This window comes from Rutidosis leptorrhynchoides, chromosome 1 (assembly GCF_046630445.1).
Source record: "Rutidosis leptorrhynchoides isolate AG116_Rl617_1_P2 chromosome 1, CSIRO_AGI_Rlap_v1, whole genome shotgun sequence".
NCBI classification, from domain to species: Eukaryota; Viridiplantae; Streptophyta; class Magnoliopsida; order Asterales; family Asteraceae; genus Rutidosis; species Rutidosis leptorrhynchoides.
Genome location: NC_092333.1, coordinates 89771372 through 89843460, shown reverse-complemented (window position 1 = coordinate 89843460; position 72089 = coordinate 89771372). Strand labels below are relative to the sequence as shown.

At 34.4% G+C, this 72089-nt stretch overlaps 3 protein-coding genes across 5 annotated transcripts; all 3 read right to left on the bottom strand.

The window, feature by feature from the left end:
• Positions 1-28988: 28988 nt before the first annotated feature.
• Positions 28989-30086, bottom strand: LOC139862829 (general transcription and DNA repair factor IIH subunit TFB5-like). The gene is made up of 3 exons (XM_071851465.1): positions 29997-30086; positions 29587-29653; positions 28989-29457 (listed from the first exon to the last, which is right to left on the bottom strand). The coding sequence occupies exons 2-3, from the start codon at positions 29622-29624 to the stop codon at positions 29280-29282; spliced, it is 216 nt and encodes a 71-aa protein (XP_071707566.1). The 5' UTR covers positions 29625-29653; positions 29997-30086; the 3' UTR covers positions 28989-29279.
• Positions 30087-31649: 1563 nt separating this feature from the next.
• LOC139862807 (protein cornichon homolog 4-like) lies at positions 31650-40533 on the bottom strand. Of its 3 annotated transcripts, none has more exons than XM_071851442.1 (4): positions 40377-40507; positions 32714-32879; positions 32091-32213; positions 31650-31926 (listed from the first exon to the last, which is right to left on the bottom strand). In XM_071851442.1, the coding sequence occupies exons 1-4, from the start codon at positions 40501-40503 to the stop codon at positions 31890-31892; spliced, it is 453 nt and encodes a 150-aa protein (XP_071707543.1). In that variant the 5' UTR covers positions 40504-40507; the 3' UTR covers positions 31650-31889. The 3 variants fall into 3 exon arrangements, with proteins under 3 accessions (XP_071707543.1, XP_071707556.1, XP_071707549.1); XM_071851455.1 differs by lacking the exon at positions 40377-40507 and adding an exon at positions 39687-40042 and having other exon boundaries at positions 31652-31926; positions 32714-32994; XM_071851448.1 differs by having other exon boundaries at positions 31653-31926; positions 32714-32895; positions 40377-40533.
• Positions 40534-42567: 2034 nt separating this feature from the next.
• On the bottom strand, positions 42568-44056 carry LOC139862797 (uncharacterized protein At4g22758-like). Its single transcript, XM_071851430.1, has 3 exons — positions 43760-44056; positions 43186-43393; positions 42568-42785 (listed from the first exon to the last, which is right to left on the bottom strand). Exons 1-3 carry the CDS (start codon positions 44054-44056, stop codon positions 42568-42570), a joined length of 723 nt encoding a protein of 240 aa, XP_071707531.1.
• Positions 44057-72089: the final 28033 nt, after the last annotated feature.

Here is a 72089-nt window from a genome sequence, read left to right as displayed (position 1 = left end):
CGTCAACCTACAGCTGGTCTGGACGACAACTTCATGACCTAAATCAAGAAGCGCGTGTCTTTTTCGGAAGACTTTACTTCCTTTTAATGATGGAATTGATTCATCGTGTAGATCCATCTTTTCTTTTCTTTCATCGGGTAAAACAGTTTAGTTTAGTCCAAAGCAAAAGTATTTTCAGTTATTTGTTACAGATATATGTGACATATGTTAAGATAACTTGGTAAATTTTCCCACACTTGGCTTTTATTTTCCTTTTTATCGTCCTCTATTCCATTTTAAATGAATTTTAACATTTTAGTTTGTTTCTCAATTTATGTCCTTTCCGAGGTAACAATAATTTCGGTGTTAAAACCTAGTTTTATCGTTCATAAATATGTATAAACATGATTTTGAATTCATTTAATTGAAAATTTTGAAAAATTTTACTAGAATTGGGTAGTCAGTATATAAGACTAGGGCTGTTCTTTTTTATCAGAGAGCACTAGATTCTAATACAACTACTGCTTTACTAGTATTTTTAATGGTAACCAAGTGTTTAATATAAAAATTTTTAAAATCCGAAAGAATTTAACCCCTTCCCACACTTAAGATCTTGCAATGCCCTCATTTGCAAGAAATCAGTAACAATTTAAATTATTGAGGGTGATTTGTGTGAAAATGATTAAATTTTTACCAAAGTTTCCAAATATATTGGCGTTTGTTTGCTGAATGATAAATGGTGCACATCATTTGTTCATTCCGTCTTGTTGTTATTTCACATATATTTTGCATCTTGTCGTCAAAATTAGTTGCTTTTGCTGAACTTAATGCCAGTCTTTGAAAATGCGTTGTTTTACCCTGTTGTGTACATAAGATAAACTGCAAACATATATACATATTTTTGAAGTTTGGTATATTACCCCACATTCAAAAATTATTAAAATCTAAGAATAAAAGTTAGATAATTATAAAAATGATTACAATATTAACAAAAATATTAAATGTATCAATAATTACAAATTACAAAAAAAAAAAAAAAAAAAAAATAAGTAAACTAAGGATGATATTGGTACCAATAGGGGTTCCAGGCATAACCATAAGTGCTATAGAATGCTTCGGCAGGGTCATACGTAGGATATGGTGGCTGCATCTCTATCGACCAAGGAGGGAAGATGGGTTTCGGTGTAGGAATATAGTTTCTACCTATATGTTGGCAATGCGCTATGATCTGGTTCTGATGAACTTGCCAATCTTCAAATGCTCTCTGTCTAGCATTTTCGTATTCCTGAGAAGCTATAAACCTATGCATTTCTTGCATCTCATTCCCACCTCCTACATTACCTTGCTGCTGGTTTCTCTCCACCTGTGCCTCTACCGCATTAATATTGAAAACTCTTCCACGGCCTTGTCCATTCGTGTTCTCCTGGTTCAGGCAATTTCTAATAATGTGGCCTGGTTTTCCACATTTATAACAAACTACATTGGCATAACTTGCTCCGACACTACTTGCTCTGCCATTACTCGTTCCGACACCATTTGTTCCTTTCGTTCTATTAACCCCTGGTCCGTAGACCTCACACTTCGCCGCGCTATGACCATTTCTTTTACACTTGTTGCAAAATTTGGTGCAGAACCCCGAGTGATTCTTTTCACACCTTTGGCATAGCTGCTTCTGATTGTTGTTGTTGTTGCGGTTATTATTGTTGTTGGGATGATTGTTGTAGTTGCTGTTGTTGTTGTTGTTGTTGTTGTTGGGCCGTTTGTTGTAGTTGCGATTGATGTTGCGATTGTTGGGATAATTGTTGCGATTATTGTTGTAATTGCTGTTGTTGTTGTATTGGTGATTCTTATCACCGTTTTCCTCCCACTTTCTTTTGACTTACTTCACATTGGCCTCTTCAGCAGTCTGTTCTTTAATTCTTTCTTCAATCTGGTTCACGAGTTTGTGAGCCATTCTACATGCCTGTTGTATGGAGGCGGGCTCGTGTGAACTTATATCTTCTTGGATTCTTTCCGGTAATCCTTTCACAAACGCGTCGATCTTCTCTTCCTCTTCTTCGAATGCTCCCGGACAGAATAGGCACAATTCTGTGAATCGTCTTTCGTACGTGGTAATATCAAATCCTTGGGTTCGTAACCCTCTAAGTTCTGTCTTGAGCTTATTGACCTCGGTTCTGGGACGGTACTTCTCGTTCATCAAGTGCTTGAATGGTGACCACGGTAGTGCGTACGCATCGTCTTGTCCCACTTGCTCTAGATAGGTATTCCACCATGTTAACGCATGTGATGACCCGAAAAATTTCGACTAATTTAAACCAATTCTCTTTATGATTTAATATTATGTAAATATACATATATGTATGTATATATATATATATATATATTATAAGATGTACAAGCAAAAACGACTTTCCTACAGTAAAACATTAATTGCTACAGTAAAAATGACTTTGCTACAGTAAAACACTATTTGCTACAGTGAAACCGTATTTTGCTACAGTGCTACAGTGAAAACGACTTTGCTACATTGATTTGCTACAGTAAAACACTATTTACTACAGTAAACACTATTTGCTACAGTAAACACTATTTGCTACAGTAAACACTATTTGCTACAGTAAACACTATTTGATGTCGACGAACTAGCAAACAAAAACAGAAAAGGCGGCCATGCGATCGCATGGCAAAAACACTGAAAACTCATGCGATCGCATGAGCTACAGTAAATCGAAAAGTAATATAAATACGCAGTTTGTTCGACGATGTTTTTCACATTTCTCTTAATATTTATATTTATATTATAATTATAATTTTAAATTTAAGTTTAATAATAATAAGGTATATACGAGGGTGTTTTTAATTCGGGTTTCAAACCGCTTTAAGCTAAGGAAATATTGGGTATTGTTCGGGGTATTGTTCTTGAATCCAAGGCCAACCATACAGTCGTCTACCATCATTACGTCTACGCAATTTGCCAACAATATTGAGTCTCAATATTGAACTGTGAGTTATAGTCTCCCTTTTTAAATACTTTAAATATTTTTGGGCTGAGAATACATGCAATTTATTTTAAACGCAATAAGACACAAGTACATACAAAATTCTACACTGAGTTAAACCGAAAATCCCTTAGCTTTGGTAACTAGTAGCTGCCAGTACATAGGATATGGACTGGTGGGCGCGAATAATTGTATATGGATCCATAGGGCTTGACATCCCCGTCCGAGCTAGAGCGCTAGCCTTTTAACGGACGTATGTTATTTGAGTTTAAGACACGTTGGTTTGCGTGTATTAAAACGAATGGGGTAATTATCACTATAGCGTTAAGTTTAGTTACCAGGGTGCTCTGTTACGTAGAATCTATTGATAAACTTTTGATGAAATCTTGTGGTCTATCTTTATACATGTTTATGACTCGAGCAATTAAACCTATAACTTACCAACATTCGTGTTGACTTTTTAGCATGTTTTATTCTCAGGTCCTTAGAATGCTTCCGCTGTGATGTGCTTGTTGCCTGCATGGAGTCTCTCATGCTTTGTACAAAGTTTATTGCATTCAAAATAAAACTGCGTTGTGTAATAAATAATTGGACTGTGATGTCAACCTGTAAATTAAAGACTTATGTATTTCGGGGTTTTGCTTATACCTAAGCACTCGCCCACATGTTTATAACTTTCTATGTTTAGAAAGTCACTTATTTTAATGAATGCAATATTTTATCAAAACGTATCATATAGAGGTCAAAACCTCACTGTGGAATCAATGATTAACGTGCCGCGTCAATAGCGATTTTGACGGGTCGTTACAACGCAGAACCTGTGAAGGTATGCGTAGCGTACTTCACTTTGTCCTCTTCAGTACACTTACTTATGGCAAACACCGATTCAACCTTCTCGGTCCACCGTTTCAATCCGATCGGTCCTTCGGTTCCATCAAATTCCAAAGGTTTGCAGGCAGTGAATTCTTTGTAGGTGCATCCTACACGATTTCCTGTACTGCTAGATCCAAGGTTATTGTTGGTATGTAGCGCAGCCTGTACTGCGGCTATGTTTGAAGCTAGAAAAGTACGGAATTCCTCTTCATTCATATTCACGGTGTGTCGAGTAGTCGGTGCCATTTCCTTCAAAATAGTTAAATGGAACAAGTTAATCATACAGAATATTAAGAGTAGTTAATAGTATTTCGTAGCATAATATGAACTCATTTATAAAAGCTTTTTCTTCATATTAGCGTTTTATAAGTTTAAATTCGGGTAGTACCTACCCGTTAAGTTCATACTTAGTAGCTAATATACAATTCAACTACTACAATTCTATATGAAAAACTGATTATAATAATATTTCGCGTTCAAACTTTTATACAATATTTTACAAACTTACAATACCGCTTATTTTACATAAAGCATGAAATATAGCACACAATAACTTTGATACAAGATAGTTGTGAAGACAATTCTAGCTAGTACACAAGTCGTTCAGCAAAGGCAATAAAGACACGTAATTCATACGTCCAGAAACAAGTCATGCATTCTGGTTTTACTAGGACTACTTCCCATCCTTGGTCTTGTGCAACATAACCGTTATGGCCGTTGATAAGACAGCGTGTTGTAACGTCATCAAAGGGACGAGGGTTACGTAATGTCCAACAGTCCCGTAATAATCTAAAAACCTCATTTCTTACCCCAATTACCGACTCCGTCACTTGTGGAAACGTTTTGTTTAATAGTTGTAGCCCGATGTTCTTGTTCTCACTTTGGTGAGAAGCGAACATTACTAATCTGTAAGCATAACATGCTTCTTTATGTTACATGTTAGTCGCTTTTTCTAAATCACGAAGTCCAATATTCGGATATATTGAGTCAAAATAATTTCTTAACCCGTTGCGTAAAATAGCATTTGGGTTCCCCGCAATATATGCGTCAAAGTAAACACATCGTAACTTATGGGTTTCCCAATGTGATATCCCCCATCTTTCAAACGAAAGTCTCTTATAAACCAAGACATTCTTGGAACGTTCTTCGAATGTCTTACAAACTGATCTCGCCTTAAATAGTTGTGCCGAGGAATTCTGGCCGACTCTAGACAAGATTTCATCAATCATGTCTCCGGGTAGGTCTCTTAAAATATTGGGTTGTCTATCCATTTTGTGTTTTTAAACTGTAAAATAGACAAGAGTTAGATTCATAAAAAAAATACTTATTAATACAAGCAATTTTTACATATATCATAAAGCATAAGAACACTATATTACATATATTACACCACACGAATACAACTATCTTATTCCGACTCGCTCGTTTCTTCTTCTTCGGTTTTGGTTCGTTTTGCCAAGTTTCTAGGGATATATGATGTTCCCCTAATACGAGCCGTCGTTGTCCACATTGGTTTAGAAAAACCTGGTGGTTTAGAGGTTCCCGGGTCATTGTTACAACTTAAGGACTTCGGGGGTTGACGATACATATAAAGTTCATCGGGGTTGGAATTAGATTTCTCTATTTTTATGCCCTTTCCCTTATTATTTTCTTTTGCCTTTTTAAATTCAGTTGGGGTAATTTCTATAACATCATCGGAATTCTCGTCGGAATCCGATTCATCGGAGAATTGGTAATCCTCCCAATATTTTGCTTCCTTGGCGGAAACACCATTGACCATAATTAACCTTGGTCGGTTGGTTGAGGATTTTCTTTTACTTAACCGTTTTATTATTTCCCCCACCGGTTCTATTTCTTCATCCGGTTCCGATTCTTCTTCCGGTTCCGATTCTTCTTCCGGTTCCGACTCTTCTTCCGGTTCCTCTTCGGGAACTTGTGAATCAGTCCACGAATCATTCCAATTTACATTTGACTCTTCATTATTATTAGGTGAGTCAATGGGACTTGTTCTAGAGGTAGACATCTATCACATAATATCAAACGCGTTAAGAGATTAATATATCACATAATATTCACATGTTAAAAATATATAGTTTCCAACAAAATTTGTTAAGCAATCATTTTTCAAGTAAACACGGTCGAAGTCCAGACTCACTAATGCATCCTAACAAACTCGATAAGACACACTAATGAAAAATTCTGGTTCTCTAAGACCAACGCTCGGATACCAACTGAAATGTCCCGTTCTTATTGATTAAAAACGTTCCATATTAATTGATTTCGTTGCGAGGTTTTGACCTCTATATGAGATGTTTTTCAAAGACTGCATTCATTTTAAAACAAACCATAACCTTTATTTCATCAATAAAGGTTTAAAAAGCTTTACGTAGATTATCAAATAATGATAATCTAAAATATCCTGTTTACACACGACCATTACATAATGGTTTACAATACAAATATGTTACAACAAAATAAGTTTCTTGAATGCAGTTTTTTCACAATATCATACAAGCATGGACTCCAAATCTCGTCCTTATTTAAGTATGCGACAGCAGAAGCTCTTAATAATCACCTGAGAATAAACATGCTTAAAACGTCAACAAAAATGTTGGTGAGTTATAGGTTTAACCTATATATATCAAATCATAATAATAGACCACAAGATTTCATATTTCAATACACATCCCATACATAGAGATAAAAATCATTCATATGGTGAACACCTGGTAACCGACATTAACAAGATGCATATATAAGAATATCCCCATCATTCCGGGACACCCTTCGGATATGATATAAATTTCGAAGTACTAAAGCATCCGGTACTTTGGATGGGGCTTGTTGGGCCCAATAGATCTATCTTTAGGATTCGCGTCAATTAGGGTGTCTGTTCCCTAATTCTTAGATTACCAGACTTTAATAAAAAGGGGCATATTCGATTTCGATAATTCAACCATAGAATGTAGTTTCACGTACTTGTGTCTATTTTGTAAATCATTTATAAACCTGCATGTATTCTCATCCCAAAAATATTAGATTTTAAAAGTGGGACTATAACTCACTTTCACAGATTTTTACTTCGTCGGGAAGTAAGACTTGGCCACTGTTGATTCACGAACCTATAACAATATATACATATATATTAAAGTATGTTCAAAATATATTTACAACACTTTTAATATATTTTGATGTTTTAAGTTTATTAAGTCAGCTGTCCTCGTTAGTAACCTATAACTAGTTGTCCACAGTTAGATGTACAGAAATAAATCGATAAATATTATCTTGAATCAATCCACGACCCAGTGTATACGTATCTCAGTATTGATCACAACTTAAACTATATATATTTTGGAATCAACCTCAACCCTGTATAGCTAACTCCAACATTCACATATAGAGTGTCTATGGTTGTTCCGAAATATATATAGATGTGTCGACATGATAGGTCGAAACATTGTATACGTGTCTATGGTATCTCAAGATTACATAATATACAATACAAGTTGATTAAGTTATGGTTGGAATAGATTTGTTACCAATTTTCACGTAGCTAAAATGAGAAAAATTATCCAATCTTGTTTTACCCATAACTTCTTCATTTTAAATCCGTTTTGAGTGAATCAAATTGCTATGGTTTCATATTGAACTCTATTTTATGAATCTAAACAGAAAAAGTATAGGTTTATAGTCGGAAAAATAAGTTACAAGTCGTTTTTGTAAAGGTAGTCATTTCAGTCGAAAGAACGACGTCTAGATGACCATTTTAGAAAACATACTTCCACTTTGAGTTTAATCATGATTTTTGGATATAGTTTCATGTTCATAATAAAAATCATTTTCTCAGAATAACAACTTTAAAATCAAAGTTTATCATAGTTTTTAATTAACTAACCCAAAACAGCCCGCGGTGTTACTACGACTGCGTAAATCCGGTTTTACGGTGTTTTTCGTGTTTCCAGGTTTTAAATCATTAAGTTAGCATATCATATAGATATAGAACATGTGTTTAGTTGATTTTAAAAGTCAAGTTAGAAGGATTAACTTTTGTTTGCGAACAAGTTTAGAATTAACTAAACTATGTTCTAGTGATTACAAGTTTAAACCTTCGAATAAGATAGCTTTATATGTATGAATCGAATGATGTTATGAACATCATTACTACCTTAACTTCCTTGGATAAACCTACTGGAAAAGAGAAAAATGGATCTAGCTTCAATGGATCCTTGGATGGCTCGAAGTTCTTGAAGCAGAATCATGACACGAAAACAAGTTCAAGTAAGATCATCACTTGAAATAAGATTGTTATAGTTATAGAAATTGAACCAAAGTTTGAATATGATTATTACCTTGTATTAGAATGATAACCTACTGTAAGAAACAAAGATTTCTTGAGGTTGGATGATCACCTTACAAGATTGGAAGTGAGCTAGCAAACTTGAAAGTATTCTTGATTTTATGTAACTAGAACTTGTAAAATATATGAAGAACACTTAGAACTTGAAGATAGAACTTGAGAGAGATCAATTAGATGAAGAAAATTGAAGAATGAAAGTGTTTGTAGGTGTTTTTGGTCGTTGGTGTATGGATTAGATATAAAGGATATGTAATTTTGTTTTCATGTAAATAAGTCATGAATGATTACTCATATTTTTGTAATTTTATGAGATATTTCATGCTAGTTGCCAAATGATGGTTCCCACATGTGTTAGGTGACTCACATGGGCTGCTAAGAGCTGATCATTGGAGTGTATATACCAATAGTACATACATCAAAAAGCTGTGTATTGTACGAGTACGAATACGGGTGCATACGAGTAGAATTGTTGATGAAACTGAACGAGGATGTAATTGTAAGCATTTTTGTTAAGTAGAAGTATTTTGATAAGTGTATTGAAGTCTTTCAAAAGTGTATAAATACATATTAAAACACTACATGTATATACATTTTAACTGAGTCGTTAAGTCATCGTTAGTCGTTACATGTAAGTGTTGTTTTGAAACCTTTAGGTTAACGATCTTGTTAAATGTTGTTAACCCAATGTTTATAATATCAAATGATATTTTAAATTATTATATTATCATGATATTATCATGTATGAATATCTCTTAATATGATATATATACATTAAATGTCGTTACAACGATAATCGTTACATATATGTCTCGTTTCAAAATCATTAAGTTAGTAGTCTTGTTTTTACATATGTAGTTCATTGTTAATATAATTAATGATATGTTTACTTATCATAATATCATGTTAACTATATATATAACCATATATATGTCATCATATAGTTTTTACAAGTTTTAACGTTCGTGAATCACCGGTCAACTTGGGTGGTCAATTGTCTATATGAAACCTATTTCAATTAATCAAGTCTTAACAAGTTTGATTGCTTAACATGTTGGAAACATTTAATCATGTAAATATCAATCTCAATTAATATATATAAACATGGAAAAGTTCGGGTCACTACAAAGGGGGGGCAGATGCCCCCAGTCGATTTGCAATTTTTAGTGTAAAAATTTTGGGTGTTTCGACTTTACCCCCGGTGGAATTTTTTTTTGCCCCAAAACCTCCATATTTTGCCAAAAAACCTTCATATTTTGTCTAAAAACCTCCACATTTTGCTCAAAAATCACCATATTTTTCCCCAAAACCTCCATATTTTACCAAAAAAAAGTCGATACGCTTTAAAAAAAAATTCGCCCCGGGTGAAAAAAATTCCTGTTTTCGCCACTGAACGTAATACTTGAAGATTGAAAGCGAAATTAAGTATTGAAATGAAAACTGAAATTGAAACCCAAAACGTAACCAGAATTACTTAATTGGAAGAATTAAATTTCATCCAATAAATCAAATAATTAAATTCCTTCACTTCATGGAATTTGAAGGAATCAAATTCCATTCCGTTGGTCAACCAAACGTTAAAGAAATGGAATTGAATTTTATTCCTTCACTTTCTGCGAACCAAACATAAACATGAATGGAATCTGATTCCAATTCTATCAAAATTCAACAACATTCTGCGAACTAAACGGGGCCTTAGAAAGGTGTAAAAGAGAAGAAGGTAGAGAAAATATGGAATGTCTTAGTTGATTACTGAAGAAGTTGAACAACTGATCAAAAATGTCGTAATTAATATTAATAAAAAATACGGAGTACTTAAATAGGTATAAGTATTTTAATCTATTTTCAATATCATGAAATTTCTAAGAATATGATATGTTTAATTTACTTGCAATAATTGATATTACATTATGCTTTAATAATAATAAAAAATAAAAATAATATACTTGCTAATAGAAAAATATATACTAATAAATATTAAAAAGATGAGTAAGTAATTTACCTAACAATTTATTTTATGTTATAATTCAGTAGGCTTATAACTACCTTTAATGGTTATAAGAACAAAGAGAGAAAAAGAGAGAAGAAGGAGAGAAGAAATATTGATATTGATATTTCAAGAGAAATTGTGCACCTTAAATGGTTACCATACATGTCTATTTATAGTATAAAATATTACTATGCAAGAAATATAATAATAATAAAATTAACATCCAATCTAGATATTTTATAACACAATCTAGATATTTTATAACACTTCCCCTTGGATGACAATTTTATTAGAGAATAACTATTACTGCCTCGTTAAAAACCTTGCTAAAGAAAACCCATTGGGATAAAACTTTAGCTAAGGGAAAAAGAGTGCAGCATAGAGTTGACTCCCCCTCAAATAGGCAACGCCTGAGTTGTTACATCTTCTGAACATGTCTCATGCCAATATTATGAACGTGTTTTCTGAAAATAGCAGTTGGCAGTGCTTTGGTATAAAGATCAGCAGAGTTGTTGATTGAACGTATCTCATTTTAATCTGGTTGTCTTTTACGAGATCTTGAGTATATGAGAAGAATCTGAGGTTTTCATCTGAAACTGTATCATCTAAATCTTTTATGTACAAGTTTAGCCCTTGTGATTTGTCTACAGTCTCCTTCATGGTTTGCTCAAACCCTTGTTTCAATTCCTATTCCTTTGTAGTCTTTTCTGAGCCTTACCAACATACCATTCTTTTCCATCAAACTTATGACCGTTAAGACCGTCTATGGCTTTGGCGCCTCGTCAGTATTTATATTTTGTTCAGTCACTTTTGATACTCTTCTTTCATTTGTATTATGCAAGCTGCATTATCTTCATATATAGTTGTTGGTGAAGATAGTTGTTAGTCTTTTATAGCGTTCTAGTCCACAAGAATCAATAATGATTTATGTCATTGATCTCAACCAAACACATTTTCGAGTAGTTTCATATAATGCAATCACTTCGTCATGATTTGATGATGATGTTGCAACAAGTGTTTGTTTTAAGAACGCCATGATTTTGTGGTATCTTCATTTAGGAATACATATCCAGTTTGAGATTTAGCTTTATGTAGATCGGATAAATAATCTGCATCTGTATAACCAAACAAATCTTGTTTCGAGTTGTTAGAATAAAATAATTATAAATCAGTAGTTCCCCGAAGGTATCAAACTATTTATTTGATCCCATTCCAATGTCTTTTGGTAGGGGCTGAGCTGAACCTTGTCAACAAATTAACTGCAAAAGAAATGTCAGATCTTGTATAATCTATAAGATACATAAGAACCTCAATTGCACTAAAATATAGAACTTCCGATCTGTTAAAATTTTCATGATCTTCGCAGGGATGAAATAGATCAGTGTCAATATTGAGTGATCTAACAACAATGAGTTTGTCTTTAAAAAAAATGTTTTAAAATCTTTTCGGTATAAGTTGTTTGATGTACAAGTAAACCATTAGGCATATGCTCAATTTGCAATCCAAGGTAATACTTGGTTTTTTCAAGATCTTTCATTTCAAAATAATTCTTTAGAAGTTGAATGATTTCATAGATCTCTTTATTTGTTCATATGATGTTAAGAACATTGACATAAACAACTACGATCTCATATCCGAACATTGTTTTTATAAAACATACGTGCAAAATAAGTTTATATTTATACCCTTTTTTTTTATCAAGTAGTCATTTAATCGGTTATACCACATACGTCCCGTTTGTATAAACCCACTTAGAAATCTTTGTGATTTAATGGAATATATTCCCTTGGGTTTTACATTAGATGCTTATGATACCTTAACCCTTTAGGTATATTCATATATATCACTATTAAGTGATCCATACAAATAAGTAGTAACAACATTCATGAGATGCATTTAAATAACTACCAGGTTGATTAAGTATCTAATAAGTAATTGTATCCATTACAGGAGGATAATTTTTCCTCCTAATTCATTTATGGTCTTTGTGGGAAATATTGAGTTACAAGTCTAGTTTTGCCTTGTAACTTCATTTGCACATTTCTTTTCGGATAAAAATTCATTTGTATCCCATACGTTTCACATCTTTAAAAGTGATAACGATTGATCCGAAAACTTTCTTTTATCGAGCGATTCTAATTCAGCTCTTATTGCTCCTTTCCATTGAGCTCAATCATGTCCATTTTGTATATTCAATGACAGATTTTAGTTCCAGATCATCATCTTTATTCATGATGTCATTGTTTCATTATATGAAAATATCTCATAGAGATTTTAGTTTCATTTCGGTTCCATAATATTGCATAATTTATCGCAATTTTAGTATTTACATTTATCAATATCCTCTGCAGAAGGAATATTGATTTGTGGTTCTTCTTGAACACTTTCTCTTACCTCATTATCAGCTGATTTTCTTTTTCGAGGATTTTTATCTTCGGAACCAATTGATCTTCCACGTTTGATGCGTGGCAAAGACTCAACAGTGATATTATTGCCAGCTTTTGGAATTTCAGTTCGAGCTGGAGCATTTATCGCTGGTATATATGATTTAGTCACTTTTTTATATCTGTAAATGCATAAAGTAATTAATTTGCAAGTTCTTGCATATGCATTATTTTTGAACTTTCCTTTCACATTCTTTTGTGCGAGTTCAATATACCTTAATTGATGTTCACATCATGAAGCATCATTTTATTTTTTATTTTTATTTCTCCCCCTAATCTAGGGAACAATGTTTTATTAAAATGACAATCAGCAAAACGTGCTGTAAAAACATCACCCATCATGGGTTCAATATATCTTATGATTGAAGATGTTTTATATCCAAAATATATTATCATCTTTCTTTGAAGAACCATTTTATTGTGTTGTGGTGATACAATTGGAACATACACTGCACAACCAATGTTTTAAGGTAGAAAATATTTGGCTCTTGGCCAAAATCAAGTATTAAGTGAAAATATTTATGACTTCCACATGGTATAATGCGAATTAATGTCGCAGCATGTAAATTTACATGTCCACATATAAATATTGAGAAATTTGTACTCATTATCAATTGTCTAGTTATTAGCTGCAAGCGTTTATCTATTGATTCAGCTAAACCAATTTTGTGTATGCACATGAGCAACTGGATGTTCAACAACAATCCCTGTAGATATATAATGATCATTAAATGCTTGAGATGTTAACTCACCAGCATTATCAAGTCTCATCCTTTTAATGGTGTAATCAGAATAATGTGTTCTCAATTTAATAATTTGTGCAAGAAACTTTGCAAATGCCATATTACGGCTTGATAACATACAAATATGAGACCATCCGCTAGATGCGTCTATTAGAACCATGAAATATCAAAATGGTTCATATGATGGATGAATTGGTTCATATATCTTACCTTGAATTCTTTCAAGAAACATTTGTGATTCTTTTTCACAATATACTTTTCATTAATCACCATATGTGCTTTCCATTAATCACCATATGTGTTTTTTTTTTTATAAATCACCATATGTGTTTTTTTTTATCATATATCCTTTTCACCATATACGCTTTTAATCATATGCGCTGTGTTTTTCACCATATGCGCTTTTAATCATATGCGATTTTCATCATATGCGTTGTGCTTTTCATCATATTCGCTTTTTATCATATGCGCTTATCATATGCGATGCGCTTTTTATCATATGCGCTTTTTTATGTGAATAGTAAATTAATTAATTTCGTTTTACTATTCATATGAATTAATTTAGATTAACTATTTTGTTAATTGAGTAATATATATATACATCATATACTTGTGACTCCGAAGGCTCAAATGAATTTGACCATATAGTTATACGTTGTACCTTGCACATTAATTTTCAGTAGAAGCTTTAGATGCATATTATTTTCAGTAGAAGCTTTAGATGCACTTTTTTTTTAATCACCAAATACCACAAACACTTTGTTTGCGTTTGTTCATAGTCATCAATGAAAATCATTTTCTTTAATTTTATTTTATACAATAAAATTAACGCATCATTATTCTTTTCAAAAACAATAATCTATTGTTATTGTTCACTTGTGCCATGTTTAACAACAAAAGTCAACAACCTCTGTCTTGTTTGTTGTGGCAACCAAAAACAACCTTTGCTTTTGTTACCGAGAATTCAAGACCAAAAAACAATTAATTTTTAATTAATCTTTTATCAAAACCATAAATGATTTTATTGATCTACGTTGATATGGTCATAAAGAATTGACGGCTGACCTACTTTTGTAAGTGTATTTCGGCTATCATCCCGAAAACGCACAACGACCTTTTTTTTTTATGAACTATTTGTTTCATATCTAGCTTAGGCAATTATTGTGAACATTTGGTCCCTATAAGAGCATTTATTTTTTAGACTTTTAGTTGATTTGTACTTGTCACAATTAGGGATAGCACCCGCGGGTCGTGGATGCGGATCCATTGGATCCATCACCCGTACCCGCGGATTTTTTTTAAGAGACATCCAATTGAACCCTTGTTCGTTGAAACAATTTGACTATATTTTTACTCCCCATTATTAAACGGGCCATTTTGATGCACACTCTTAAAAAAATAATTTGTTTTTTAAGTTTTATTATTCAACCTCCTTTTTTCAACGGTCACGTTTTTAACAAAACATTTGACAAGTTTGGAAAAAAGTTTTTTATTGATTATCATCAAAAGTTTTCTATTGTCACTCTACTGAATGAAATTATGGCATACAACCAAAATTGCAACCCAACACTACATAAGAACAAAAAGGTTGTTTTTAATTAACATATGTATATGTGTTAAACTCGGAATAATAATAACTTATTTTAGAAAATTAACATAAGACATGTTGAAACATTTTTGTCACATTTAGCTCATCAAGTCTAATACTTATCATTGATAGATTTTATCACGTCTAGGAGATGTTTACTTTTTTCTTGTATTAAGTCCTACTTTCATTTACCTTTGTTTGGAAAAAAATTTTTTTTTTACTTTGCTTTCCCCCTTTCTGTAAAACTCATTTAAACACTTTCTTTGTTTTTTTTTTTTAAAAAAAACTTCCTTTTTTTTACGTTACCCGTAAATTATAAATATATAAAAAAAACATTTTGTTTAAAATTTTTTTTCTAGTTTTTAAAAGGCCACTTGACCAATTTTTTAATTTTTCACAACACCTGATATCGTGATCGTGACCTTTCACCAAAGCAAGAGATATTCTTGATAAACTAAACACGGACTCGCGTTTGAAATTGTCGGCCACAAAAAAAATTCATTTGATAAAAGTATATATTTTTTTTAGTTATAGAAGGAGACCACTTCATTTTCAATACTTCATTTTTGACAAAAAAAACTATTCCATTTTACCATCCCCTTTTTTTTTCTTATTTTAACTTTTAAGATATACTTTTAATAAAAATACAAACTACTTTTTCTTATTTTAACTTTTAAGATTTACTTTTAATAAAAATACAAACTACTTTTTGTATTTTAACTTTTAAGATTTACTTTTAATAAAAGTACAAACTACTTTTTCTTATTTTAACTTTTAAGATTTACTTTTAATAAAAATACAAACTATTTTTTTATTTTAACTTTTAAAATTATAAATTTAAGAATAAACATTAGTATGCATGAAATAAATAATGATTAATTGCATAAGTAATCATAAATGTTAGATAACATATAAAGACCCCATCGTATTCGTATTGATCGGAATTAATCTCGACCCATGGTACCGTGTTGTCAAATGACGTGTTGCGTACATAAAGTACCGTGTTGTCAAATGACGTGTTGCGTACAATCATGAGGTCTTATTAACATAAATATAAATGTTAGTGAAGTTAATAAGAGTTAGATTACAGAAAATATAATTCAGGTGGTATAACCGACCATATATAACTTAAATAACATAAATATAAATGTTAGTGAAGTTAGTAAAAGTTAGATTACAGAAATATAATTCAGGTGGTATAACCGACCATATATAACTTAAATAACATAAATATAAATGTTAGTAGTCCAAAATTTGATATATTCGCGTCTGAAAATTATTAATAATTTCATACCTTGATTAGTGATTCGTGATCGTTTGAGATATTGATGTTATGCGAGGTGTATATAAAATAGCTTATATTTTACTAGAAAAAACTATTAAATACGATACAATTTTACACAAGATATTTATTTATTTAGAGAATGGATATATTTAAACCTTGCTACAACACTTATAGGCAGTGTACCTAATCGTACAGTAGTGTAGTTTTTAGTAAGTCCGGTTCGTTCCACAGGGAATCTTTTTTAAACAAAGCTCAACGCTATATTAGTTTACTTTTATAAAAATACAAACATATATATAAGTAATATTATTATTATAAAGGGGGGTTTTTACCGTTTAATGACCGGTTTGTCGATTTTAAGACTTTAGTCGCAGTTAAAACCTAATGTAAAATATAAAATAAATACAAGACTTAAATTAAAGCGTAAAGTAAATAACGATAATGAAATTGCGAATAATAAAAGTGCGATAAAATAAAATTGCGATAATTAAAAAGTACGATAATTAAAAGTGCGATTAAATAACAATAAATAAAAGTGCGATAATTAGAAGTGCAATTAAATATAAAATAAAGGAAATTAAATATGAAATAAAAGAATTATGCTTATTTAAACTTCCGTAATCATGATGTTTGACGTGTTGATTTTAGTTTTATACCCATGGGTTAACTGTCCTTTGTCCTGGATTATTTAATATGTCCGTCTGGTTTTTGTCCATAACAGTCCATCAGTCATAAATATAAAGTGCGAGTGTCCTCATCAAATTATTATTATACCCGAAGTTAAATATTCCAACTAATTGGGGATTCGAATTGTAACAAGGTTTTAATACTTTGTTTAATGAATACACCAGGTTATCAACTGCGTGTAAACCAAAGTTTTACTACTTTGTTAACAATTACACCAATTACCCTTAAATGTAATTTCACCCCTGTTTTAATTATTCTAGTGGCTATTAATCCATTCCCGTGTCCGGTTAAATGAACGATTATTCGTACATATAAATACCCCGCCCATCGTGTCCGATCGAGTGTAAATGGTAATTTATAGGGACGCCCAATTGTAAATCTTTATATTAACATTAACAAACTTTCATTTAGTTAAACAAATATAAAGCCCATTAATAGCCCATAGTCTAATTTCCACAAGTGTCGTTCTTTTGTCCAAACCCCAATTATGGTACAAAGCCCAATTACCCAATTTTAGTAATTAGCCCAACATCATGATTACTTCATTTTAAATAAGCATAATAATAACTTAGCTACGAGACATTAATATAAAAAGGTTGAACATAACTTACAATGATTTAAAAATAGCGTAGCGTTACACGGACAGAATTTCGACTTATACCCTTACAACATTCGCTAACATACCCTTATTATTAGAATTATAATTAAAATTAAAATATAAATTATAAATATAAATATAAATTTTACGTATGAATGAGGAAGAAAAAGATGTGTTTGAGTTCGTGCATAAACTGCCTTTTTATAGGCATTTGGCCAGATTTTTACTGCCATGCGACTCGCATGGGTTTATGCCTATTTGCCATGCGACTCGCTTGGCCACGCTGGACAGCTCACATATCTTTTGTCTTCTTGTTCGTCGACATATTTATTAAATATATATAAAATATAAATAATTTTAATAATTATTTATATATTATATTATATTTATGTGCATAGTAGACTAGATATTTTTGGTCCATTGCGTCGGGCGTTTCTTCTTGGCTCGGGTCCCGGTTCCGGATTTTCGGACGTCCTTTCGTACTATTTTATATCGTGTACTTTGCGTTCCGCAACTTGTACTCTTGTCATTTTTAGACGTTCTTCATCAATAATTTGAACCTTTTTATTTGTATCTTGTATATTTGAGCTTTTTGGACCTTTGTGTCTTTAATTCGTCGTTTTCGCCTTTTGTCTTCGCACTTATTTAATATAAACGAATATCACTTGAAAATGGAACAATTGCAACTAAAATCTTGTCTTTCTTGGGGGATAATGGTATGAAATATATGTTCCTTTTTAGCCTTATCAATATCCCCACACTTGAGCGTTGCTTGTCCTCAAGCAATACAGTCTTGAAATATAAACACACGAATCACTTCTTTATTCTTCACACTTTGTACATGAGTGATTATGATAGAGCGGTATAAACAATGATAGTAACGATATGGTTCAAAGGTGGGTGTGTCTTTTATAGTTGCCTCGGGTTTAGGTCAACGACACTGCAATCAAATAGCCGATTTACTTTCGGTTTCCAAAGCAAAGTGCACATTTGAAAGGCGGTTTACAGTCCCACATGACTATAAAATTTTAGATCCTTAAGGAAATTGGATCTTTATGAAAACATTTGATCTTTTGAAAATTCATGCTAGATTTTTCCCTAGACAAGTTTTCTGATTTGATCCATCATCGGTGTTGCAAAATATATTTGTGGATCAATATTTTGGCTAAAAAATTTTAGGTTCGTGTAATCCACTGCTATTCCGGTATCGAATAGCACACATCCAGTTTACTTGTTCCGTATATTACCTTTCGGTAAACTACCGTCCGGTTGTAAAGGAAAGCGATGAACAAGAAACTGTTAAGGCAATGTCTAATGACATGCAGATTTTCATGGTCTTTTTTAACGTGTCGGATGCTAGAACTATCCTTGGTAGGAGCAATAGTAAAGATCATCCTATGATTTTTCGGTCTGGCACAAGGTCCTGTCTCCGACCATGCTATGCAACCACCGTTCTTACGGTTGACACCCGATTTGGTTCAGGTGACCTAATGAATTCCAGGTGAATTCCTAGGATTTTACGTTCAATGGTAATGAACGCATTGAAAATGGGTTTTCAGAAAACAAATCAGTTTGTATTTTTGATCAAAATATTTTCTCTTTCAAGCTCGAGTTTAGATATCATTGAATTCCATGAGTTTGAATTCTCAATCTTTAAGGTCAATCTCAAGGATTGAGTAATATCAGTCTTAAAAGCTGATTTTTAATCTTTAAGGAGATTATCCTTTCTGGGGATCTGATTCATTAGTCTTATCAAGCTAATTTGCACGGTGCCCTCCCCATTTTACAAGACAGACCCTCTCATGGTTAGGATAAGTCTGACCACTTGGCGACCCTGTTTGATGCTGAGGTCCGTGGATTTCCTGCTGATTTTAGTGATGACTTTTCTAGGTTTTTCGTCAACCTACAGCTGGTCTGGACGACAACTTCATGACCTAAATCAAGAAGCGCGTTTCTTTTTCGGAAGACTTTACTTCCTTTTAATGATGGAATTGATTCATCGTGTAGATCCATCTTTCTTTCAAAAGTATTATAGTAAATCGGGTAAAACTGATTAGTATTATCCAAAACAAAAGTACCTGCAATAATCTTGTACAAAAATATGTGATAGATAGTTTTTAATTGAATAACTTGGTACATTCTCCCCACACTTAGTTTCTTTCTTTGCCTTTTTATTCTCCTTTATTCCATTTTAAATGAATTCAAGCATTTTAGGTTGTTTTTCAATTTATGTCCTTTCCGAGGTAACGATAATTTCGGTATTATCACCTAGTTTTCACCGTTCATAAATATGTATAAACATGATTTTGACTTCATTTAATTGAAAATTTTTCAAATTTTCACAAAATTTGGCAAATAAACCAAGTATAAACCTGAGAGAATTTATAACCCTTCCCCACACTTAAGATCATGCAATGCCCTCATTTGCATGAAATCAGACTATAATTTAAATTCATGAGGGTGATTAGCGTAGAAAAGTGATTAAAAATACCGAGTTTGTAATTACAAAGCTCGTCGAATGATAGATGGCGCCTCATCGTTCATTCCTTCATTTGTTATATCATATTTGTTGCTTTGCATCTTGTCGTCAAAATTAGTACCTTTTGCTGAACTTTAATGACAGTCTTTGAAAGTGCGTTGTTTTACCCTGTTTTGTACATAAGATAAAATACAAACATATATATATATATATATATATATATATATATATATATATATATATATATATATATATATATATATATATATATATATTTTTTTTTTTTTTTTTGAAGTTTGGTTTATAACCCCACTTTTCAAAAATTTATAAAGTATAATATTTTTGGCATACTTTAAATCAATAAAATTAAAAATAATGATAACAAAATTTGTCGCCCCGCCCTCGGGTAAAGTAATTTCGGCTTAATGACCTAGTCTTCAACTCACGACGAATTTTAGAAATCATTTTTTTCAACTTAATGAATTAAAGTAAATTTTGTTTTTAAAATTCACACAAAACTTAAATTAAAAAAAAAACATATTAATTTTATATAAAACCTACAAAACAAAAATTCAGAATGGAGGGAGAAAACTAGTTCTTTAGTGTCTGCTAGTGGAAAAGACCACTCGGATTCCATTCTCGGAACTACACGAGAACAGAACAACTAACTCTAGATAGCATTTTCTTTTTAGAACACTTGAATCTCCCCACACTTAGGTAGCTGTGGTGTCAAAATTGTGATTAACTTCATCGTCAATTTCTCTTGGTCCATAATCAACTTGCATATCTGTGACTTTCTCTTTAAGCCATTGGTCGGATTCCTGTGTAATATCCACAATTTCAACTAGCTTCACCTTTTCTTTAGGCGATAGATTGGATACTAACCGGTTACATAACTTAAAGTTCCCCTTGGTTATAGCATCGCGAATCCGTTTAATAAGTTTCTTCATTGAACTATTAATAACGGGGTAATTTAATTTCGTATCAACAACGGGGTTCTTTGTTATCATGTCATCATTAGGTGTTACTTCATTTTCCCCACACTTAGGCGTTTTATTATTGTTAAGCACTACCGTTGGAGTTGGTAAAACAACATGGTTCTTACCAATCATTTTTGCTGGTTCAACGGTTTTGGTTGGTGGAGATTTAGACTTTCGAATCATAAAGGTGATCGATTTGTCACCACTACTAAGTGTCATTCTACCGTTTCTTACATCAAAGAACGCCCCGGTGGACGCTAAGAATGGTCGACCTAAAATTAGAGGAATGTTTGGGTCCTCTTCTATGTCAATGACAATGAATTCGACTAGAAAGGTTAAATTACCTACTTGAATGGGTAGGTTGTCAGCAATTCCAACTGGGTGCTTAATGGTTTGATCAAAGAGTCGAACACTCATATCCGTTGGACTTAACTCACCTACTCCTAATCTCTTATATAATGAAAGAGACATAACACTCACACTTACACCTAAATCTGCTAGTGCATTATACATGACACAATCACTAAGTAGACAAGGAACAATAAATTCACCCGGATCACCTATCCTAGGAGGAGGTTTTGGTGGAACTGTCTTCACCGGGTTTATATTTACGGCTTTTGTTTCTTGCACTTTCTTATTCTTTTTCTTCTTCTTCTTTCCAGAGGTATCACAATCTTTATTACCTATCACTTGCTCATACTCAACTCCTTTTCTTGGAAACGGGATTTGTGGTTTGTATGGTGCCACCACTGGCTTTACATACTCGGGTGGTGGTGGTGTAACTTCTTCATTGTTACTCTCATCTAAAACCTTCCCATCTTCTGGTGCTGATTTTTCAGAATTCGTTGAAACCATATTAACATTCTCATTCCGAGGATTTACTTCAGTATTACTCGGTAGCTTTCCTTGTTCCCTCTCACTCATCATGCTAGCAAGAGTACCTACGTGTTTTTCAAGATTCAAAATGGAAGCTTGTTGAGTTCTTAATGACTGATCAAACCTCTCGTTCGTTTGGGTTTGAGATGTAATGAATTGTGTTTGAGATTCAATCAGCTTTGCCATCATTTCTTCTAGATTTGGCTTTTTCTCTTCGGGTTGTTGTGGTGGTTTATACAAACTAGGTCTTTGTTGATTGAAAGTGTTGTTTTGAGTTGGTTGGTTATTTGGACCTTGTTGGTTATACCAGTTGTTGTTTGGTCCATTTGGATTGTAAAGAATGTTTTGATTTCGATTGAAGTTTAGCTTTGGCGGTTGATAATTATTTTGATAATTATTTCCCGGCCTTTGGTTCATGTAGGAAACATTCTCTCGTTGTTCCATGGTCGGTTCAATGTGACAATCTTTCAATAAGTGTGGTCCACCACATTGCTCACAACTGATTCGTATTGCGTGAATATCTTTATTCATCTTTTCCATTCTTCTTTCGAAAGCATCTATTTTTGCGGAAACGGAATCAAAGTCATGGCTAGAATCGGCTCTAGCCACTTTAGATGAACGAAAAATATCTTTTTCTTGGTGCCACTCATGTGAGTGGGAAGCAGTGTTATCAATAATTTTGTAAGCTTCGGTTGCGGTTTTCTTCATAATGGAACCACCAGCTGTTATGTCGATGTCTTTTCGTGTAGCAACATTGACACCTTGGTAAAATATTTGTACTATTTGATAAGTGTCTAAACCATGTTGAGGACATCCTCTCAACATCCTTCCGAATCTTGTCCACGCCTCATATAATGTTTCATTTGGCTTTTGCGCGAACGTAACAATTTCTCCTTGAAGTCTTACGGCTTTGGATGCCGGAAAGAATTGTTTAAGAAATTTTTCAACTAAAACATCCCATGTGTCAATCGCCCCTTCAGGTAACGATTCTAACCAATCTTTGGCTTCTCCCTTTAAAGTCCAGGGAAACAACATGAGATAGATCTGCTCATCTTCCACTTCTCGGATTTTGAATAGTGTACAAATTCTATTAAACGTACGAAGATGTTCGTTTGGGTCTTCATTCGGCGCACCACTGAATTGGCATTGATTAGTCACCATGTGTAGAATTTGTCCTTTGATTTCATAATCTGGAGCATTAACTTCTGGTTTAATAATGGCATGACCTTGGCCCGTGCGTGTAGCTCTCATTCGGTCTTCCATACTTAGAGGTTCTAGATTTTCCATGATTGGAAGTGTTGTATCTGAATCACTAGAGGTTTCTAATTTAATGGTTTCTTTCCTCAACAATCTCTGTTTGAATGATTGGTGGTTCCGGAGGAAAGTTTAATGGTTCGGGATCTACAAACCGTTCCTGAATATTCTCCGGATTCTCAATTGTGAGGTTTGTTTCAAAAACTGGATTATCGGAAATTTGAGTTTGAGGATTTGGTCGACTTGATGAAGATTCTAAAGAAAAATCAACGGCGGCGATATTCGTTAAACGATGTCTTGATCGAGTTACGGGTGGTGAACGTATGACCGGCGGCGAACGTCTTGCTCGGTGCATTCACTGAATATCCTATTAGTTTTTAAAAAGGAAAGAAAAATTATAATAAGTTATCCAATTAATAGACTTTTCTGATTTTGCCCACGTTTCGAATAGCCAAAAGATGCAGCAGAGGGACAGGATTCGTTTGGTCTCAATATAATTGAGTACTGTTTGGCTCCAATAACCCGGTCCACGTACAAATCCAACTATTACTACGAACCAGAAAATTTTGATGTCTATCAATTTAACCACTCAAAATAAATTTTCGTAATTTTAAGAAATTTAGATAAGAAGTAGAAAAAATTCTAAGTCCTAAAAACTAGAATGGCGAGAAATGAGAAAGAAAAAGAGTTCGTCGAAAAAGGTCTAAAAAGAAAAAAAATGGTTGAAAAATAAAAGGTGACGGAAAAATAAAAGAAACTTATAAAAACTTAAAAATACTTTACTAACCTAACCTTATTACTACAACTAACTTAAAATTATAATCGCAAATTGAAATTACTAATTGGAATGATAATTGATACATAGTAAAAGGTGTCTAAAAATATTAAAGCTTACAGGAAAAACTAAATCCCAAATGGAAATAACTTAAAAAAGAAACTAAAACTTAAAAAGGCGTCGCAAAATTCTAAAGCACCTAATACTTAATATAAGGAATAAGCACTTAAGAGAGTTTACGGCAAAGCCTAAAAATCTAAAGTTACTACGGCAAATACTATGTCTAAAAACTAAGTACGAACAATAAAAATATAAAAATTACGCTAAACGATTAAAAAGTACAAAATATTAAAAGAAATAAAAAGTGATAAAAAAATACAATTTTTATTAAAATATTATTTTTATATTAATTATATTAAAGTATTAAGTTTTAAATATAATAAAACTAATTAAAAGTAATTAAAAATAATTAAACTAAAAACTTAATTAGTAATAATAAAAACAAACTAGGTTTTATAATAATAATAATATATTACTCCGCATTAAATGCAGAATTAGGGCAAAGATTGTGGCGTGTCAGAACCATCATGCGAGTCGCATGGGTTCAGGGGAAAAGGTCATGCGAGTCGCATGACCTGCTGAGCCGGTTCAAATGGGGGTTCAAACAACAGGTTCAGTTCGTAATATTTTAAATATTTATTAATTGTATTAATATTTTCTGTTTTATATTTAAAAGATAAATATATATATAATTAAAATAAAACTTAATTTTAAAAACTAAAAATAAACTTAAAATACTTTATAATTTTGTAAAAATAAAAGAAAAACTTAAAAATATATTTAAAATACTTTTTTTTTTTTGGTTTTAATAGATTTTAAATTTTTATATATATATTTTTTTTAATTAAAAATATATATTTATTATAAAAACTAATTAAGACTTAATAAAAAATTTTTATATTGACGTTTCGCTTCGGCGTTCCCCGACAGCGGCGCCAAAAATACTTGATGTTATGCGAGGTGTATATAAAATAGCTTATATTTTACTAGGAAAAACTATTAAATACGATACAATTTTACACAAGATATTTATTTATTTAGAGAATGGATATATTTAAACCTTGCTACAACACTTATAGGCAGTGTACCTAATCGTACAGTAGTGTAGTTTTTAGTAAGTCCGGTTCGTTCCACAGGGAATCTTTTTTAAACAAAGCTCAACGCTATATTAGTTTACTTTTATAAAAATACAAACATATATATAAGTAATATTATTATTATAAAGGGGGGTTTTTACCGTTTAATGACCGGTTTGTCGATTTTAAGACTTTAGTCGCAGTTAAAACCTAATGTAAAATATAAAATAAATACAAGACTTAAATTAAAGCGTAAAGTAAATAACGATAATGAAATTGCGAATAATAAAAGTGCGATAAAATAAAATTGCGATAATTAAAAAGTACGATAATTAAAAGTGCGATTAAATAACAATAAATAAAAGTGCGATAATTAGAAGTGCAATTAAATATAAAATAAAGGAAATTAAATATGAAATAAAAGAATTATGCTTATTTAAACTTCCGTAATCATGATGTTTGACGTGTTGATTTTAGTTTTATACCCATGGGTTAATTGTCCTTTGTCCTGGATTATTTAATATGTCCGTCTGGTTTTTGTCCATAACAGTCCATCAGTCATAAATATAAAGTGCGAGTGTCCTCATCAAATTATTATTATACCCGAAGTTAAATATTCCAACTAATTGGGGATTCGAATTGTAACAAGGTTTTAATACTTTGTTTAATGAATACACCAGGTTATCAACTGCGTGTAAACCAAAGTTTTACTACTTTGTTAACAATTACACCAATTACCCTTAAATGTAATTTCACCCCTGTTTTAATTATTCTAGTGGCTATTAATCCATTCCCGTGTCCGGTTAAATGAACGATTATTCGTACATATAAATACCCCGCCCATCGTGTCCGATCGAGTGTAAATGGTAATTTATAGGGACGCCCAATTGTAAATCTTTATATTAACATTAACAAACTTTCATTTAGTTAAACAAATATAAAGCCCATTAATAGCCCATAGTCTAATTTCCACAAGTGTCGTTCTTTTGTCCAAACCCCAATTATGGTACAAAGCCCAATTACCCAATTTTAGTAATTAGCCCAACATCATGATTACTTCGTTTTAAATAAGCATAATAATAACTTAGCTACGAGACATTAATATAAAAAGGTTGAACATAACTTACAATGATTTAAAAATAGCGTAGCGTTACACGGACAGAATTTCGACTTATACCCTTACAACATTCGCTAACATACCCTTATTATTAGAATTATAATTAAAATTAAAATATAAATTATAAATATAAATATAAATTTTACGTATGAATGAGGAAGAAAAAGATGTGTTTGAGTTCGTGCATAAACTGCCTTTTTATAGGCATTTGGCCAGATTTTTACTGCCATGCGACTCGCATGGGTTTATGCCTATTTGCCATGCGACTCGCATGGCCACGCTGGACAGCTCACATATCTTTTGTCTTCTTGTTCGTCGACATATTTATTAAATATATATAAAATATAAATAATTTTAATAATTATTTATATATTATATTATATTTATGTGCATAGTAGACTAGATATTTTTGGTCCATTGCGTCGGGCGTTTCTTCTTGGCTCGGGTCCCGGTTCCGGATTTTCGGACGTCCTTTCGTACTATTTTATATCGTGTACTTTGCGTTCCGCAACTTGTACTCTTGTCATTTTTAGACGTTCTTCATCAATAATTTGAACCTTTTTATTTGTATCTTGTATATTTGAGCTTTTTGGACCTTTGTGTCTTTAATTCGTCGTTTTCGCCTTTTGTCTTCGCACTTATTTAATATAAACGAATATCACTTGAAAATGGAACAATTGCAACTAAAATCTTGTCTTTCTTGGGGGATAATGGTATGAAATATATGTTCCTTTTTAGCCTTATCAGATATCTTTTAATTACACTAAGCTTTTCGTGCTGATAACGTGTTATAATTCAGTAGGCTTATAACTACCTTTAATGGTTATAAGAACAAAGAGAGAAAAAGAGAGAAGAAGGAGAGAAGAAATATTGATATTGATATTTCAAGAGAAATGGTGCACCTTAAATGGTTACCATACATGTCTATTTATAGTATAAAATATTACTATGCAAGAAATATAATAATAATAAAATTAACATCCAATCTAGATATTTTATAACACAATCTAGATATTTTATAACATTTTAAACTATTATTATGTTTTGAAGTACTGAAGTAGTAATAAAGAAGCAATACCAGGTGGGTTCAAGGAAAGTTTGATAAGGATGTTTTCATAGGCAATTAAATTAAATTATTAATTAAAACTCATTATTATAAGTATAATTTTATATAAAGCCAGGTGGGTTCAAGGAAAGTTTGATAAGGATGTTTTCATAGGCAATTAAATTAAATTATTAATTAAAACTCATTATTATAAGTATAATTTTATATAAAGTTACAATAACCAAATTATGTTTTAGATAAGAAACATATAATTATCACAGTTAGAGATGGGGTGTGTCAAAAGCCTTCATTATTACGATACAAATATTATTATTGTCGTCCTTTTTTCGTTTTTGATCAATTTATAGCTATAAATTTCAACTTCAGCTGCTTTATCAAACACTCATATAAAATACTTCATCCGTCCCATATTAATAGTCCAATATACCATTTTGAGATGTCCCAAATTAATAGTCTAGTTCCATAAATAGAAAAAAATAAGAAGTTCAAGTTATATTTCTCTATGGACTATTAATATGGAATGGATGGAGTAATAAACTTCAACGTCCAATTTCAAAAATTAGCTCTAGTTATAAACTTCAGGTCCTGCTAATTTCGCCCAAATACACCTATAACGGAAAATATCCATTTGAATTTTGACTGGCAGGATCGAATGATAGATTTATTATGTTGGGCCGGTTACTACCTTACGCACCCAATTACCTTACGAACCAAATTATAAGAACAAACCCAATAACAATGATCAAGAATACAAACCCAATAACAATGATCAAGAATATGTTATTTAAGACACTACACTGCAGAACACGATGGTCTAGCCAACGAGTATGATCAAGTAAATTAAAGACTCACCTAGTCGATCCTAGACCACTAACAACGAATAGATAACTTAAGGGTGACTGTCAACTCAACAGTGCGTTAACAATTATCGGAGACTTGACGAAGGCTGAACATTTTTTTATTTTATTTTTTTGCAAAAATAACGAAAACTCATATAAAAACGACTCAACAAGGAATACAAGTAAACAAGGGAAACATAGGAGCTCGCACCTACAAAATAACTAAGCAAACGAAAACTATCTATAAACGAGTCTCCCCAAATAACCCGATAAACATTAAAACAAACAAACAAAAAGAAGACCGAATACAACCCGATAAAAACCGAAAGTAAACCAAACGATCTAAGAGAAATCAACCTCTCGTTCCAGCCCTTTTCAACTTTCCATTAACCGTCTCTTTCAAAATGTTCTTCCCAAACCGATTCTCAATCTTGTAAGACAACACATTGACGAATCCATCCCCCAATTTGCCATCCCCCGCAAAACATGTCATCAATTCATTAAATGCTGAACACTGCTAGTGAAATACTGAAGATTAAAAATTTTATCGACCTCATACTTACCAATAATACATTTATATGCACAAAAATGTTTGGCCACTTGATCTCGTCTTCATTCTTCTTTACTATGAAGCATGGCACCAAGTTGCAAAAATCGCTAATCGGGTAGCAATTATTCGGGACCTTGAAGGGAGTAAGCGGTCGGGGACTAAAATGACTTTGATCGATTTATAAATACTTTGACCGATTATTCCCCAGTAAATCCCCAACCTATGGTGACCGATTCACCGGATGTTGACTGAGTAATCCCGCGTAATCGCTTAGTAATCCCCAAGTCTTAACAGATACAAGTTTGAGTATATGCTGACATTTGCAATAAACATAAAAAAAATGTGACGAAGTAGACGCCGACTAGACATAATGAGAGTACCAGTAACTTCGACGAATGATTCTACAAGCCTACAACATACCAACATACCAAGCAATCAAAGTACCCAACACAAAAGCCTATAAAAACATGTACCGGTCCCCAACACAAGGATAATGTAACTCATCAAACACAAAATTTCATGAAGTATAGGTAAAACGCACGCATCAATACCATATATACATCAATTGTAAGCATTTGAAGATCACAAGTTTTTTGTTCCTTCAAGAAATTGGTTTACAAAGGCATATATATAATAATAATGCAAATTTTAGGGACAACTAAAGTAATCAAGCAGGTTTCTCATAGGTGTTCTTCTCTCTAAACTCCTGAATAGCACTTCTTATCATTCCATCGACATTACTGCTCACAAAAAGATGCGTACCATCAAGAATATGTATGATAAACTTCTGTGACGGTGGCAATGATGCGTTGTAATTGATTATAAATTGAGCCATTGGTATGTCACTGCAATTAGCAGAATGAAAACTTTTATTGTCTCTAATAAAAGGTTGCACATTATAATTTTATAAGTAACATAATACAATAACACGAGTATATTTTTATGAATTTATCTAGAAAAATAAAAAGAGTTACCATGTAATTAGTAACCCTTTGGCTGCATGTACCATCATGTATAAAATTCCAATGTATCAGTAGCTAACTGCAAATGCCAAAATACTCAAAGTTTATGTTACAATATAATCAATATTTACAAAAATTAATAATAGATCATAACCAGAAATAAAGCGACAAATCGTGAATTTGAATGAATAAAGTAGCATTGTAATAAGACTGGAATCTGTAATTTAGGGTTTCATAAAACGGAACAACTGATCATATGCAGATCTTAGAGTACAAAAAGGAAGAAGAAGCAAACTTTAAAAAATTGAGGATCAAAGTTCAAACCCTAGATTGAAATCTATGTTACACATGGCAAATAAATATATTATCCTATATGAAATAGATATAAATTAACGGAGTTTAGATAAATGAATATATCTTACTGCTTGCTTTCGTGGGTAACTGAGATCGATCGATTGAAATGTTGGAGGTGGTACGGGGGTTTGCTCCGGCAGCTCTAACGGAGTATGCTGCTGTTTTTCCTCAATTTGTAGCAGTGGTAGCCTAAATTTTGAGTTACAGAAATGGTCCCTTAACTATTTTATAATATTCTTGTCTAGTCCCATACTACTTTCCTTTTTCAAGATTTTGACATCATTTTAAAAAAGAAACATTTTTTTTATAAAAAGAAAGTTTTCTTCAAATAATTAAACTCAAAAAAATACAAAGAAGGGGTCGAACAAACAAAAAAACTCGTACCAAACAACCAGAACCACCTGAAACAACGAATTATATCGAGATACTAAATGATTTTAGTGAAGAATATTAATTTAGAATTTGTTAATGATATCTCCGATAGGAAAGGGCCTCTCCGGACCAGTGGGTCCTAATTTCGGGTAACAATCAAAATGAAATTGGTAGTTCTTTGAGTTACTAGCGTTTGATCCTTGAAATCAACTAAATCCGAGTCTATTTGAAGGAGATATAACTAAAACGGTGGCATCTCGTAAATTCTGCGAGCCTTCACTATTTTGGTCAAATCTCTTTCATACGAACTCCGTTTTAGTTAATTCAAAAGCCCAAACGTCCGTAACTTATAGGGCTACAAATCCCCACTAGCTACTCAAACTTTTGGAGGGGCGAAGGCCCCCTCCTGCCCTAAGAAAGTTCTGCCCTTGCCTACTGTCGCAACATCTACAACGATACCTTGACCCACATCGAACGTCCCTGTGTTGTTAAAAAGACTGGACATAAGTACTGATTTTTCTTTAATAAATTTTTTAAAAATGTTTAATATATATTATTGTGTAAATATCGTAACCCTATGGTGTTTATAAAAAAATTTAGACACACATTATCCAGTACAAAAAAGATTATGATAAAATACAGGTGTTTATATATGTAAGTCATAAATTCCCTTGTTATTATAATTATAAGTATATCTAAAGTTAATGAGGAAAATTCCCATCAAACTTTTTATCTTTTTTTCAAATGTTTTCTGAAGTGAGACATATAATATATTTGAGTAAAAATTACTCTTTTTTTACCCTATCTGCTTCAGGATTAAGCTCTTTGTACAAATGAACAAAGTCACACAACTAAAAGTCAGTGAAGAAAGATGACAACTTCAAGGTCAACATTCCAGTTTCGGTACTAAGGGGGCACCTGCCCCTAGTGAAATTGTAATTTTAATGCAAATATTTTGGATTTTTTCATTTTACTCATCATGGATTTTTTTTTTTTTTTTGCTCAAAAGTCTCCATATTTTGCCCCCAAAACCTCCATATTTTGTCCAAAAAAAATTGTCACGCTTTTTAAAAAAATTCGCCTCCAGTGAAAAAATTCTTGGTTCCACCACCGTACAGCCAATCCTCAACACCACCAGCACGACAAATCCTCAACACCACCGGCACGACAGGTAACCGAGTAATAGTGATTGGTGAGTTTATATAGTTGGAAGTCAAAGTTCAGGTTCATGTTATTTTACTATTTTTATTATGGGTGGCAAAACGGGTTGGGTAGTAGAAGTTTCTTACTATTGAAAAAATGCTTACATCAACATGATGAACAATATAATCACAACTAATGAGTTAAGAAATAATAAGATAAACCTTATACAGTGAGTTTAAAGAAAATGACAGATGAATCCTATTATGAATCGGAAGAACAACCATTGTTCTGCATTTCTTGAAATAAACATAAACACAAAAAAATATGATAATAATGATACAACAAGCGATAAATAATGTTATAACTGAAAAACTATTGTCACAATCTAAGCCTAAGTATGAAAGGCACTTTCTTTAAACTCCAGTTCATCTCTTTCAGCTTCAACCCTACATTTCATCGTCTTCCAACGCATTATAGATCATCCTATAATGAACAAAAAAGAATAATAAGGTACAGCTTTAGGATTCAAACAACTACCTGGGTTCCATTTCAACAGTTTGATATAAACTCATGAAATGGATTACAAGCTAAAGAAGCCAGACATATACAATGACTGCAAATTAAAAATGTGTGTATCACGTAATTACCAAAACAAGGTGATGAAGAGAAGAAATATAAGATATCCGAGTTTGAAAAGTCTTTGCTTCTTTTCCCAATTGAGCTGGTTAAATATCTCTGTCACGTCCACAAGGTGTTGATTCCGAGTGTACCTAGTAACATAAGTTTAGACATTATTGTTAACTTTCATCAAATTTAAAAAGATATTACACCATCATTAAACAAATTGTACATATCCTTTTTCTAAACCATCTTCAATAAATTAACCAAACACTAAAAATGGTGTGAAATTATCTTTTTTTTTGCATTTTAAACAAGGTGCAACACTATTCACCATACCTAATTTTTAACAATTTACTTTTATTAATAACGAACATATAAATTAAAACAACCTAATTATACCAATACTCTTTTATGGAGTACTGTAGGGATGAGCAAAAATATCAAAAGACCGAAACAGTACCGAAACCAAACCGGTACCAGTATTGAAAACCGAATGATGGCATTGATATGGAACCACATATTCAGTATTAGTATAGTTACTAATGTAATTGAACATTTTAAAATCATATGCATAGATGATGATTCAAGAAACACCTTATGCTAAAAGAATCTAAAATAATAGACATAATGAGATGTAAAGAAGACTTACAATCTCACGTTGTAGTAAAGGTATGGCAAAGAAAGAAGGAACATCATCCAATGCCCCGTCAAAAGATATATCAAGCACAAAACGCCTTGAGTAATAAATTCAGGTAATATCACAAAGTTTATCCGAGATGCAGAGTCGTACGGGTTAATGTAATCAAACTCTAAATCTGCAAAGCACATAAGCTGCATCATAAACAAATTTAAGGTCAAAACTGTTCTTAACCCTATAAATTAGTTAAATATGAAGCGAAAGTCAACACTCTAGTGCAGTTCATACTCAACCTAATGAATATACTAAAAAGATGCAAAAGTCAAAAGATGCTCTCAACTCTTCCCACGAGGTTAACCGGTAACGTATTCTTTTCTTTTTCAACCCACCTTTTTCTCTACCGGAATCTTCATCTTCACCCTTTCTGTAACTTTCCACCACCACTTCCTTGTTTCCATCCACCGCATATTTCAATTTCTGCTTCTAATTTAAATTAAAGTTCATCAAAAAAAAAAAAAAAAAAAAAAAAAAATTAATTAGGAAAATATGAACCGTCTTCTCTCCAACACCTACCCTCCCATCCCAACGTCACCATTTACGCCGGCAACCCTAAAAGGGTTCCGGCAACCACAATCAGACCACTTTCCCGATCGTACTTGCGTTAATCCACACTATAATCAAACAAATAATCACAATCACACCAACAATACATCGAATCACATCCCAAACCCTAATATTGATTGTGAAGATGGCTGGAAAACGGTGCAAAGAAGGCATAAAAATAATAAACCTGCACCATCGCCGACTACAAAAGCAAGAAATCTAGTTCGTAAATTCGGCGGTGGAAACTACAATCGACCTGGTACTCATCAACAGTGGGTTCCCAAATCCAATACTACCAACGATTTGAATTCCAACGGGTCATACCATGCCACTTACCCCAATAATATACCGTTGAAACATGGACCGTCAGTGGATATCTCTGCAAACTCGAGTCATCAAGCCAAAGATAAATCGCATCATCAAGCAAAAGACAATGTAACATCTATCATGTTCTTTGGCTTTCCTGACCATTGGAACAAATTGGAACTTCGCATCTTTTTAAGTAGATATGGTAAGCTCATTGACATCTTCATTCCTATGTTCAAAAGATTAAAAAATGGTAACAGGTTTGGATTTGCAAGATTCAGCGATGTACAAGATATTGAATTCCTGTTAAAAAGGCTTTGTTCTATTAACCTTGGCAACGGTTGGTTTCGAGCTTTTAAAGCTCACGATCGAAACCAGAATGGAACTAGTGACAAACCTGAACCGGTGAAACAACACACTTCTGAAACATTAAACAATAAGAAGGATGTGTTGACGCAACAAAATCATGGCAGGTTGGATGGAAGATCTTTCAATGATGTGGTAACCAATAAGGAGAAACCTTCAACCGTTAAACAAACATTACAAAACATGGGTTGGTTCAATAGATGGGACTGTAATGGCAAATTTCGAGTTGTCTCTGTAGATGATAAAGACATTAATGTAGATCTTCTCAAGAAAGCTATAATAGGTACTATCTCCAAATTCGAATATCTTGAGCATATAATGTTTTTATGTGATATGGAAAATTTACATAATGTCGAGGTCAAATACCTTGGCGGTATGGAAGTCATGATTATTTTCGAATCCATTGAGCAAGCTAATTCTATCATTAATGCAAAGAACCATTGCATTCATAAGTGGATGTCAAATATCCGAAAATGGGATGCAAATCATATGTCCCAGGGGAGGATAACGTGGTTAAACATTACGGGAATTCCGGTTCAATTTTGGAATGAAAAAACATTCAAATCTATTGCCGAATGGTGGGGACAACCATTAGATTTTGTCAATTGTTCCCTTAATGGTAATCAAAACTTAGTAGTTGGAAAAGTGCTGGTGAAACTACCAGATGTCCATTTAGTTCATGATATTGTTCGAGTAACTTCAAATAGTTCGATTTTTTTTGCCTATGTCTCAGAAGAAGTGAATAGGATATTTGAAATTGACACCTCATATGATCATGATGAGAATGATGGAACTGAGGGAATCTCGGAGTCTGATGATCAGAAATCGATGAATACCGAGAATGAAGAGGTCCCAGATTTTTTCGAGGAGATGATGTCGAGTCACATACGTCGTACAGGAAAAGAAGACGACTTAGATGATCTTAACTCTAAATGTTGGGTTTCGGATAGTAATTTTGCTGATACCAACTCAGATGCAAATAATGCATCAGATAATGTTAAGGTTCACGAAGTCGAAACGAATGGTGAAAGTAAAACGACTAAGACCAACAACCTGCAGGATAAAACAACTGGGCAATCCAAAAGATCAGTAAAGCCCACTGCTGATGGGGCTGACTTGTTCTGTCAGCAGCCTGTCATTGAGCAAATCGTTGATAATATTGGGCCGTTTCCTGAGCCAGATCCCAGGCCCAAAATTAATCCAATTAATATTGATGATGGGCCGCCAAGTATCCCAAACTTCACACCCGACACTGAATATGTTCCGTATAATCGAATTAACCAACCGAATGATGCATCAAATATTGCGGTTAATCCTAGTACTGTTGGGACGGATTTAGATCAAGGAAAGTCGAATAATTTTAGGGATGTTGAAGATCCTAAAGGTCCAACACAGGGTGATGAAAGTGATAAAGGTACAAAGATAAAGGGTAAGAAGAGGATAAAAAAACCTCCGATCATTCCTGGTGCGAAAACAGTGGTGACTAAGGAAACATCGATCTCCAGTAGCAGTGTTGGGTTGCAAGAGTTCGCGAATGAAATTGGATTAGATTGGGTCGAGACTGCTCCGGAGAGTTAATCTCCGCACTGTAAGTCGTTTTCTCATTCTTTATTTATAATTATTTATGATGAAGATCATTTCATTAAATGTACGTGGTCTCGGGAAGATTGGGGAAGATACTATTAATTGGGTAAAGGACCTAATCCGTATTCATAATCCTGACATTTTTGCAATTCAAGAATCTAAACGTAAAAAGTTAAATGATGGGCTCATTGAAATTATATGGGGAAATAATAATTTTGAGTATGTTTACAAACCTGCGGTGGGTTTTTCGGGTGGTACTATCCTTATTTGGAATCCTTCAAAATTTATTGTTTCTCAAGTGGTTGAACAAGAGTTCTTTTTAGCTATCAAAGGGCGGTGGGTGGGTAAAACTTCGGATTCCATTATTATTAATGTTTACGGGCCCTACACTGATAACCTTAAACAAAAGTTTTGGGAAAGTCTTGAAAGTACAATGCAGGTCGATGTTGATGATTGGATTATTTGTGGTGATTTTAACGAAGTAAGAAGAGAATCGGAATGCAAGAATCGTGTCTTTGTTGAAAGCAGGGCAAAAATGTTCAATGAATTTATTGATAAATCTAATCTAATCGAGATTCCGTTAGGAGGTTTGAAGTTCACCAGAATAAGTGATGATGGGCTTAAATATAGCAAACTTGATCGGTTTTTGGTCTCGGAAGCTTGTATAACTAGGTGGGTTGATATCGCTGCATGTACTTTAGATCGAAAACATTCTGATCATTGTCCTATTATTTTAAAAGCGTGTGCTAACGACTTTGGGCCAAGACCAACACGTGTTTTTAATAATTGGTTCGAGGATGTGGAATGTGAAGAAATAATTAAGGACGCTTGGAAATTGGCTACTACAAACCCCCGAGCTGATTGTATTGTTAGGGACAAACTCAAAAAGATTAAACTGGTGCTAAAAGAAAAATGTAATCCAAAATACAACACTCTCAACATCGAGATTGAGAACTTGCAAAAAGAGGTAGCTAAGTGGGAAAACCTCCTAGGTTCACGTGATTTAACGGAGTCAGAAATTTTGGTTTGGCTTGACACAAGGAAGAAGTGGTTTGAAAAAGATAAACAGAAAGCCGAAATCCTAAAACAGAAATCTAGACTTAAGTGGGCTACGGATGGGGATGAAAATAGCAAATACTTTCATTCGTGTATAAAAAGGCGACAAAACAAAAACAATATTCGTGGAATTAACTTGAATGGCTTGTGGGTTGAAGATCCGGACACAATTAAATTGGAAGCTTTCAAACACTTCCAAGAAAGATTCAGGAAGACAAATGCAAGAAGGTGTAAAATTCGGGGTCCTCTTGAAAAACGCCTCACCTCAGAGGAAGCAAATCACCTCGAAACACCTTTTACCCTTGTTGAAATTTTTAATGCCATTACCGAATGTGGAGGGGATAAGGCACCGGGTCCTGACGGGTTCAATATGAACTTTTTTGTTAAATTTTGGGATGTAGTTAAAGAAGATATTCTTGTATTTTTTAATCGTTTTTGGGATTCGGGGGTAATATCCAATGGTTGTAACTCATCTTTCATTGCTTTAATTCCAAAAAAGAATGATCCACAAGGTTTTGGCGACTACCGTCCGATTAGTCTTATTGGGTGTTTGTATAAAATTTTGTCCAAAGTACTGACAAAGAGGCTTCAGGCAGTCATCTCTTCGGTTATCGGGTTCGAACAAAGTGCATACATCAAAAATCGTTACATTCTTGATGGTATCTTAATCGCCAATGAAGCATTACATGATATGAAAGCTACCAAACGTAAAGGTTTTCTATTTAAAGTCGACTTTGAGAAGGCTTTTGATAGTATTAATTGGGACTTCTTGTTCGAGATCATGAAGCTAATGGGATTTGGTTCTAGATGGATCAAATGGATCAAAGCATGTCTTTCTTCGGCATCTATCTCCATATTGATTAACGGTTCGCCTACAAAAGAATTCAAACTTCAAAGAGGGGTACGGCAAGGAGATCCACTATCTCCTTACCTTTTCATCATGGCGGCCGAGGGACTAAATTATCTTACGAAAACAGCGGCTACTTCAAACTGGTTCTTTGGGCTTCGGTTTGGTCGAGAAAACATCCATCTAACCCACTTACAATACGCAGACGACACCTTGTTTTTTGGGGAATGGAACAAGAGGAACGCGCGTAACCTCATGAAGATACTTAAGTGCTTCGAAGCAACTTCGGGTCTAAAAGTAAATTTTCATAAAAGTTGTGTGTACGGGCTCGGGGTATCTAGTTCAGAAACAAGTGCTATGGCCGAATGGCTTGGCTGCGCGGCAGGTACATTACCGATTACCTATCTTGGCCTTCCGATCGGATCATCAATGAAGAATGCAAAAGACTGGGAATCGGTTTTTGAAAAGTTCGGAAAAAAACTAGCGGACTGGAAGGCTAAATCTCTATCATACGGCGGGCGACTTACTCTCATCAAATCGGTATTATCTAGTCTACCCCTTAACTTTTTTTCACTTTTTAAAGCTCCTAAATGTGTCATAAACAAATTAGAAAGCTTAAGACGTCGTTTTTTTTGGGGCGGGTCGAGTGATGTGTCGAAAATGTCTTGGATAAAATGGGATACATGTTTATTACCACGGGAATTTGGGGGGCTTGATATTGGACCACTTGTGATTAAAAATCAAGCGTTACTAGGAAAATGGTGGTGGAGATTCAAAAAGGAAAACAATTCTTTATGGGTTAAATTAATTCAAAGCATTTACGGGGACGATGGTGGGTTAAGCACGGCTTTTAATCCGGCTGCGAATCGCACCCGGTCCACTTGGTCATCTATTGTGAAGGTCGGCATTAGTCTTAACAATTTAGATGTACCTTTTGCTCAATCTTTTAAAAAACGTATTGTTGATGGATCACAAACTGAATTTTGGAATGTTGCTTGGCTTGATAATTACTTATTAAAAGATAAATATAATAGACTTTTTCGCCTTGACATGAACCAAAATGCGACCATTCGGGAACGGGTTCGTTGGGAAAATAACTGTATCTCTTTTAATTGGTGTTGGTCTCGTGACATCTCGGGGAGATTGCAAGGGGACCTCACCAATATTACTAACAGCTTATCTAGTTTTGTAACTTGTAGCTCAGGTAGGGAGGAATGGATATGGACCTTAAGCCCTAATGGATTGTTCTCTGTTAACGCGCTTACGAAACTTTTGACGAAAGCCTCGCTGAATTCTGGACCCTTTCCTGCTCGCACCTTACGAAACTACCTCGTTCCATTAAAGGTAGAGCTCTTTGTATGGCGGGCGAGACAACTTCATCTTCCAACTAGGATTGAACTTGAAAAGCGGGGCATGGACCTAGGAACGGTTCGATGTCCACTTTGTGATAATGATCTCGAGACGGTGGAACACTCGCTTTTTCGGTGCAATGTTGCTTTTGAAACTTGGATTAAGATTTACAATTGGTGGAATATTGGCCCGCTACCTTCTCTTACCATGACTGATGCTTTCCTTGGTCATGGAATTTCGTTTTGCTCACCTGGTGGCAGGCAAATGTGGCAAGCTGTCGAATGGATTACGGGATATTTGATTTGGAAATATAGAAATGTTTGCACCTTCACTAAGTCTAAACCTAATTGTGATCTTATTTTCAAGGAAATACAGTTGAAGACTTTTGAATGGATCTCTAATAGAAATAAAAAGTCATCGCTTGATTGGGATCTTTGGATCTCTAATCCTCGGGATTGCGATTCAAATGCCATAGCATCTAGGAGGACTGGTATTGGCTAATAGATATTCCACCTGTAGGTTTTTTGCCCCACTCCTGGAGTAGTCGTTTTGGACGGGGAGAAATTGGGGTTGTCCGAAGTGCTTTGTCGTTGCATTGCCAACACTGTGCTTCGGGCCGTCCCAGCTTGTCGTTTCAAGTTAAATCCCCCCCTTAACGATAATGAACGGACTACGGCGTTTTCCTACGTGCTTCGGTGGAATTATCTCTGCTAAAGTTCTTTACTCTCGTTTTGGTTCTCGCTTCTCGTTTTTTGGATTATCCTATATGTATATTTCATCGTTTTGTTGATTGACTGTAACTTGTATATTGTTTCCTATATTAATAATATATACTATCTTTTTGCCGTTAAAAAAAAAAAAAAAAAAAAAAACCTAATGAATATACTTAAACCATCATAATTTCATCTTTTAGAAACTTCACATATATATTTACAACTCGCCACCCTGTAGCATGATATTGTCTGCTTTGCCACATGCTCACGGTTTTGTTTTGCCCCCAAAACGCGTCATACTAGGAGAGGTATCCACATCCTTATAAGGCATGCTTCGTTCCCTCTCCAACCAATGTGGGACGAATGTCACACTCATCTATTCAACAGTTGTTTCTCTACCATTATACGTATCTTTTCAATTCATATAAAACCTTTATCAAGAAAGAATACAGATGTAAACACTTCAGCTTGAAACAATCAAACAAAATGCTTTCTTTAGTTTCCACAATGCAAAAACACAAATTCGTACAAAGTGCTCTTATGTAACAATTCAATATTCCACAAAGAAACAATTATTTTAAAGATCAAAACTTTGCCTATTTTCCTGCAATGTGAAAACAATTAAAACAGGAAACATACATGGCCTACGCATACATCGAATTTCAAAACCCTAATTACAAATTCCAATAAAAGAAATCTTAATATCGTCAATTGACAAAATCAAAGGGCTTAATTGATTGATAATTAGGTCGATCGATAAAAAAGATTAAAACTTGGTAAGGAATTAAACGAGTTACAGATCATAATTTACAAAATGGAACAAATTAAGGTAAACATATAAGAAATGAACCTGATAAACAACGACAACAAGGAGAGCTATGAGGATGAAGAAGAACAGTAGCCATGCAAGTATCTCCCCCATCTCTCACTTCTTTTTCTTCCGTATGTAACGACTCTCGTATATAGATACAGCACATTCTGTATCTATCTATCCATATCAGTGCTATTTATTTATTTATTTTTTATATATAAAAAAAAATTGGCAATAGAATAAAGGAATCATACAAAACCCTCACTTGACATTTTACACCCTGTACTTTATTTAAGTGATTCTGTTCGGTTTGATTCCCTTTACGAAGTAGTACCAACCTTTTTTTTTTTTTTTTTTTTTTTTTTTTTAAACAGGAATTTAAATAAAAAAATCATAAATATTTAAAGATGTGTTTTTGATAAATCCACTCACTTTATGCATTGACAAATTATATAGTACAATCTATTAATGTATAATATTTTTGATAAATCCACTCACTTTATGCATTTGACAAATTATACAGTACAAGTACAATCTGTTAATATATAAGAAAGGGAAAACCTTCTCTACTCTTTGGAGTGTTTTACTCGGGGTGGAGAAATGACTTCTCTTTATTCAAGGATAGATGAAGAATTGTCTACGTCTTACCTCCCTCATACCCTACACATGTGGGATTGGGTTTGGTTGTTGTTGTTGTTGTTGTAATCTATTAATGTATAAAGTGAGTGAATTTATCAATAACATTGTTGGAAATATCATCATTTTTTTAAAAGATAATAAAACTACAAACAACCACATCTTGTTTAACTAGACTCTACGGTTATAAAGTACACCATATTGCACAACATAAACATTGACAAAATACACCCAACAATCGAGTGATAACAACTGATGCGAAAGTCAAAAGTTCAAACGAAAACCGCAAAAATGACGAGAACTGCGAGAACTTTTAATTTACAAACATTTTCACATATGAGTATATTGATTTACCCATAAATATTGATGGAAAGTAAGAATGAACATAAAATAGTCTGAAAAAATAATTATATTTTTACCTATATAATCGAAGATATAATTTCTCGTTCACATGTGCATATTTATTTGTGAACATGTAAACATTTTATATGATTAACAGTTTAGCATGTAATTTGTGGTAATGATCATATGTTTGTTGATAATACGAACATTAATTAATATTTGAATGTAATTTGTTGCATTTAAATGTTTAAAAGCTATGAAATTAAAAAGTTCTCGCAGCTCTCGCATTTTTTTGTAGTTCTCGTTTGAACCTGCCCTGATGCGAAGTTGCAAACTCAACCTTCATATACAACTATTTATATATCAGTACCATAATTATACAAAGGGAGATGATACTCACACACTCAATATTGATCCATACACACCTAATTGACTATTATATCCTTACTTACAATAATAGAGGTTCAAGTCCCAAGATAAATTTAAGGACATAATTGTAAGTTTTATGGTAAAAAGTGTGTATGAATCAAGAACTGGTGTGTGAGTATCACCTCCCCTTATACTAATACTAATAAAATATATATTATAAGAAGTAATGTATGCATATTGCATTGTATGATGATACATATATTAGTAAACTAGTTATTAAGAGTAACTCTTAACAAGTTACAAATAAACAATGTGGTTATAATGTCTTAAACATAGCTTTAGTGCTATGTTTATAGAAATTTTTATAATAATTACTGTATAATTTATTAAAAGTTTTTATCTCGGGAATTTTAGAAGGTTACAAATAAACGTTGTATCTTATATTTTATTTTATTTATTTATTTTTGTAAAAAAATGAACTAAATTATAATATATTAAAAAATCAATACGTGTTACAATTGTATAAAAGTCAATGGCATTATTTTGCCGCAAAAATGATTTACACTTATATAACAAGAGGAGATCACTAGAAAGATGAAACTCCTTACAAACGTACAAGTAGAACGAACTACCAAGCTAAATTTAATGAAACCAGACAAAAGCTCACTACAATGATAACGACTAAAGAAAAATGAAGACCGCTAGAAAAATGAAAAGCACAAAAACACCGAACTAAGAGGCTATCCAATCTTTGAGTCGTAACGATCTTTACGTACCCTATTATTAGTTGTACTTGTAATCCAAGAATAATATACCATACAATATATGCATTTTGTATATGAATAAGGAGTCGTTGGGGTTAGATACAAGAATTAATCAATAATCATCCATCAACACAACCCAATAATTTCCAAATTTTGTTCGGCAATCGCATAAGTTTCTTGAAATTACAAGATATAAAGTTGGGAAACACATTATTCGTATTTGGAGTTGGAGAATTACTCAAAGTAATGTCTGATGTTGTGAAAGAGTTTCCTTTACATTTACGCATGTAAAAACTTCTTCCACCTATGTCCCCAATCGTCTCTGATGTATCAAAACCTATACCAAACAAAAATAAAGGGAAAATTGAAAAAGTATTTTAAAAGCTACTGAAAATCATATCATATCACAAATTTTTATTTTTATCTATATTTATTATGCATGATAAAAGTAACACGTAGTATTATTATTTGATTACTTTTTAGGCACCGATTTACTGTTGTTTATGTTGTGTTGGCTAGTTTCTTTGGCCTTAGTGGTGTTGTGAGCTTCATTGTTTTAGTTATATGGTATTTACTTTTTTCGAAAAAAGCTAAACAAGTACTCCGTATTATTAGTTTATAAAAGATATAAACAATATGGTATAAATAGTACGGTGGACGATTTTTCAGAAATTGAAGTAGGATTATATTCCTAATATTTCTAAATTTAGAAAGGAAAGAAGAAACAAGAAACTTACATTGTAGGCTAAAATGAGAAGAGTGCAACTCAAAAGTTGAAATGGAATGTTGATCAAGTTGAGGGCTCCGGCCTTCTGAACTGTATTGTTTCTTTACTATAGCCATCGTTTCCTTCACACTAGAACCCAGTTTCACCATTGCTCGAACCGGTCCCGGACTTCCTTGAACCGTTACATTCATTACAACCTTCGAGTTTCTATTATAACCCTGGTTAGTAGCAGAGATAGAAAGTTACCATCGAGAGATCAAGCTTTAACAACCAAATTATGTTATTATAGTAATTTATAAAGAGAAAAATATCGTGATTAATTATATAACCCTTATTTTGTAGTACATCATTAAAAATATCTTAATATCATCATAAATTAAATAAATTTCAGTTAAAAGTATAATTTTTTTTAATCATAGAAAGACATTAAACAAATTAGTGTCGACGCGAAATTGAGTGTTTTTTTTAAATACATCAATATCAATATCCTAGATTACAATGTGGTTATTGACAACACCATAAACCATGTCTAGTTTATGTAATTTATACATGTGATAGGTGTACACATGTCGCACGTATCTTACCTCGACTTTTTGTTGAGAAGGGAACACTAAATCAGGGGACGACCAAAAAGCGTCGGCACAAGCTCTACGTTGAAGAATCACTCCGCCGTGATCATCCGTACGACCACCACCAACGTCGATTGGTTTTATATCGGCGGCTGGCAACGCTGGTTCGGAGTTGCATCTCTTAATTGGCTTTTTTGATGATTCACGAATTACAGTCACTCGGCGACTAAGTTTGTTACTAGAACATGAAGAATGTGGAGGTTTGACTTTCCGGTTGACCGGGACTTTTCTATTGAGAGGCTTTTCTGACATTGTTGAGCCAAAAAATACTTCCTAATAAAATATGGTTGCGTAACTAAAATATATAGATAGATACAACTGATTTAAGTGCACGCATAATTAACTCTGTTTGATACTCCGTACTTTAGTAGTTTACCAAGTATGTATGTTAAGGTTTTGTTTTTCCATGTCATTTTACTTTTCTAATATATATATATATATATATATATATATATATATATATATATATATATATATATATATATATATATATATATTAAGGAGTACCACCGGCGATTCCAGAATTATAAGTCAATGGGTCCCGATTTTTTTTCACTACTAACTATATTAAAATTATATATGAGGTTCGAGTAGTATAATTTAGTGGTGTCATATACAATTTAAATGAAAAATTATAGATTTAAAAAATATATGAGGTCATACATTTAAATTTAGTGGTGTCCTATACAATTTACAGAGTATTTTCTAATAAAAAATTTTAAACTAGCGGTGTCCCGTGACCTCACGGGTCTCCACTTAAACTCGCCACTGCGGAGTAGATTATATTATAGAAGTAAAAATATAATATAATATAATTTTTAAAGTTTTAAAAACAAACTCTATGTTTAGACACGAGCTCAACATCACTAACATCAGATTGCCACAAGGTATCGATATCAATATACTTTTAGGACTTGGCATTAAGTTTTGGTACAATATTTGTGTAAGAAAAAAGTATATTCGATGATAAAAATACTTTAATCTAATGAACCGACCACATTTCCAACTCGTAGTTGCCAAATGCCGACGTAATGTAAGATTCTGACACCTAAAGAAACTTCCGCGTTCTTTCTTTCCTTTTGTCAATTATGTCTTCTTTTTTATTTCCTTCTACCATTCCCATGTTTTTACTTTCTACAGTTATAAAGGCATCTAATAGGGAGTATAATGATGATAATGATAATGATGATGATGATGATGATGATAATTGATCGGGTCTAATATAAGTACGTCAGCTAAATTGAAATTCGGTGTAATGAGGTGGGTGTTGTTGTGATGTTTTGAAAACGTAAATACCTTCTTTGATTCTAAAAGGTTGTTTTAGAATCATCAATCATTATGTTCTGGTCTTGAATTTTAGAATTACCTTAAACTTTAGTGTGTATGACAAAATAGCAATAATATGCTCTTGAATGATCCAAGTTCAACAACCTCCCAATGAAGGACGAGAACTATTATTTATGGTTTTCTAATTGTATGTGGTATCCGCAATAATTATTTCAAACATTGCACATAATCTGCTAACTAATGCACAATTAACTATCGTCTTCATAACTTATATTTGCGCAGCGTATAAAAGCGCATACAAATGCGTGACTACGCATATAATAATAATAATAATAATAATAATAATAATAATAACAACAACAACAACAACAACAACAACAACAACAACAACAACAACAATAATAATAATAATAATAATAATTTCATTTTCACAACATTTTATTATCATATTTTAGCGTTTAAATGTTTGAACTTATTTTCATTATACTATATACTAATTATGGACACAGCCCACCAATCATATTCCACCACATCACCACCTACGCCACAGTATAACAGTAACCCTCAAACGACATTCTTCCATCCCTTAAATACCTTCTCCCTTCTACCACCTTCTATCTTCTTCTTCACTCTTCCTCCACCAAAAAAAACCAGTCACGCTCCACCCTCACCACGCCAGCCGAAATCCCGTCATCACCGTCGATCTTCTTGCCGCCGATTTCTTCACTGCCGCCACACCCCACCTCCTGCCCCCACCCTCCATTTCCTGCGTTTAAATGTTTGAACTTATTTTCATTATACTATATACTAATTATGGACACAGCCCACCAATCATATTCCACCACATCACCACCTACGCCACAGTATAACAGTAACCCTCAAACGACATTCTTCCATCCCTTAAATACCTTCTCCCTTCTACCACCTTCTATCTTCTTCTTTACTCTTCCTCCACCAAAAAAAAACCAGTCACGCTCCACCCTCACCACGCCAGCCGAAATCCCGTCATCACCGCCGATCTTCTTGCCGCCGATTTCTTCACCGCCGCCACACCCCACCTCCTGCCCCCACCCTCCATTTCCTACGACTGAAATTTAACCCTAGAATCCAAATTTCAGAAAAGAATTCCCAAATCCCAAATCAATCATCGTCTTCCTTTTAGCTTTTAGGATTTCGTTTTATCTTCAGCATAGATGATTCAGAGATTGAAGAACAAAATATTTGTTGAAACCATTATAAAGAACTAAAATTATTCATTGTATATTGTTAGTTAGGCTTACACTGATGTAAACAAGGTAAGCTCTTATAATTTATTTTTTTGTTCTTTTTTATGGTTGTTTATTTTTATCTTTGCATTTGAAGTTTTGCATTTTTTAGGGCAAATCTGGGTGTGAGGAGTATATTTGCAAATACCGTTTCAGTTCCAAGTGTCTTAGTACCAGCAAAGACATTTATGTTAACATCCACATCAAGTTCTGTTATGGATTTTTTAAAGTGAAAGATGGTTATGGTCTAAAAATATTCAGGTTAGTAATTTATAATAAACACTAGCTCTGGATCAGTTGTATAACTTTCTTGATATGTTGGATTTTTTGCTAATAAGTCTAGAGCTGAAATTGGTTTTTGGTCATTGCTTCATGTGTTTGACTATGTTAAGAAAATGACTTGAACATATCATCTGCATTTATGTTAGAAAAATTATCATTGTATTATTTTTCTAATATTTTGTTCATGTTGATGTTAAGTTTAGAGCTGAAATTTGTTTTTTTGTATGTTGTTGCATCTGTTTATAGATAGTGAAGATAACATAAAATGAGGTGATATATACAAATTTGAATATAAGTGTATGTTTTAACATTAGCATTTTTTTCGTTTGTAGAGTTTTGTTGGTATAATGATATTTTGTTAGCAAGTTTAGAGCTAGAGATTATTTTGTTGTTCGAAATGTTTAGTAGGATAAGGTGGATGTGTGTTTTAATCTGACTACGATAGATATAGATTATTGGAATTTGCAGTATGAAGAATGGCTTTATGTTGTTGTTATCGTAAATTTAAATTGTCTCATTATTGATGTGTGGTCCTCTAATGGATTTGATTTGTGGACTTTGTGTTGTGTTTGTTTTTACAAAAATTTGTTCTCCGGTTGTTGTTTAGTGTTAAATATGGCCCCTAAGAAAAGAAAGAAGAGTTAGCGTTTGTGTTTCTGAAAGTATCCGTGCAAACTCGCCCCCACGTGCTTCAAGTTGATTTTCTATTGTTGTTTCAGGGTCCGCTGCTATAGCTGCTACCGATTCTTCCCAACTGCGCGATAGTAGGCAGAATGCATAAGGTATTTTTTGTTTCCATTCCAGCTTTCTTTATTCTATATTGGTTTTTTTTTTTTTTTTTTGCCTAACAAATTCGGACCGTTGTGGTGTAATGTCTTATATTGTTTATGTTTGTAATTGTAGTTTAATTTTCACGCATCTGAGTGCAGCCCTAATCTACAGTGTTGTGGTGACAATATCGTGATTTACATTTGCCTAATTGCAGCCCTTTTGTCTCAAACACCGTTTTGGTGATAAATGATTTACAAGAATGGGAGCCTTAATGTGCATGAAAAAACCCATGCATCCATCTTCATATGCATTTGGTAATTTACTTATTTAACTGTTGTTCTTCATGATTTTGTTAAACGTTGTTGATAATTAGCTTTTTAATGTTATAGTTAGGGTGGAGATTATATGTCATTTCAAACTTAATTACCCTTATATACTATTAGCTATCCTAAATTTGGTCTTTTTTTGTTTTAATTGCTGTCGTTTTATACAGGTTATGTAGCATATCTGGTGAAATGGTTAAGCAACTCCCTTCTGTCCGGATGCTTTCGATGTTTTATCTTCAGGAATGCCCAAGGTTCGATCCCTGTCTGTGTTGTTTTCCAAAATTTTATGCTGCTCTGGCATGTGTCCCACACATTCTCCATTTTAGGTTCTTAATATTTTTTAATCTTCAGTTTTTCTTTTCCTTTGCATGTTCCGATCGTTTTTTCCCCAAATCGTTTCATTTTTTACTCTAATCGTTTCTTCCGATTACTGCCACCACTATTGTTTTATCAACGGTTTGTTTGGTATTCTGCAAAATTGGCCTACACATATCTAATTCTACTATTAGGTTAGCCTAAATTTTTCCCTTTTTGATTCTAAATTTACCCCTTATTTTGTTCTGCAGTGTGTTTATGTTTTTTTTTGTTATTGTTGTAAATCTAGAGTTTTGTTACTATTTATGTATTTCTTATTTACTATTATTATTTTGTTTTTCTTAATTTCATTGAAGGAATGTAAGTGCATATATGTCTAATATTCAATGTCTTGCATATTTATGTCAATGTTGAGTACAGTTGCTTTTTCCTGTTAATTGAAGTTTATAAAACCTGAATAGTTTGTCATTTACTATTTGTGTCGGTTATCTATTAATGCTTATCTCCAGGTAGTTATGAGAAGTAAACAATAGAAGACTTAGGAATGTAAGAGGTGCAAGGTTCTATTCGTAGTACTAAAACTTAAGTAACGTCCATAGGCGAGACAACTAAGAGTAGGCAGCAAATTACAGTAACATAAAAAAAGATCTTCACAAATGCATCTATCCGATTGTTTAAGGACTTCTGTTTTCTGAGCCGTTGGGTGTTTAGACTTTTGATAACTTGCAATTATGTGGGAGTGTCGCATGTTAGTTTTGTATTTTACTGATAGTTAACGGTGTTTTGTCATGTGTTTTTAGTATTTAAGGGTTTTAATGTTGGTTTGTTATGTTGTTTATGTGTTTGGTGTTTCGACAGCTTCCTCCTAAGGGACTCATGCCATTACTGCACAATCTCATTGCTCTTCAGCGAATTCGCTCTCGGTACCGCCTATGACTGAAGGCATGGTCTATATGGTGGTGTAACTTTTTTTTTTCTTTTTCTTTTTTTTTTTTCGCGGAAGTTAGAGCTGCTATTAGTATTATGTTATGGATTTTTTTATCTCCCATTAGGTAAAAAAAATTGTTTACTAATGTGTCCACCGGTCCAAAGTTGTTGCCCTTAACTTTTATGATTATTTCAGTTTATATTTTGTTAACACCTTTAATTATATTGCAGTGATGTACACCATTGAGTTACAAAAGAGACAGTCGGCCCCATTGTCACACTTTACTATGGGTTCAATCGGGCGTTAACGGTTACGAACCAGAGGACGTTGATCGATACATTTATGCTGAGTTACCCGACCTGAGTAAGGATCCAAATGAGTTTAAAGTAGTCTCGAAGAATGATGATGATGCACTGACCCTGTGGATTACTAAACAAGAACGCACCCTGTACGGAAGAATTGTAGGATCTAATCGGATATGTAAACTAGAACCTAATCGTAACTACATTGTAACCGCAACTTCGTTAAACGTTGCAATTTTCTGTAATAAAACTAAGACCTTATCGGATATGTAAACACCAGCAAATATGACCCAAAAAAAAAAAAAGAAATCGGCCGCCGCAACGCGCGGCCCGACATCAATCTAGTTTTTTTGTATTACATAACAATTAACACGAATGTCCCGGTATCGAATAGTAGTTTGGTTGGTGATACGGGTCACTTGTGAGTATAAAATAGTCATGCAAGTTGAATAAGCGGCTCACGTAAAAATTAAAAAAACCAGCCCAATGGATTACAATTGAAGTTGGTATCAAAAGAATAAAAGAAGTTGGACGTGTGGATTGTTAGTCATACACATTCCACAATTCATGCATACATGACTCTTGCACGGCATGTCGTTAGTTGTCTATGTTCTCGTTAATGTAAGCATAAATTAGAAGAAGTTTAGCGTCTAATTGTCGGGCAGGGCCCAAAGAGAGAGCAACGTTATCAATTGTTCAGGGCCCAACAATTTTGGGGGCCCAAAATTTTTATATCGTTCCTATTATTTATAGGCATTAGAATTAGTAGTTGTAGCGGTAGAAGTTTTTTTTTTTTTTTTTTTGGAACATCAAAATTTTATTAATTAACAACCCTTCTAGCAAGCAGCTAGATGGACAAAAAACGGGGATTACACAGACTTTAAAAGTTAATCGTTCCAAGATACATTACATTTAGATCTACTAGAAAACCATAAAAACGACATAGAACAAATAGAATCAAATAAACAATGTTTCTTCATATTGTCGCCGGGAAAAACCACGCTATTTCTGAATCTCCAAAGAAACCAAAGCAACGCCGCTACAATTGAGTAAACCTTATTCTTCGAAGCTTCATTGAAAGACCAATTATCGAACTAACTCGTGAAATCAACCCATGAGCTAAACGTCGGCATTTGCACATTTAACCAAACCCGACATTTACGCCAAATGTCTACCGCTAGATCACAATCAAAGAACACATGAGAAACTGAATCTATCCCCCACGAACAGCAAACACGGCCCGTATCATCAATATCAACACCTCGACGGTCCAAATTCACTCTGGTCGGTAATCTATTAAGGGCCAAACGCCAAATAAAAATATTCACCTTTCGGGGAATACATCTAACCCAACGGGAAACAATGGGACAAGAAGATTGAAATGTCCCGTTCTTATTGATTATAAACGTTCCATATTAATTGATTTCGTTGCGAGGTTTTGACCTCTATATGAGACGTTTTTCAAAGACTGCATTCATTTTTAAAACAAACCATAACCTTTATTTCATAAATAAAGGTTTAAAAAGCTTTACGTAGATTATCAAATAATGATAATCTAAAATATCCTGTTTACACACGACCATTACATAATGGTTTACAATACAAATATGTTACATCGAAATCAGTTTCTTGAATACAGTTTTTACATAATATCATACAAACATGGACTCCAAATCTTGTCCTTATTTTAGTATGCAACAGCGGAAGCTCTTAATATTCACCTGAGAATAAACATGCTTTAAACGTCAACAAAAATGTTGGTGAGTTATAGGTTTAACATATATATATCAAATCGTAACAATAGACCACAAGATTTCATATTTCAATACACATCCCATACATAGAGATAAAAATCATTCATATGGTGAACACCTGGTAACCGACATTAACAAGATGCATATATAAGAATATCCCCATCATTACGGGACACCCTTCGAATATGATATAAATTTCGAAGTATAAAGCATCCGGTACTTTGGATGGGGCTTGTTAGGCCCAATAGATCTATCTTTAGGATTCGCGTCAATTAGGGTGTCTGTTCCCTAATTCTTAGATTACCAGACTTAATAAAAAGGGGCATATTCGATTTCGATAATTCAACCATAGAATGTAGTTTCACGTACTTGTGTCTATTTTATAAATCATTTATAAAACCTGCATGTATTCTCATCCCAAAATATTAGATTTTAAAAGTGGGACTATAACTCACTTTCACAGATTTTTACTTCGTCGAGAAGTAAGACTTGGCCACTGTTGATTCACGAACCTATAACAATATATACATATATATTAAAGTATGTTCAAAATATATTTACAACACTTTTAATATATTTTGATGTTTTAAGTTTATTAAGTCAGCTGTCCTCGTTAGTAACCTACAACTAGTTGTCCACAGTTAGATGTACAGAAATAAATCGATAAATATTATCTTGAATCAATCCACGACCCAGTGTATACGTATCTCAGTATTGATCACAACTCAAACTATATATATTTTGGAATCAACCTCAACCCTGTATAGCTAACTCCAACATTCACATATAGAGTGTCTATGGTTGTTCCGAAATATATATAGATGTGTCGACATGATAGGTCGAAACATTGTATACGTGTCTATGGTATCTCAAGATTACATAATATACAATACAAGTTGATTAAGTTATGGTTGGAATAGATTTGTTACCAATTTTCACGTAGCTAAAATGAGAAAAATTATCCAATCTTGTTTTACCCATAACTTCTTCATTTTAAATCCGTTTTGAGTGAATAAAATTGCTAAGATTTCATATTGAACTCTATTTTATGAATCTAAACAGAAAAAGTATAGGTTTATAGTCGGAAAAATAAGTTACAAGTAGTTTTTGTAAAGGTAGTCATTTCAGTCGAAAGAACGACGTCTAGATGACCATTTTAGAAAACATACTTTCACTTTGAGTTTAACCATAATTTTTGGATATAGTTTCATGTTCATAATAACAATCATTTTCTCAGAATAACAACTTTTAAATCAAAGTTTATCATAGTTTTTAATTAACTAACCCAAAACAGCCCGCGGTGTTACTACGACGGCGTAAATCCGGTTTTACGGTGTTTTTCGTGTTTCCAGGTTTTAAATCATTAAGTTAGCATATCATATAGATATAGAACATGTGTTTAGTTAATTTTAAAAGTCAAGTTAGAAGGATTAACTTTTGTTTGCGAACAAGTTTAGAATTAACTAAACTATGTTCTAGTGATTACGAGTTTAAACCTTCGAATAAGATAGTTTTATATATATGAATCGAATGATGTTATGAACATCATTACTACCTCAAGTTTAGTAGGTAAACCTACTGGAAGTGACAAGAAATGATCTAGCTTCAAAGGATCTTGGATGGCTTGAAAGTTCTTGAAGTAGGATCATGACACAAAAACAAGTTCAAGTAAGATTTTTACTCGAATTAAGATAGTTTATAGTTATAGAAATTGAATCAAAGTTTGAATATGAATATTACCTTGAATAAGAAAGATAACCTACTATATATAACAAAGGTTTCTTGATCTTAGATGATTACTTGGAATGGATTAGAAAGCTTGGAAGTAAATTAGTAAACTTGAAGGGATTTTTGAAGTGTTCTTGAAGTGTTCTTCCTATGATGATTATAGCTTGATTCTTGAAGTGATTTTTGATGAAGATGATGATTAACTACTGGAAAAATACGTTCATAATAGTGTGTGTGTGTTGAGAGAGAATTAGAAAGAGAATTGGAAGTGAAATGGAGTGAATGATGAGTGGTAATTGGTGAGTGGTGGGTGGGGTTAAAAGGAGTTCTAGTTAGTTGACTAGCTCATGGTAGAAGTTAAAATTGATTAGTCATACATGACATAATCAAGAGTGGAATCCCATGCTAGTTCCTATTGGTATATACCCATAGTAAGTACGTTTTGAAGCTGTGTATAATACGGGTAAGAATACGACTAGAATTCTTGATGAAAGAAAAGAATGGAAAAGTAACTGTAACCATTTTCGTTAAGTATGAGTGTTTTGATATATGTCTTGAAGTCTTCCAAAAGTATTTTAATACATCTAAATACACTACATGTATATACATTTTAACTGAGTCGTTAAGTCATCGTTAGTCGTTACATGTAAGTATTGTTTTGAAACCTTTAAGTTAACGATCTCAATTAATGTTGTTAACCCATTGTTTATTATATCTAATGAGATGTTAAATTATTATATTATCATGATATTATGATATATTAATATATCTTAATATGATATATATACATTTAAATGTCGTTACAACGATAATCGTTACATATATGTCTCGTTTCGAAATCCTTAAGTTAGTAGTCTTGTTTATATGTATATAACTCATTGTTAATATACTTATGGAGATACTTACTTATCATAATCTCATATTAACCATATGTATATCCATATATATATCGTCATGTCGTTTTTACAAGTTTTAACGTTCGTGAATCGCCGGTCAACTTGGGTGGTCAATTGTCTATATGAAACATATTTCAATTAATCAAGTCTTAACAAGTTTGATTGCTTAACATGTTGGAAACATTTAATCATGTAAATATCAATCTCAATTAATATATATAAACATGGAAAAGTTCGGGTCATTACAGTACCTACCCATTAAATAAATTTCGTCCCGAAATTTTAAGCTGTTGAAGGTGTTGACGAATCTTCTGGAAATAGATGCGGGTATTTCTTCTTCATCTGATCTTCACGCTCCGAGGTAAACTCGGGTCCTCTACGAGCATTCCATCGAACCTTAACAATTGGTATCTTGTTTTGCTTAAGTCTTTTAACCTCACGATCAATTATTTCGACGGGTTCTTCGATGAATTAGAGTTTTTCGTTGATTTGGATTTCATCTAACGGAATAGTGAGATCTTCTTTAGCAAAACATTTCTTCAAATTCGAGACGTGGAAAGTGTTATGTACAGCCGCGAGTTGTTGAGGTAACTCAAGTCCGTAAGCTACTGGTCCGACACGATCAATAATCTTGAATGGTCCAATATACCTTGGATTTAATTTCCCTCGTTTACCAAATCGAACAACGCCTTTCCAAGGTGCAACTTTAAGCATGACCATCTCTCCAATTTCAAATTCTATATCTTTTCTTTTAATGTTAGCGTAGCTCTTTTGTCGACTTTGGGCGGTTTTCAACCGTTGTTGAATTTGGATGATCTTCTCGGTAGTTTCTTGTATAATCTTCGGACCCGTAATCTGTCTATCCCCCACTTCACTCCAACAAATCGGAGACCTGCACTTTCTACCATAAAGTGCTTCAAACGGCGCCATCTCAATGCTTGAATGGTACCTGTTGTTGTAGGAAAATTCTGCTAGCGGTAGATGTCGATCTCAACTGTTTCCGAAATCAATAACACATGCTCGTAGCATGTCTTCAAGCATTTGTATCGTCCTTTCGCTCTGCCCATCAGTTTGTGGATGATAGGCAGTACTCATGTCTAGACGAGTTCCTAATGCTTGCTGTAATGTCTGCCAGAATCTTGAAATAAATCTGCCATCCCTATCAGAGATAATAGAGATTGGTATTCCATGTATGGAGACGACTTCCTTCAAATACAGTCGTGCTAACTTCTCCATCTTGTCATCTTCTCTTATTGGCAGGAAGTGTGCTGATTTGGTGAGACGATCAACTATTACCCAAATAGTATCAAAACCACTTGCAGTCCTTGGCAATTTAGTGATGAAATCCATGGTAATGTTTTCCCATTTCTATTCTGGGATTTCGGGTTGTTGAAGTAGACCTGATGGTTTCTGATGCTCAGCTTTGACCTTAGAACACGTCAAACATTCTCCTACGTATTTAGCAACATCGGCATTCATACCCGGCCACCAAAAATGTTTCTTGAGATCCTTGTACATCTTCCCCGTTCCAGGATGTATTGAGTATCTGGTTTTATGAGCTTCTCTAAGTACCATTTCTCTCATATCTCCAAATTTTGGTACCCAAATCCTTTCAGCCCTATACCGGGTTCCGTCTTCCCGAATATTAAGATGCTTCTCCGATCCTTTGGGTATTTCATCCTTTAAATTTCCCTCTTTTAAAACTCCTTGTTGCGCCTCCTTTATTTGAGTAGTAAGGTTATTATGAATCATTATATTCATAGATTTTACTCGAATGGGTTCTCTGTCCTTCCTGCTCAAGGCATCGGCTACCACATTTGCCTTCCTCGGGTGGTTACGAATCTCAAAGTCGTAATCATTCAATAATTCAATCCACCTACGCTGCCTCATATTCAGTTGTTTCTGATTAAATATGTGTTGAAGACTTTTGTGGTCGGTATATATAATACTTTTGACCCCATATAAGTAGTGCCTCCAAGTCTTTAATGCAAAAACAACCGCGCCTAATTCCAAATCATGCGTCGTATAATTTTGTTCGTGAATCTTCAATTGTCTAGACGCATAAGCAATCACCTTCGTTCGTTGCATTAATACACAACCGAGACCTTGCTTTGATGCGTCACAATAAATCACAAAATCATCATTCCCTTCAGGCAATGACAATATAGGTGCTGTAGTTAGCTTTTTCTTCAATAACTGAAACGCTTTCTCTTGTTCATCATTCCATTCAAATTTCTTCCCTTTATGCGTTAATGCAGTCAAGGGTTTTGCTATTCTGGAAAAGTCTTGGATGAACCTTCTGTAGTAACCAGCTAGTCCTAAAAACTGGCGTATGTGTTTCGGAGTTTTCGGGGTTTCCCACTTTTCAACAGTTTCTATCTTTGCCGGATCCACCTTAATACCTTCTTTGTTCACTATGTGACCGAGGAATTGAACTTCTTCCAACCAAAATGCACACTTTGAAAACTTAGCGTACAATTCTTCCTTCCTCAATACTTCTAACACCTTTCTCAAATGTTCACCGTGTTCTTGGTCATTCTTTGAGTAAATAAGTATGTCATCAATGACAAACTTGTCAAGGTATGGTCCACACACTCGGTTCATAAGGTCCATGAACACAGCTGGTGCATTAGTTAAACCAAATGGCATGACCATAAACTCGTAATGACCGTAACGTGTTCTGAAAGCAGTCTTTGAAATATCATCTTCTTTCACCCGCATTTGATGATACCCGGAACGTAAGTCAATCTTTGAATAAACAGCCGAGCCTTGTAGTTGATCAAATAAGTCGTCGATTCTCGGTAGTGGGTAGCGGTTCTTGATGGTAAGTTTGTTCAAATCTCGGTAGTCGATACACAACCTAAATGTACCATCTTTCTTCTTGACAAACAAAACAGGAGCTCCCCACGGTGATGTGCTTGGTCGAATGAAACCACGCTCTAAAAGTTCTTGTAATTGGCTTTGCAGTTCTTTCATCTCGTTGGGTGCGAGTCTGTAAGGAGCACGAGCTATTGGTGCAGCTCCTGGTACAAGATCTATTTGAAATTCAACGGATCGATGTGGGGGTAATCCCGGTAATTCTTTCGGAAATACATCGAGAAATTCTTTTGCGACGGGAACATCATTGATGCTCTTTTCTTCAGTTTGTACTTTCTCGACGTGTGCTAGAACAGCATAGCAACCTTTTCTTATTAGTTTTTGTGCCTTCAAATTACTAATAAGATGTAGCTTCGTGTTGCCCTTTTCTCCGTACACCATTAAGGGTTTTCCTTTTTCTCGTATAATGCGAATTGCATTTTTGTAACAAACGATCTCTGCTTTCACTTCTTTCAACCAGTCCATACCGATTATCACATCAAAACTCCCTAACTGTACTGGTATCAAGTCAATCTTAAATGTTTCGCTAACCAGTTTAATTTCTCGATTCCGACATATATTATCTGCTGAAATTAATTTACCATTTGCTAATTCGAGTAAAAATTTACTATCCAAAGGCGTCAATGGACAACTTAATTTAGCACAAAAATCTCTACTCATATAGCTTCTATCTGCACCCGAATCAAATAAAACGTAAGCAGATTTATTGTCAATAAGAAACGCACCCGTAACAAGCTCCGGGTCTTCCTGTGCCTCTGCCGCATTAATATTGAAAACTCTTCCGCGGCCTTGTCCATTCGTGTTCTCCTGGTTCGGGCAATTTCTAATAATGTAGCCCGGTTTTCCACATTTATAACAAACTACATTGGTATAACTTGCTCCGACACTACTTGCTCCGCCATTACTCGTCCCGACACCATTTGTTCCTTTCGTTCTATTAACCCCTGGTCCGTAGACCTCACACTTCGCCGCGCTATGACCATTTCTTTTACACTTGTTGCAAAATTTGGTGCAGAACCCCGAGTGATACTTTTCACACCTTTGGCATAGCTGCTTCTGATTGTTGTTGTTGTTGCGGTTATTATTGTTGTTGGGATGATTGTTGTAGTTGCTGTTGTTGTTGTTGTTGTTGTTGTTGTTGTTGTTGTTGTTGTTGTTGTTGTTGTTGTTGTTGTTGTTGTTGTTGTTGTTGTTGTTGTTGTTGTTGGGCCGTTTGTTGTAGTTGCGATTGATGTTGCGATTGTTGGGATAATTGTTGCGATTATTGTTGTAATTGCTGTTGTTGTTGTATTGGTGATTCTTATCACCGTTTTCCTCCCACTTTCTTTTGACTTGCTTCACATTGGCCTCTTCAGCAGTCTGTTCTTTAATTCTTTCTTCAATCTGGATCACTAGTTTGTGAGCCATTCTACATGCCTGTTGTATGGAGGCGGGCTCGTGTGAACTTATATCTTCTTGGATTCTTTCCGGTAATCCTTTCACAAACGCGTCGATCTTCTCTTCCTCATCTTCGAATGCTCCCGGACACAATAGGCACAATTCTGTGAATCGTCTTTCGTACGTGGTAATATCAAATCCTTGGGTTCGTAACCCTCTAAGTTCTGTCTTGAGCTTATTGACCTCGGTTCTGGGACGGTACTTCTCGTTCATCAAGTCTTGAATGCTGACCACGGTAGTGCGTACGCATCGTCTTGTCCCACTTGCTCTAGATAGGTATTCCACCATGTTAACGCAGAACCTGTGAAGGTATGCGTAGCGTACTTTACTTTGTCCTCTTCAGTACACTTACTTATGGCAAACACCAATTCGACCTTCTCGGTCCACCATTTCAATCCGATCGGTCCTTCGGTTCCATCAAATTCCAAAGGTTTGCAGACAGTGAATTCTTTGTAGGTGCATCCTACACGATTTCCTGTACTGCTAGATCCAAGGTTATTGTTGGTATGTAGCGCAGCCTGTACTGCGGCTATGTTTGAAGCTAGAAAAGTACGGAATTCCTCTTCATTCATATTCACGGTGTGTCGAGTAGTCGGTGCCATTTCCTTCAAAATAGTCAAATGAAACAAGTTAATCATACAGAATATTAAGAGTAGTTAATAGTATTTCGTAGCATAATATGAACTCATTTATAAAAGCTTTTTCTTCATATTAGCGTTTTATAAATTTAAATTCGGGTAGTACCTACCCGTTAAGTTCATACTTAGTAGCTAATATACAATTCAACTACTACAATTCTATATGAAAAACTGATTATAATAATATTTCGCATTCAAACTTTTATACAATATTTTACAAACTTACAATACCGCTTATTTTACATAAAGCATGAAATATAGCACACAATAACTTTGATACAAGATAGTTGTGAAGATAATTCTAGCTAGTACACAAGTCGTTCAGCAAAGGCAATAAAAACACGTAATTCATACGTCCAGAAACAAGTCATGCATTCTGGTTTTACTAGGACTACTTCCCATCCTTGGTCTTGTGGAACATAACCGTTATGGCCTTTGATAAGACAGCGTGTTGTAACGTCGTCAAAGGGACGAGGGTTACGTAATGTCCAACAGTCCCGTAACAATCTAAAAACCTCATTTCTTACCCCAATTACCGACTCCGTCACTTGTGGGAACATTTTGTTTAATAGTTGTAGGCCGATGTTCTTGTTCTCACTTTGGTGAGAAGCGAACATTACTAATCCGTAAGCATAACATGCTTTTTTATGTTGCATGTTAGCCGCTTTTTCTAAATCAAGAAGTCCAATATTCGGATATATTGAGTCAAAATAATTTCTTAACCCATTGCGTAAAATAGCATTTGGGTTCCCCGCAATATATGCGTCAAAGTAAACACATCGTAACTTATGGATTTCCCAATGTGATATCCCCCATCTTTCGAACGAAAGCCTTTTATAAACCAAGGCATTCTTGGAACATTCTTCGAATGTCTTACAAACTGATCTCGCCTTAAATAGTTGTGCCGAAGAATTCTGACCGACTCTAGACAAGATTTTATCAATCATGTCTCCGGGTAGGTCTCTTAAAATATTGGGTTGTCTATCCATTTTGTGTTTTTATTCTGTAAAATAGACAAGAGTTAGATTCATAAAAAAAAATACTTATTAATACAAGCAATTTTTACATATATCATAAAGCATAAGCACACTATATTACATATATTACACCACACGAATACAACTATCTTATTCCGACTCGCTTGTTTCTTCTTCTTCTTCTGTTTTGGTTCGTTTTGCCAAGTTTCTAGGGATATATGATGTTCCCCTAATACGAGCCGTCGTTTTCTACATTGGTTTAGAAAAACCTGGTGGTTTAGAGGTTCCCGGGTCATTGTTACAACTTAAGGACTTCGGGGGTTGACGATACATATAAAGTTCATCGGGGTTGGAATTAGATTTCTCTATTTTTATGCCCTTTCCCTTATTATTTTCTTTTGCCTTTTTAAATTCAGTTGGGGTAATTTCTATAACATCATCGGAATTCTCGTCAGAATCCGATTCATCGGAGAATTGGTAATCCTCCCAATATTTTGCTTTCTTAGCGGAAACACCATTGACCATAATTAACCTTGGTCGGTTGGTTGAGGATTTTCTTTTACTTAACCGTTTTATTATTTCCCCCACCGGTTCTATTTCTTCATCCGGTTCCGATTCTTCTTCCGGTTCCGATTCTTCTTCTGGTTCCGACTCTTCTTCCGGTTCCTCTTCGGGAACTTGTGAATCAGTCCACGAATCATTCCAATTTACATTTGACTCTTCACTATTATTAGGTGAGTCAATGGGACTTGTTCTAGAGGTAGACATCTATCACATAATATCAAACGCGTTAAGAGATTAATATATCACATAATATTCACATGTTAAAAATATATAGTTTCCAACAAAATTTGTTAAGCAATCATTTTTCAAGTAAACACGGTCGAAGTCCAGACTCACTAATGCATCCTAACAAACTCGATAAGACACACTAATGCAAAATTCTGGTTCTCTAAGACCAACGCTCGGATACCAACTGAAATGTCCCGTTCTTATTGATTAAAAACGTTCCATATTAATTGATTTCATTGCGAGGTTTTGACCTCTATATGAGACGTTTTTCAAAGACTGCATTCATTTTTAAAACAAACCATAACCTTTATTTCATAAATAAAGGTTTAAAAAGCTTTACGTAGATTATCAAATAATGATAATCTAAAATATCCTGTTTACACACGACCATTACATAATGGTTTACAATACAAATATGTTACATCGAAATCAGTTTCTTGAATGCAGTTTTTACATAATATCATACAAACATGGACTCCAAATCTTGTCCTTATTTTAGTATGCAACAGGGAAGCTCTTAATATTCACCTGAGAATAAATATGCTTTAAACGTCAACAAAAATGTTGGTGAGTTATAGGTTTAACCTATATATATCAAATCGTAACAATAGACCACAAGATTTCATATTTCAATACACATCCCATACATAGAGATAAAAATCATTCATATGATGAACACCTGGTAACCGACATTAACAAGATGCATATATAAGAATATCCCCATCATTCCGGGACACCCTTCGGATATGATATAAATTTCGAAGTACTAAAGCATCCGGTACTTTGGATGGGGCTTGTTAGGCCCAATAGATCTATCTTTAGGATTCGCGTCAATTAGGGTGTCTGTTCCCTAATTCTTAGATTACCAGACTTAATAAAAAGGGGCATATTCGATTTCGATAATTCAACCATAGATGTAGTTTCACGTACTTGTGTCTATTTTGTAAATCATTTATAAAACCTGCATGTATTCTCATCCCAAAATATTAGATTTTAAAAGTGGGACTATAACTCACTTTCACAGATTTTTACTTCGTCGAGAAGTAAGACTTGGCCACTGTTGATTCACGAACCTATAACAATATATACATATATATTAAAGTATGTTCAAAATAAATTTACAACACTTTTAATATATTTTGATGTTTTAAGTTTATTAAGTCAGCTGTCCTCGTTAGTAACCTACAACTAGTTGTCCACAGTTAGATGTACAGAAATAAATCGATAAATATTATCTTGAATCAATCCACGACCCAGTGTATACGTATCTCAGTATTGATCACAACTCAAACTATATATATTTTGGAATCAACCTCAACCCTGTATAGCTAACTCTAACATTCACATATAGAGTGTCTATGGTTGTTCCGAAATATATATAGATGTGTCGACATGATAGGTCAAAACATTGTATACGTGTCTATGGTATCTCAAGATTACATAATATACAATACAAGTTGATTAAGTTATGGTTGGAATAGATTTGTTACCAATTTTCACGTAGCTAAAATGAGAAAAATTATCCAATCTTGTTTTACCCATAACTTCTTCATTTTAAATCCGTTTTGAGTGAATCAAATTGCTATGGTTTCATATTGAACTCTATTTTATGAATCTAAACAGAAAAAGTATAGGTTTATAGTCGGAAAAATAAGTTACAAGTCGTTTTTGTAAAGGTAGTCATTTCAGTCGAAAGAACGACGTCTAGATGACCATTTTAGAAAACATACTTCCACTTTGAGTTTAACCATAATTTTTGGATATAGTTTCATGTTCATAATAACAATCATTTTTTCAGAATAACAACTTTTAAATCAAAGTTTATCATAGTTTTTAATTAACTAACCCAAAACAGCCCGCGGTGTTACTACGACGGCGTAAATCCGGTTTTACGGTGTTTTTCGTGTTTCCAGGTTTTAAATCATTAAGTTAGCATATCATATAGATATAGAACATGTGTTTAGTTAATTTTAAAAGTCAAGTTAGAAGGATTAACTTTTGTTTGCGAACAAGTTTAGAATTAACTTAACTATGTTCTAGTGATTATGAGTTTAAACCTTCGAATAAGATAGTTTTATATATATGAATCGAATGATGTTATGAACATCATTACTACCTCAAGTTTAGTAGGTAAACCTACTGGAAGTGACAAGAAATGATTTAGCTTCAAAGGATCTTGGATGGCTTGAAAGTTCTTGAAGTAGGATCATGACACAAAAACAAGTTCAAGTAAGATTTTTACTCGAATTAAGATAGTTTATAGTTATAGAAATTGAATCAAAGTTTGAATATGAATATTACCTTGAATAAGAAAGATAACCTACTATATATAACAAAGGTTTCTTGATCTTAGATGATTACTTGGAATGGATTAGAAAGCTTGGAAGTAAATTAGTAAACTTGAAGGGATTTTTGAAGTGTTCTTGAAGTGTTCTTCCTATGATGATTATAGCTTGATTCTTGAAGTGATTTTTGATGAAGATGATGATTAACTACTGGAAAAATACGTTCATAATAGTGTGTGTGTGTTGAGAGAGAATTAGAAAGAGAATTGGAAGTGAAATGGAGTGAATGATGAGTGGTAATTGGTGAGTGGTGAGTGGAGTTAAAAGGAGTTCTAGTTAGTTGACTAGTTCATGGTAGAAGTTAAAATTGATTAGTCATACATGACATAATCAAGAATGGAATCCCATGCTAGTTCCTATTGGTATATACCCATAGTAAGTACGTTTTGAAGCTGTGTATAATACGGGTAAGAATACGACTAGAATTCTTGATGAAAGAAAAGAATGGGAAAGTAACTGTAACCATTTTCGTTAAGTATGAGTGTTTTGATATATGTCTTGAAGTCTTCCAAAAGTATTTTAATACATCTAAATACACTACATGTATATACATTTTAACTGAGTCGTTAAGTCATCGTTAGTCGTTACATGTAAGTGTTGTTTTGAAACCTTTAAGTTAACGATCTCAATTAATGTTGTTAACCCATTGTTTACTATATCTAATGAGATGTTAAATTATTATATTATCATGATGTTATGATATATTAATATATCTTAATATGATATATATACATTTAAATGTCGTTACAACGATAATCGTTACATATATGTCTCGTTTCGAAATCCTTAAGTTAGTAGTCTTGTTTATATGTATATAACTCATTGTTAATATACTTATGGAGATACTTACTTATCATAATCTCATGTTAACCATATATATATCCATATATATATCGTCATGTCGTTTTTACAAGTTTTAACGTTCGTGAATCGCCGGTCAACTTGGGTGGTCAATTGTCTATATGAAACATATTTCAATTAATCAAGTCTTAACAAGTTTGATTGCTTAACATGTTGGAAACATTTAATCATGTAAATATCAATCTCAATTAATATATATAAACATGGAAAAGTTCGGATCACTACAAAGATAATAAATTATCATCCAAAAACAACCTCGTGTCACAAACCGTATATTCGGAATTATTATCAAGGGACCATTACCACGTATCACACGAATCCGATAGTGAAACCACACCAACCCTTGCGATCAGGTCAGCAAGTTTTTCCAAGTTTCGCTACCCAATATCGCGTTTCCAAGCCCATTTTCAGCCCTCGGCATCGAGCCTATCCGCAAGCAAACAGTCCTCATTTTCGTCTAAATGGAATAACCGACCGAATAAATCTTTCAACGAATCGTTACCGAGCCAATTATCTTTCCAAAATAGAATCGAGCGACCGTTACCAACTTTAGCTCTAAATACATTATGTGGTAAAAGGCCTTTACTTTTAACTATATTAAACGAATTAATAATATTAGACCATACACCTTTATACGGGATTAAAGAGCCATCTAACCCCGCTTTAGCTCCACATAATGCCTTCACAACCATAGCCCAAATCGAGTTTGGAGAGTTAACAAATCTCCATAACCACTTAAACAAAAGTCCATAGTTGTACGAACGTAAACTTCCAATATCCAACGCCCCTTTTTCATGAGAACTAAGAACTTGTTCCCATGCCACCCAATGCATTTTTTTATCACTTTCGGTACTTCCCCAAAAAAATCCGGCACGCAAACTTTCTAATTTATCAAGAACCGTTTTCGGGCATTTAAATAACGATAAATAGTAAACTCCTATACTTCCCAACACCGCCTTTATTAAAGTGAGTCTACCACCAATCGATAAAAGTTTGGCATTCCAATCCGACAATTTTTTCCGAAAACGGTCTTCTAAAGGTTTCCAATTAACAATAATATTCATGTTGTCACCAATAGGTAAACCTAAATAAGTAAAAGGAAATGTACTTATCGAGCACCCCATATCAAGCACACATGAATCAAGTAACAAGTCATCAACCCCAAGACCAAAAAGGTGCGATTTAGCCATGTTTATTTTTAACCCCGACATAGAATGAAATTCATTAAGAGCCATGTAACGACCCAACCCGTATTAAAACCGGCCCATAATTTTTTTTCCTTTTAATACGCGTTAAATAATACTTTAGGTCCCAATTGTGTTTCCATAAACATCTTTAATACGATAGAAGGTTTAATGAACCTTAAAACATTTGATACATTGATTAATTGTCCAAACGGACATACACGACCCGACTAGTTTAGTTTCCAACCAAAACCGAGCATGGTGATTTGGGACTACGCTACCCAAATCCTAATCGAATACAAAAGTAAGATCTTTTAAGCAACCTAGCCAAGATCTCTAATCCCCAAGCTTACCCGAGCCCCCAAGCATGCGATCCTATAAAAAAATATCAACAACGAGAGGGTAAGCTAACGCTTAGTGAATGATAATATACTACATACATATATATGTATAAAATGGACACGCCACACAAATATCAATACCGCATACCGAAGCATCCATGTATAAGGCAACTACACTAAGCATACCGTAAGATCACTAAGCAACGAGCTAAAGATACATCAACAAAATATAAGTTCACCAACGACGATGTGAACAATGCCAATAAGCAACACCCAGAGGGTTAGCTACATCACGACAATACAACATTATATATATATATATATATATATATATATATATATATATATATATATATATATCTCGAATAACATAATTTGCTTACGCTTACAACACAATAACCATGGTTAACCAAATCTTCGCAAGGGAATGACTTCGTGAAACAAGTCATCGATGTTCATAACAACCGTTAGCTTCCAAACACGGCTATGGAATGCTAACCCTTCGAGATGTTCCAAAAACGGCTATGGCATCACCCCCAAGTGTTCCAAAAACGGCTATGGCATCACTTGATCAATGTGTGAGTAAAACACGGCTATTACTCACAATCATGTGCACAAACACGGCTATGTGCAACAATTAATACGGGCAACAACGTGGGAGTAAAACACGGCTATTACTCACCACCATATGCACAAACACGGCTATGTGCATAATTATCAATTGGACAAAACGGCTATGTCCCATAACTATGGTCACAAAAACGGCTATGTGACACCATTACTACGGGCAACTAAATCATATACATACATACATAGATATTCCACTCACAATATTAACCCTTCGCCAATGGGGTTATATAATCCACATCACACGCCCATGTGATAACGTACACACAAAGTGTGCACCTCGCCAAGGTAGTCAACCAAAACGCACAAGCGTGCCAATTGGACCTATACACAAGTCCAACAATTCCACCTATATGAGAAGTGAGCTCTATAACCGAGAACCCCTTCACCCGACCCGCACCCATCCTACACATACATATGCACATAGGATATTAACACTCACCTTGTCGCCTTGAAGAAAATGCTTCCAAGAAATCCGCAACTCATCAATGGAAAGTACCTAATTCATTATCACAAATTCAATAACACACTTAGATTGGATCTACAAACCAACCCAATTCGACACCTAGTGCAATTTCGACCCAAATGCACTTCCAAGGACAAACCGCGCCCAAACTAACCAATAATCACTAACACAAGCGATAATGGTTCTAATATGCCAATTAAACCCGAACACAAGTGTTAAACACTTATCGTTCTCAAAATCGCCCATAAACCCTAATTTTGACCCATAAGGTCAAAATCTCACCATTTACAAGTTTTGACACCAAAACACATTTAACTCGGGTTTATACTTCAACTTAATCCATTTTAAGTTTATAAACCTTATTAAATCAACAATCGGGTCAAAATCATCATCAAACCCTAATTGCTTCCAACATCTCAATAATCACTAAATGCTAGTGATTTCACCCAAAATGCAAGTCTCACAAGCATGAACTTGTACACCAAACCCAAAACCCGCCAATAACAACAATAAACCCGAATATTGGTGTTAATCTTCAATTAACACTAAATGGGTTCTATCTATGAATCATATAATTAAAAGCCTCAAAATTGAATGATGAACACGAAAATGAAATTCGGAGTTAGAGCTTACCACTAGTATCACTGTGTAGCTAAGAATGAGGAGAACAAACTTGTCAACTACGCCAAAGATCAAATCCCGCTTCTTCCTTTCCAAAAATCCGTTTGAATCCAATTGGGTGTTTGAGTTTTTGAGAGGAAAATGAAATGAAAAGGGAAAATAAAATGAGAAAATGAATGAGTGGATGAGGTTAAAGCCTCAAATCTGGCTCAAACATGAAAAGACCAAAATGCCCTTGCTCCTCATTTAAAATTACACAAAACCGGCACCAGTTTACCCGTATTGCCGCGCCGCGGCATTAATGGTCGCGCCGCGACCTTTGCCTGAGTCTGGTGCCTTCTTTACCACACTTTCTGATCTGATTTCTAGTTGATTGCCGCGCCGCGGCCCCATTTGTCGCGCCGCGACGTTCCACGTGATCTGAGTCATTTTCTCCTCACACAAGACTTAACACTAGAAAATGTCCCGAACCCTTCATACGCCTATCGTACATACCCAATACACCTATAAATCATATACGGGGAAAACGGGGTGTTACAACTCTCCACCACTTAGATTCGATCACGTCCTCGTGATCCTCGTCACTTAACCAAACGGACCACACTTCACGGTCCTCAAACATAAGTCCCAACCGACTTTCCTAAGCAATTCTTCCCACTGAATTGCCTTTAACAACTAAATCGTCACCCGCGATTTATCAAATCCACAATCCGAGCACTAAAACCATGCTCATTCCCTAACATCGGGAAAACTCAACCAATCTCGTACCGAGATATCAACCCCTTAGCGTACCCTTACCGAGTACAACGCTAAAAGCAACCAAGTCTCAACCTAAGGTCAACAATCCGAGACGATGAAGACCGAACCAAACGAATCCTGACGGATAACACCAATCACTAAACATCCCTTGTAGTGCCCAATACGACCAATACGCAACTACCTTAACATCATAATCCAATGGCTAAAATCGATAGCGCCCAAAACGACTATGGAAACGCAAATCCCAAGGTGTACCAACATGTGAGCGAAACACGGCTATCGCATCACTAATCAGACAACACGGTCCTCACGACCCCACAATCGGCGTAGAAAACAACCGATAGTTCACACAACATGGTCCTTACGACCCCACCATTGGTGTATAAAATAACCAATAGATCAAGCGACATGGTCCTCACGACCCCACCATCGGTGTATAACACAACCGATAGATCAAACAACACGGTCCTTACGACCCCACCATTGGTGTATAAAACAACCGATAGATCACACAACATGAAGGCTGGCTGAAAACACACGCGCCTCAGTGAATCTGAACTACACGCGACTCACTACCTTCACCACACAACACTCGGGATTGTCCGAACTACACGCGCCTTAGTGAATCCGAACTACACGAGAGTCACTATCCCGGAGGAATGACCAAACTACACGAGTCATTTGTGAATCCGAACTACACGAGACTCACTCCTCAATACAATGACCGAAACCACACGAGTCATTTGTGAATCCGAACTACACGAGATTCACTTCCACAATAAGATGACCGAAACCACACGCGTCATCGTGAATCCGAAACCACACGCGATCCACTACCATGATGAAGTCAGCGGACCCGAAGATCATGCTTCACCAATCTCAACACCGGATGAAGTCAGCGGACCCCGTTAACGGTCATGCTTCACCGATATAACACCTCGTTCATGATGAAGTCAGCGGACCCCGAAGGTCATGCTCCACCAATCGCATACTCTCATGATGAAGTCAGCGGACCCTAAAGGTCATGCTTCATCAATCACCAATACCATGATGAAGTCAGCGGACTCCGAAAGTCATGCATCATCAATCAACGCCCTTTTGGCCTCGAACGACGAGTAGCGTAACATCGCGCTCTGCTACGCCATAGTGAATCCTAACGGATACCACTAACCATTCACACACTCGAGCAAGAACCACCTATATCAAACATAGGCACAAAACAATAATTTCCTAGAAGAGAATCCGACACACACCTCCCTTAACCGAAGGATTTCACCTTGCTCGCCAAACACATCCATTATCTCTCAATCGAGATTTACCACATTACCACCTCGGTGATAATTCAAATCTAAACCATAAGTACAATTTATCCGAAATTGTAATCTACTAAAAGCATCATCCGAAATCTCACACTAAAACTTCCTCGTGCGGGAGTGTAACTCCCCCACTTGGATCTACGTCCCATATTCACAACTCGTACAACCGTACAATGCTACCAAAGGTAGACTTTACAAACGATTGGGCTCACATGACCCATCACCATATCTTGCTCCAGCCTTGAGCACACGAAGGATTTCAATCAATCCTTAAACACTTCGAACAAAAAGTGTACCACGATTACACAAACCACACCCTCGCAATCATCCAATTGCTCTAGTTGTCAAATTCCACCCGATCACTCATGTACCTAAGGGTTTCACTTTGGTACCCTAAGTACAATGTAACCGCAACACAATCGGAGTTGAACACCACGCTAGTATGTATAAAAGAGGCACCTAATGTCGCGTCTTATATACTCCATTACCAACATACATCGAGATTCAAAACACTCGATCTCAAGGTTTTCAGCCCACCCGTCGAACCTCACGGTTCATCGACCTCCACACAAAAACGGACACGCGCTTAATAATCGAACACCAAAATCCATTTCCATGGCTTGGTAGAAACATTTCCAAATACTAAGGAATGCTTGGTTGCACCAAGTCTTACGCCCTTCGCCCATTAATCAAAACATCACCATAGGGTACTTCCATTAGGAACGTCACCCATAACAACAATATGCACAACACAAGGCATTTTACGAACTCAAATTCAACGGCACTTAATAAATAATCAAAGGGCATATTTATTAAAATGAAACGTACCTTAACGTCTCCTTACCGCACCCGTCCCCGCTAACTTGGGATATTCCGACTTACGATGTCCTTCTTCTTGGCAATTGAAACACACCATACCATCACCCTTTGGTACCGAACATTCCCAAGACTTGTGACCCCTCATGCCACAATTGTAACATCTAGATGCACTAGAATCTGGTATACCCGTCCGCGTACCACCCGTGCTCACACTCGGAACCTTAGTCCTCTTACTCGGAGCACCATACGAAACAACCCTTCTCTCACTTGAAGGTTCACCAATCTTTGATCGCGTATACGACTCGAAACCTCTAGCCACGGCGAATAATTCCGCAAACGATTTCGCGTGACCCCAGCTAATCTTATTCTTCAAGTCATCATTCAAGGTTCGATAGAAATCTTGCATCAACAAATTATCATTCCCCAAATACTCCGGGCAAAAACGAGCCTTCGCCATAAAGGTCGTCTTGAGAGTATTCAAATCCATAGAACCCTGTTGCAAATTTCGCAACTCATTACGCATTTCCGACAAATCGGCTGAAGTCCGGAACTCCTCGAAGAATTCCTTCTTAAACCCGTCCCACGATAACGCCATAAACGGTTCACCACCGACAAGATCAATCTTACCATCCAACCAATTCTTTGCTCTACCCCGCAACAAACTAGTAGCGACTCTCGTCTTCTTCTCAGGAGGGCATTCAATAGTCCGAAAACACCCTTCGACATCCGAGATCCAAGTTGTGCTTATCAAAGGATCCGGTTTTCCATCGTACATCGGGGGTTTAGTCCTCATGAAGCTCTTAAGACAATGCTCCATTTCACCACTACTCCGAGATTCGGAATACTTCCTATCCATTTCTTCTCAAAACGCACTCATTTGCTCCGCAACGCCGGCCGCAACTCTAGCGTTAAACTCCAAATCGTTCGTCTCGATCCCACTTCCCGTCGCCATTCTAAGGAATGCAAAGCGATTAGATCACGAACGTATAAAACACACACTCCACACCGGTCCATCTTGCTAAACACTCGTCGTACATCACTTGTTTGACACGATTTGCACCCGTAATAAGGTTTGCAAGTCCTTATTACGCACACACGTCGTCTCAACTCGTTAGTACAATGACCGCCTCGCTCGATGATATAACCAAACGCAAACAAAATTCTACGCGATATACACATACGCGAGAATTATTATCACAACACAATTAATATATTAATAATATCCGCATTACCAATATCGACGTTAGTCCACCTACAACAAGGCACTAACTATAACCTATTCCGACCCGTAATCCTACAAGTCCCGCAACAAATAAGCACACTCAAAAGTCTAAGTCTAGGCACCTATCTCAAGTCGCCTAAATCCCTTAGACCATGCTCTGATACCACTTGTAACGACCCAACCCGTATTAAAACCGGCCCATAAATTTTTTTCCTTTTAATACGCGTTAAATAATACTTTAGGTCCCAATTGTGTTTCCATAAACATCTTTAATACGATAGAAGGTTTAATGAACCTTTAAACATTTGATACATTGATTAATTGTCCAAACGGACATACACGACCCGACTAGTTTAGTTTCCAACCAAAACCGAGTATGGTGATTTGGGACTACGCTACCCAAATCCTAATCGAATACAAAAGCAAAATCTTTTAAGCAACCTAGCCAAGATCTCTAATCCCCAAGCTTACCCGAGCCGCCAAGCATGCGATCCTATAAAAAAATATCAACAACGAGAGGGTAAGCTAACGCTTAGTGAATGATAATATACTACATACATATATATGTATAAAATGGACACGCCACACAAATATCAATACCGCATACCGAAGCATCCATGTATAAGGCAACTACACTAAGCATACCGTAAAATCACTAAGCAACGAGCTAAAGATACATCAACAAAATATAAGTTCACCAACGACGATGTGAACAATGCCAATAAGCTACACCCAGAGGGTTAGCTACATCACGACAATACAACGTTATACGTATACAATATATATATATATATATATATATATATATATATATATATATATATATATATATATATATATATATATATATGTGTGTATATATATATATATATCTCGAATAACATAATTTGCTTACGCTTACAACACAATAACCATGGTTAACCAAATCGTCGCAAGGGAATGACTTCGCGAAACAAGTCATCGATGTTCATAACAACCGTTAGCTTCCAAACACGGCTATGGCATGCTAACCCCCGAGGTGTTCCAAAAACGGCTATGGCATCACCCCCAAGTGTTCCAAAAACGGCTATGGCATCACTTGATCAATGTGTGAGTAAAACATGGCTATTACTCACAATCATGTGCACAAACACGGCTATGTGCAACAAT

Coding starts and splice junctions, on each gene's coding strand:
- LOC139862829 (XM_071851465.1), bottom strand. CDS start 29,624: ATGATGGTACATGCAGCCAAAGGGTTACTAATTACATG. Junction 29,458..29,586: donor AAAGGGTTACTAATTACATG/GTAACTCTTTTT, acceptor TGCTAATTGCAG/TGACATACCAATGGCTCAAT.
- LOC139862807 (XM_071851442.1), bottom strand. CDS start 40,503: ATGTGCTGTATCTATATACGAGAGTCGTTACATACGGAAGAAAAAGAA. Junction 32,214..32,713: donor CTTTACTACAACGTGAGATT/GTAAGTCTTCTT, acceptor TTATGTTACTAG/GTACACTCGGAATCAACACC. Junction 31,927..32,090: donor CTCTTCATCACCTTGTTTTG/GTAATTACGTGA, acceptor TGTTCATTATAG/GATGATCTATAATGCGTTGG.
- LOC139862797 (XM_071851430.1), bottom strand. CDS start 44,056: ATGTCAGAAAAGCCTCTCAATAGAAAAGTCCCGGTCAACCGGAAAGTC. Junction 43,394..43,759: donor CTTCTCAACAAAAAGTCGAG/GTAAGATACGTG, acceptor GCTACTAACCAG/GGTTATAATAGAAACTCGAA. Junction 42,786..43,185: donor TTCTCATTTTAGCCTACAAT/GTAAGTTTCTTG, acceptor TGTTTGGTATAG/GTTTTGATACATCAGAGACG.